This window comes from Lissotriton vulgaris, chromosome 2_1 (assembly GCF_964263255.1).
Source record: "Lissotriton vulgaris chromosome 2_1, aLisVul1.2, whole genome shotgun sequence".
Lineage (NCBI taxonomy): Eukaryota > Metazoa > Chordata > Amphibia > Caudata > Salamandridae > Lissotriton > Lissotriton vulgaris.
The window spans coordinates 618,839,415-618,911,503 of record NC_141687.1 but is presented as its reverse complement, the minus strand read 5'-3'; positions in this window follow the sequence as shown (position 1 = coordinate 618,911,503).

Sequence of the window (72,089 nt, the reverse complement as noted above, 5' to 3'; positions counted from 1 at the left end):
CTTTCACCTATATTCTTCCCTACATTACATACATAACGGTTCTTAGGGACTGACCTTTTACCTAGATACAACACTGCATTCAGAGCGCTGGTTTTTCCCTAGTTCGAATCTCATACATATTGAATGAGGTAGCAGGACTACCATCTCCTGTATAATATTTCTGTTTAAAGTTCAGGCCCGGCGTCATCCTTTAGGCCGACACAGTAACACAGCAAGGTAGGGCCCCTGGGGAGACCTATGGGTATATATACATCACATCTTGCTTAGAAGGACAGAGGAGACTGTGACTTCCCGGCTGACACACTGATCAGAGACGCTGAGGTTCCTGCATGCAGACACCCCAGATCGCAGTGGTCTAACACCCTTCGCGGGATGTGCAACTCGAGACCAGGACGGGGTCCCCACATTCTCTCATTCTCGGGTAATGGGGTTGACTAGCTCCTAGAGGGATTCTTGGCATAACACCTACATAGATGCTAGGTACATTTAGGTACATCTAGTTAGGGAGACATCGTAGGAATATGCACTTTTTATCATGTGTTTTCATGTACTTGTATATATTCATGATTACTGAAAAATGATAGAACTGTACCATCCCTTTACTTTCATAGTACTGCTAATCATATACCTCTGCTACAGTCTAATGGTTGTTACAGCTCATCTATTCTACACTAGAATAACAACTGTTCAATATATCCTTATTGACAATATGCTCAGTATGTTTATTTTGTGCATCTCTAGGACCAACTAAGTGAGCACGAGTGACTAAGCGAAAGGTAGTATATTGTTTCCACGATTCTGAGGGATCAGGGTTGCCATGTTCTGAGGTTGCAAAAAACTATTCTTTCCCCAATAAGAGGAGATTCTAGTGGCACTGTGTGCTAGCTGATACAGACAGGCTAACATATCCTGTGGGGGTGCTCGGAACCAGTCTGCCACCAATCCCACAATTTATGTTATCCAAACGTGCTGATCCTATATAGGCTATATAGGAACTACACAATAATATATAGATCCACACAATGCCTCAGAGGAGGAAATTCCATGTAGGGCAAACGTTCACATATATTGTAAGTACTTTGAAAGCCTTAAAGTCTTCGTTCCATAACACATGTTGTTATTTAAATTACCAATGCTTTTTCCTGCTTGCAAGTCACGTATGTGCTAATATTCATAAGGCTGGAGAGTTTAAGTGAACAGCACAATGGGACAAATATGCACTATGGAATTGCATGGTGGATTTTGTAGTCCGAAAGAGCGTAAAAGAAGGAACAAATAAATTAACAGTGAAAATGTGTTTTTTGTTGAGAACTGCAAAAGAAGGCATATGGATTAAATCAGCACTATTAAGAACAATGTGTGCATTCATGTATCTTCACTGCATCTGGTATTAACTATATCTCACCCATAGTCTCTTTTCACTGTTTATACAGGTCACCTTTTAAAAGAGAAGTAATTTATCTGTTCCATATTGCCGTATGATTAAGGCACACGATGGGTTGAAACGCGTTAAGGCAGCGATTTCCACGCTAATAAATACTTGCTAAACAAACGGATGGAGGGCTTGCTGCATGTCATTTGGAGTAATGCATGTTTTACTTGTGGAATTTATATACATATATATACATATATATTACCCACAGTAGGTAGTTATAGTCAGGACCTAGTTTCCATAAGAAGAGTATTTATTGTTTTGCCCATAACTTTGCCGCCGCTTTATGAATCTTCATGAACGCTTCAAAACATTTGCTTTACTCGGTTCAGCTAGTGTGTTCAAAGTTTCAGGGCGATCCGTCAAGGGGGGCCTGAGAAAAAAGGAAGGTCCCAAAATGCGTTTTTCCCCTGCATTTTCTCATCGGGATTTTGAGCACGACTACTGCCAAAATCGCTGAACGGAATTACACCAAATTTGGCAGAAAGCTAGATGGTGGTCTAGAAAGCGTGCTTTTTGTGATTTGGTGTAAAGCTGTTGAGTAGTTTGAGACATTTAAGGTAAAAAAATATAGATATCTGGGGATGCGCATTCTTGCAGTGGACTCACTGATCTACAGTCACTGTACTGAAAATTATTTGGCTGCCAACACTTCAACCAGGAAGTGTTATCTGCCCTCTTGGGACTCAGCTTGAAGCAGAGTCCCACAAAAAAATGTAAAAAATAAATAAAAGGGGGAAGGGTAGGAATATCCTGACCTCCCAGATATAGTGGGGGGTTAAATGTTTTTTTAAAAATTCAATTGTGCCACAAATTCATGGATGAACGAACGTCAAAATTGAAAAAAAGACAGGTCTTTTTCAGGAAGCCCTTGGTGGACCAAATCCCGGGGGCAGTGGTTTTTAGTTATGTGGGGAGGGCCAATGCAGCACACCGCACCCCGGGAAGCGCAACCTCCCCGGGGCTATTTATTAAATCGTAAAATGAGGCAAGGCCTGCATGGCCCCACTGCAGCCCCAGGGACTGCAAATGGTCCTCCTGGTGCACTACTGGTTGGGGGATGAAGTCCCCTTGGATGCTGAGTGTTCTTGGGGGCAAACAAGCCCTCCTGTTACTTCCAGTAAGCCCCAAACAGCAGGATTGTTGAGAAGTCATTGGAGGCCATGCCCCCTTTCTCCATCACTCTGCAAACGCGCCTCCTGGGGCATTACTGGTTGGGGGATTTAGGCCCCTTGGCTGCTGAGGGCCCGTGGTAGGCTAACAAGCCCTCCTGTTACCTCCAGTAAGTCCCAAACAGCGGGATTGTTGAAAGGTGTTCAAAGGACACACCCCTTTTCCCCACCATTCTGCAAACACTCCTCCTGGTGCACTACTGGTTGAGGTATGAAATACCCTTAGATGCTGAGGGTCATTGGGGCCAAGAACCCCTCCAGTCTCCTCAGTAATGTCACTTGAGATGTCATAAGTGATATCTTCAGTGATGTCACTGACCATGTCATGAGTGAGGTAATAAGCAGTGCATTGCAAGGGCGTAATTATAGTTACCTCAGGTAACTATAACTGCTGAATTTCCCTGGTTTTGTACGAGTAAAATCTGAGCCTAACTATATCATCCCTGTAACCTTTGTTTTTTCATTTTTTTGTAGTTTAATGAGAAGGATAACGATAAGGGTTGTCTACATTAAGCTTTAATTCTGAAGATGTGAGCCTTGAACATGAAGGAGGGGGTGTAGGATTCATCTCGTATTTTGAAGGTGAGGATATCATCCTATGGGGTAGTACAAGAAGTTTGAAGCACTTGAGTTTAGATGCAATGCAACAATGATTTGGGACTAAAGAAAGGTCATGGTTGGCGGAGCACAGCACTCTTCGGGGGACATATCACGAGAGGGTCTCAGCAAGTTGGGGTGTATGGTCTTGCTTTCATGACTACGATGAGCAGCACACAGGTGCACTTACCTGAAATATACTTACGATTTTCGTTGTAAAAGGGGTGAGTGGTAAAGGCGTATGCATGGTAAAAGCAATGAGTGGTTAAGGCATTTCATGGTAAAGGCAAGGCGGTTTCCTGCGAAATAGGCATAATTTATTAAATGGTCTGTGAAATTTTGCTGCCAACTGGAGGGCACAGTACAGGCTACATCATCCCGCTCAACTAACCACTCAACACCAGCCAGACAGGCCTACAAACACTGACAAGATCTGCCACAAACAGCTGGTCATTAGAGGACTCTAACATAGTCCTCCCTGCTGGTCCCAAAAAGTCAAATATTCTGGGCACCAACATCCTATAATGACAGTGACTTAAATAAAAATATATTTGAAACTGTGCAGGCTACTAGGATAATTCCAACTGTTCTGGAGTCAGGACTACCAGCCACAACCATAGGAATACTACTTTACGGCCTAGGCACAAAACGAAAATCCTTTGCATCACTCTGGGGATGGATTGGGGTAGGTATGGGTTCCCACATACTCTGAGGTAATGCTGGTAGGGATGATTCATGCTCACCACAATTGAGGTCCTTAAATGCTTCCCGTATGTCGTCGGCACACTTGATGGTAGAGTAGTCAGCTCTCTTGATGGTAAAGAAGTTTGTGAGTCAGTTCTAGCCAGCTGAGATGGTGCAAATTCCTTGCAGCGCAGGGCAGCCCAACCCCTTGAGTCAACCTCTATGCAGATCTGCCTTGCACCTGTATCCTCCTGGTCCATTGTTGGCTCTGGTCTACTCATGTGGCATTACAACAGCTTCTTCTAGGTCACAGAAGCAGGGGCTTCCTTTCACATCCCTGGCCTGATCTTTGTATCAAGGCTTTAGTGAGCAGACCCTGTCCCCGGCAAAAGTGTTTCCAACTGATGAACAGAATCTCCTTCCAAGTCCTAAAAAAGGACAACTCCTTTGAAGGTGCCGGAAGGTAGCATTGGGCAACCAAATCCCAAGCTTGTTTTTTAAACAGTTGAACATTCCTCTAATCAGGATAGAGCATGTATTGTGTTGATTTTATATATTACTCCCAGGTTTCATATAATGCAGAAGAGTTGTGGGTAAAACTGTTCAAGCTATTTGGAAAGATTAGCTTTGACTAAAATCAGACTTGTGCACGAAGTTTGGTTTGCTAGGCAATGCACGCCAAGCATAAAAGAAATGGGTAAACGTATATTCTGTTAGTTAGTTCAGGTCTGTAAGGGGTCTCTCCAACTGATCTGTTCGACCAGCAGGAGGCAAGATATCTTATTCAAACAGAAGTATAAGGAAACCTGTAGTAGAATCAACCTTTTGTGAAGCACTGACTGTGCCCTTCCTGGGACACACACCCTAAAGCCATACAAGACAGACAGACAGACAGCATCCTCCACCTTCTCTGGAATAAAGTAGGGATGCTAACCATGAAGACGATAGAGATTTTCCAAGGGGCTGGATGATAGATTGCCTCTCTTTCAGGAGTTAAGGTAAAAGGATGGTGGTACTATCCTAGAATCCTCTGCCAACAAAACTCTGCTATCTGGAGGCAGTGACCACCCTGCGTCAAGTTTGCACTAACCTGAAAATCCTGACTCAACAGGAGTACTAATAATCTCCAAACTTCCATGAACTCACTGACAAACATATCAAGCATAGTGTGCAGGACAGCAGTGTATGCTGGCAACAGGAACTAGTCCAAGGAGAGAAACTGGATATCTTCACTCTGGTCTTATGGCTGGACTTAATATGCACTACAGAATTGTTATTATTTGAAACAAGAAACAGCTCTTTCAGCATTTTAGCCACTCGTTACTATTCCCAAAATAACTATGATATACCTGTGAAAATCTCTATATGTCCAACTCTCTAAAGTTGGTTTAAACTCTGTCACCTCATAGAGCTGAAACGTCTTGAATCTATGCAATAAATAATCAGAATTATAATACATGTTTTATATAGCTAACTACCATCAGAGATTAATAAGTTATTTCAGTGATCTAAATCACTCAATATATCAACTTCACCAGATTTCCAGGGGACTCCAGGTCCCATAACCAGCCACGCCAGGAGGAGCTGACTAGCAGTAGGCAAGGAAAGGAGGCCATTTTCCCCTGAAGCACTATAAAGCGCCGCCATCTTGACCGCTCTGCAGGACACTTTCCAGGGAACTCCAGGTCCCATAACCAGCTGCGCCTGGAGGCGCTGACTCACAGCAAGTAGGAGAATGACCCCATTATTTCTTAAGCGCTATAAAGCGCCACCATTTCAGCCGCTGTGCAGGACACTCATCAGAGGACTCCAGGTGCCATAACTAGCCACACCAGGATGCAGTGACTTGCAGCAAGTAGGTGGAGGAGCCCATTATCCCCTCAAGCGCTATAAAGCACTGCAATTTTGATGGCTGTGCTGGACCCTCACGAGCTGGGCTGAGAGGGGGACAACTATGCTCATCAGAGCCTGGAGGAGGATGGTCTGGGCCACCCCTCTTGGCTTTTTAGGTCTCGGCTAGCGTAGGCTGCGCACATGCGCAGTCTCGCTGGCGAGATTTAATGACTCTGAGTAGTGAGGTTAAGCCCCGCCCCTCCTATCCATTGGCTGGCCTCCTAAACGGCGGCCAGCCATTGGAGAAGAGGTCTAAGTGATGTCATTCTCTCGCTCTAAGCCCCGTCTTTTTCGAATTGGGGGGCGTGTTTTTAGTTTCTTTCTACCCTCTTCTCCATTGGCTGGAATGTAAACAACAACATTCAAAAACACGCCCGTTGTTTACATTCCAGCCAATAGAGAAGAGGGGAGAAAGAAGAACACGCCCCCCAATCGCAAAAGGACGGGGCTTAGTGACCAATGGCGAGCGCTTGTTTTAGTTGACTCAAGTGGTAAACAAACTTCGATTTAAGCGTATTTTACTTAGTAGGGGTGATGTCTAGGCTCCCTACATTTGGAAGATGTAACATAGTATATATTAATAATCTTTGAAAAAGTATTTTATTTTTCACGTTTTCTTTGATCAAAGCTCCGAAAGCACCAGAAATTTGTCCTCCTCTGGCTGCTGGAGGAGGGGAGGTGAGGGAAGCAGGCAGAGAAGGGTTTCTGATTGTAAAGGGTGAATTAGTTCCCATGGAAAGCGAGGCAAGGGAGGCATCGGGCAGGGGAGGGATCGGGGCAGAGGAGTGCGCGGGGCTCTGCAGCCAAGACTTGCTTTGTGGCTAAGTGCTCATAATGCGTGGAGAAAATGATAGGTTCGCACAAGCAGCTTTCGGCTCAGCCTCGGTGGCGGCCGAGATAAACGGAACACCACAGCGCTGGGCTCCCCCTGCTACCGTAACAGCAAAAGAGCTCTGTAAAAAGAACGCACATGTTTTAGTTTTAAAGGATTTAGATGAAACGAGGGAAGCGGCATGCTAGAGGACTCAAGTAGGGGTAGCAGTGCCTACCCCTAGTATTTTTGTTTCCCTTTGTCACCCATGGCACTTCCCTCAGCATCTGATCTCAGGAGACACTAGGGCAGCCGACACTCCCAGAAAGCGAAGAAAGGCACTGTGTCCATGTCCAAGGACTCAAGTTTATGCTCGTCCGTCCGCTAACCCCCTCTTCAGCAAATAAGAGGATGTTGAGAGGCTGAGGGGAGGGCAAGGGGTCAACTCTGATGTCCCTGCGATAGGGCAAAAGGTGCATGATGTCACTTCCTCTATTTTTGGAATTTTGGTGATTTGGTAATGTTGTCGCATCCGGTACGACACACGCCGGACTCCTCAGGGGCCATTAGGGGTGTATGTGGCACAGGATGTTCTTGTTCAGATCTACACTTTTGGAATGTCCCTTGACACCCAGCGCAGATCCTCTGGGAGGGCAGCCTGCTTGTTTCCCCGTCCGTTATTGTTGGATACTTTGCTGCTGTTGTCCAGGTGTCGGGTCAGTCCCTTGATTATGTACTGGGATAACGTGTTGTGGTGATGCTAGTCAGTACTACTGACTCCAAGTCAAACCCCAGCTCTGAAAGGCCCTGCTACCTCATAGCAAAGTGCTTGCTCTTGAATAATGCTCATCTCAAGTAATTAAATTACGTTCTTTGTTCTGTCCCCCACTGTAGGGCCTGTGCTATCATATTCTTAGGGTCTGGCACAATGTCAAAGGGGTGACAACCTGCTCCTAATTTTCTCCTTCAGACTATTCTGGTATGACTTGTGCAGGAGACTCGCATCATAAGTACTCTACCCAATATTGTATCTGTGCTTAGGAGCCCGATTGCCTGGAGCGCTGACTCCCGCCTGCCCAGCGGAACCCGTGAGCCTGCTGCCGGGACCAGACGCCACAGACTGCACAGTCTCTAGCGAAAGCCCTCTTTCCGCTGCCGGAGCAGAGCTTCTTCCTGGTGAGTGATGACTGCCCGGGTCTTTGGGGCCGCCTGTGGGAGCTGCACAGCCCCAATATCCTCTCTATCTCGCCACCCCATGAAGCCTTCTCGGGCGGTGCCGAAATACACTCACTGCGAGCCGGCGACTCTGCAGAGGCCCTACAACAATAACAGAGACTGACGCTCGGAGGCAAGCTGAGAGGTTCTGTCACCTTTCACCTTCTGTCCTGACTTACGCCTGAGGCCCATGTTCTCTACCTCACCTTTAAAAAAACACCGGCCTTTGTGTGTGCTCCTCAATCCCTCCAATGATCGCTGCGAGGTCCGCCAAGACAACGCTGCAACCAGCCGCTGGAGCTAGTGCTGCTGCTACCCCGTCCAAGCCCCCTCGACCTTCACTCTGGGGATCTCCCTGTGAGCAGCGCAGGCCAGCGCTACATGCTCCACAGGTACAGAGACCACTCCGCAGCAAATCAGCCCCGTGCTGGTGTGTGTTTGGCTTTGTGGCTCTGTGTGTGTGTGTGGCCTTGTGTGTGTGTGGGGGGGGGCCTGTATGTGTGTGGCTCTGTGTGTGTGTGTGTCTGTGTGTGTGTGTGTGTGTGTGTGTGTGTGGCTCTGTGTGTGTGTGTGGCTGTGTGTGTGTGGGTCTGTGTGTGTGTGTGTGGCTCTGTGTGTGTGTGGGTCTGTGTGTGTGTGTGTGTGTGTGTGTGTGGCTCTGTGTGTGTGTGTGTGTGTATGGGTCTGTGTGTGGGTGTTTTGCTTTTTCGAGAGATTAAGATATTGGCATTGTAAATGACAATCCGATTTATTTATCTGTTTTCAAAACCAACACATAAATAAAACAATTGTCATTTACAATGCCAATAGCTCTAACTTTTGCAAAGGCAAGACCGTGGCATTGTAAATGCTTGTTACTTTACCTTTGAGGTACTGCCTTGTTTTATTTGAGCATATTCCTATAGCACTTCCTTGGATTTTGCTTCTTTGGGCAGCTTGGCGCTACATTCTCTGTCTAATTTGCTGACTATTGTTTGCTGAAGGGTCGTGCGTGTTATAAATAAAAATGACAATTTGGAAGGGTCTCTTGATAAAGAAATCCTCCTTGCAGAAAGACAACTCTCTATAGCCCTGTCGCATTCTGATTCAGATGGCATTGCCAGTATTACAGTGCAGGGACGTGAGGATACAGCCATATGTGCTAAACATGATTCTCCTGCCATCCCCACCATTACTTGCAAAACGGAAGGACCAGCACCTAAAAAGACTCCTAAATCCACTAAGCCCGTTCCTCCACTCTTTCCATTATCAAGCGATCATCTTAATTGCAAAGAAACTATTGAGAGCTTGTTTAAACAATTTGGTAAAGAAAGTGTTGATCTTGAATTTAAGATGTCAGGGCTGTACTAGTGCCAGGGGCGATTTGAGGATACATTCTCATCTATGGACTCCAGACTGGATGATACAGGGTTGGCGGGAGGGGAGGGAGCGCTAACACAGATGATCAGAGGTTCCCCAGTTCCGCCCAGGATTCGCAGACGGTGTGGTCCTTGATTGAGGGGAGGAGTGGACTCCCGCCTGTTTGGCGGAAATCATCCCCCAGATCGACGTAACCACTCCTTCCAACCAGAGTTTAACGGATACAGCATCACCCGATATAGTAGCGGGGGCTCCTGCTTAGTTGGAAGTCCCTTCAATTTAGCAAAAACAGCAGGGCTAATCCCTGGTTGCACTTCTTAATGCAACCTTCTCCCAACTGCGTGTCCCTATGTTGCCATTTTAGCACATTGCCCTGTGTTGCAGCGCCGGAGGAAGATCCTTCTCCTACCTGGCGGCCAAGACATGGAACTCCCTCCCCACCCACCTCCAGCTGACCCAGGACCATCTCGCCTTCAGGAGACAACTCAAGACCTGGCTGTTCGAGCAATAGCAGACCCCCCCTTCCCCCAAGCACCTTGAGACCCTCCGTGTGAGTAGTGCGCTATACAAATGCTATGATTGATTGATTGATTGATTAAGTGAGTCCACTGGGGAGATATTAAATCTGTACTTTGGATTAAGGGGAATTCTAGCCACCACAGCTGCCTCTTTTTGGAAGCCCTTATGGCCAGAAGAGTAGGCTGGATCTGGAAAATGCAAAAGGAATTCAAGTGGGATTGTATTATGGTCACCTTCAGGAACCCCGTGAAGGCCAGGGAACTAATTGGGTGTCTAAAGCCAGGCAGTTCTAACAGTGGTAAGATAAAGGCCCTGCCCCTTGGCTTTTTTTGATAGAGACCTGGTCAACACCCTGTTTCCCACCCATGTTAATATTTCAGTTTACTTTCCCTGTCTCTAATTGTTTTACCACTTTATGTGAAAATGTCTGTCTCAGCCCCCTCAATGTGCTTGACCCCTCAACCACCCAGGTTTCTAGCCGTGGTCTTTCTGTGTCCCATTCCACCATTCCACCATACCTCTTACCCTGAACACCACTATTGTCCCTAAGTGTGTGGAGGTGCCCAGGCTACCCAATGAATCAAAATTAATTACCCACAGGGACCTGTAAAATGATGTAAACATCTTATTTTGTAACATTGCGGGCCTTGCCAGTAAATTAGACTGTGAGGAATGGGGAAACTATATACACACGTATGATCCAGTTCTTTTTCAGGAACTTGGGCAACTAATATGGATGGCTAGTATTCCCACTCGGTTCCTGAGGCGGGCTTAACTTTGTGGTTCAAAGTGACTCTGTACTGTAGCGTCATTCCAATCTTCAACGGTAGCCTATTATTTTAAGAACTTTTATCTATGTGGTCTAATAGCATGTGTATTGTCTTAATTAATTTGTATAATGGCTACTTTGATTTAGACCACATTGCCAATCTTAATGAACTGTCAGATTTAATTTCAGGCCTGGAGGGCCAGCTTGCATATTTGCCCAATGGGTGTTACATTATATTAGGTGGCGATTTTAATGTTAAATTAGGGCCTCCCAAGTGGCAAATTTACAAACCACGTTTGACTGTCTTATCATTGGGAACGCCAGACAACCCAGGGAGAAGGGAGGCAGGGCTCTTTATTAGTTTACAGCCACAGTCATCAGGGAATATACTGCAGGGGCCAGTCCAGCGAATTGCCACTCACCCTGCAGGGGCTTTTTACCCGCAAACCTTGAATGATCCCCCTGTGCCTTTGAATGTCCCCCTAGCTGATAATGAGAACGGACAGAGTAGACCAATCATTAACATCTCGAAGAAACCTTCCCAAGATATTATTGATCTGCCATCAGCTGCGGCCCCTTTAGTTGTAATTCTGGCTGGTGTCCCCCAACTGGGATCGGAACAAACAGAATCTTGGTCCCAGTTAAAGAATAAAACTGTGGACTGGTTGACCAAACATAAAGGTTATAGGCCCTTCTTAGCGAATAATATTTTGATGGTGTGTAGAGTGGCATGGCTTGGCAAATCGCAAAAACAGTAGAGGGGGACTGTGTCATTGTTAATTTTAAAAGTCCTGTAGTTGCACAATGAATTATAGAAGCTCAATATAACCCTTCAATTGCCACCTCCATTATGGCTCTTCCATTGGGATACATCTATAGGCCCTCTGCGAGGTCACTGGGGGTGTTCACTCCGCTTTTACGGTCTCAAATAGAGTTGAGGCTTTGTCCAATTTAGACGAGCAAGGTTGACTGCAAGTTAAGGATATACCAGTTGGGAAGCAAATAATAATCGGGGCAATGGCAGAAGGGGAACCCCCACTACCAATATCTGACACTGAAGCAGTGTGTTCTCCACAGATAGTATCAGTAAGTTCCGTGATTATAGCTGGGTCGGAAGTAAAACGAAGAGGGCAGACCTTATTTGAGAATAAAGTTAAAATTCTCTCATGGAATATTGCTGGGTTACGATCAAAAAGAGGGGCTAGGAACTGGAAGGACCTTGGGGCTGGTTTTAGTTCAGACCAGATTGCTGTAGCCCCATTATTATGTTGGTTGAGAATCTGGGCACAGCAGCCACCTAACCTAAACCAGTTGATCATTCAAGACTGTATGTCTCCGTTATATCAAAACCCAAATGGACTCACTGGGTAGCCCTGATTTGTTCTCGAACCCTAGTGCGCTAGGCAAGACGGCTATTAAAGCTGTAAAGTCTCAGTTCCTGAGCAGGGCGATGCTGATGATGGAAGAAGGGGAATTGGCAAAACCTTCAGTCAGGAATTTTATAATGCTGAGTTTAGGGAGAGAAATCCAGCCGTACTTGGCCTACATAAACAAGCCATATCATCTGTTTGTGTTAATAAGGTTCAAGTATAACATGCTCCCATGGCTATTGTCATTCCCAAAAGGCTTCTCCAAGGAGGGGGCTCTGAGGCCTTGCCCCTGTGACAATTTTTCTGAGCAGAACGCCCTACATATGGTCTTTTTCTGCAATTTTTATGTCTCAATTCACAAGAAATTCATTTTGCCATTGCTAAGGGGCTGTAACTTTGAGCAAGTTAGGTCGGCTATGGCCTACTTGCAATCGCTTGGGTCCTCAGTGGTGTGTTTTGGGGTAGCTAGTTATATCTCAGGGGCCATTCGGCGAAGAAACAAAGTAAAGCTATAGCAATGACTGTCCTCTATTTTTTTTAATTATAGTATGAACAAATGATTTCTTAAATAGAAAATTGTGGTGTGACAATTTAGATGATGAATTATTGATTTTTTAAACGAAAAACTCAACGTGTGACAAACTTTTTAACTTATTTATTTGAACGCCAAGAGTTTCTTTTAGATGGTACTATGTGATATATTCGGCTCATGCATTATTCATAGTATTTGTTTATTTGTAATGTGTTATTGATACCATGAAATATTGTCCTGTGCTTTGATGGTTTTAAAATTTTAACTGAATAAAGCAAATCTTTGATTTTGACAGTTTACCAAAATATTTAAACTCCATAATGTCAATGAACTCTACAATCCACTTTGCATGGCTAAAGTCAACATCGTGAGGGGAGAGAGTTCCTCAGTGATAGATTATATTTTTGTTAATTAGGAGTTGTGTGCTTGGGTTTCTAGGGACAGAATTAACAATAGTTCCCATGCGATCATAACCCTCTGAGTCTTGGATTATTAATTCCCAGGATGGGGTAGGACCTTAAGATCTGACCCAGACCCTTTAAGACAAGAGCCAGGGGTTATGTTTGGTATTGAGAAATGTGGATATAGATTCTGTCTTAAGAAAAATCTGTTCTAATCACCTCCCTGTACTACTTTGCCCGTCTCGAATCACCCGAGTGTTGCCATTTAGTGTCTGCCAGTTTGTCGAACAGGAATTAGTAGCCTGTTGATTAGATCTAGCAGGCCTACGCCATATAGGCTCAAGTTGGTTGATCATATGTGCAGAAAGGCCTCTAAGCAACTCCATGAGGCGTTAAAGGAAAAACCAAGGGATGCACTAAGAGTGCAACAATATAGAACAGATTATAGGCTTGTACGAAGGGTTAGTCATAAAAAATGACAAGATGAGTCCTGGCACGAGTTGGTGATGGCTTGCAGATTGAAAGACACCAGAGTCTTCAGGGCAGCTATAGGAAACTTTACACTGTGGGGGTAAAGTCCAATACTGTCATTACTACTATTTGTCAGGAGGTATGGGCCAGCCATTTAAAAGCAGTTTATGGGTCCACAAATGAAACCATGGTGGAAGGAGGAAGAGGCGGTATTCCCGTTGTCAGTGGAATTCTCTGTAGAAGGGAGCGAGGCAATCAATAAAAGACCTAACCCAAATGGGGTTCCTTTGGCTTTATATAAATCTACCCCGGACCTCTGCGCTCTTTTACTGTGCAATTGCTTTAGCACTCTCTGCAAAACAGGTCTCCTCCTATCATGGCGTTCAGCCGTAATTATTCCAGTTTTCATAAAGGTTAAACCCCAGTCTCCATAATGCTATAGTCCAATATCGTTACAGGATTCTGCTGCTAAACTGGTGGGGATAGTGGTCTTGGTACGCCTCTTAGACTGGGTGAGGGAAGCTGGCATCCTGTTGGAAGCGCAGTATGGTTTCCGTGAGGGGGCTTGGCACGATGGAGCAATGTCTAAATTCACACCTGCTGATGAGTAAATACACCATTGTCAGGCAGGGCTCCATCAGCCCGGTGTTCATGGACCTATCCTGCGCCTTTGACAGTATGGTGAGGTCTAAACTCTGGGAAATACTGACTGACTTGGGGGTGGATGGTGGTCTGGTTCAGTTTCTGAGAACCCTCCATCGTGACCCCACTGTCTCAGTCAGGTTTGGCCCATCAGGAGAGAAGACCGACTGGTTTAGGATAGAGTGAGGGGTTTCCAGGGGGTGTTTCCTAGCCCCCCTCCCTGTTTTAGTTGTACATAAATGGCAGAGGTACTGCTCCGTCCGCCAAAATCTGTGATGCTCCTTCAATTGGCAGCAAAAAGATAACAGTCCTTTTATATGCAGACTATGCCCCTCTGTTGTCAAGAACCCCCAATGGCCTTAATTGTCTGTTCCAAGAATTTGCCACGTTTCTGAGCTGCCTCAGTCTGGCTACTAATAGCTCTAAAACCTTTATAATGACGTGCAATCTAAAACAGACCAAGATGCGGGGGTATTAAGTTACAAGATCACCCTGTGGCTCACACCCAGATTTCTCCTACCTGGGCGTAGCTTTTGATGTGAAGCGAAACTGGGGTCCTCGTGTAGCTAAAGCCCGCCAGAAATATTCAGGTTCTGTTGCGTATGTTTTTAACCTGACCAGACGTATTTGGGGGAAAAACCTGTGGCTCTTCTATGGGAAATATACCGGAGAAAGTGCCTCCCCATTTTACCTTATGGAGTAGGCATCTGGGGATATATCAACCTCAAATCCACTTCAGGGTGTAGAAAATAGAGTCTTAAGGAGACTCCTGAGCAACCCATCTATTTGTTTCACCTTTATTTTGCACCAGGAACTAGGACTGGGTTACATGGAGACCTCAATTACCTGGCTCCCCTCCTGTTATGGTGCTCTATTTGGAGCAATCCACATGCTGCTTTTAACAGCAGAATTGTTCAAGACTGTTTATCTTGTGACAGAGGTTTGCATATTTCCTGGTTTAGTTATGTCAAATCCGCCCTGACAGATGTGGGTAAGACGCAGCTTTTTTATACACCCGAAAGTCTGTAAAAAAATAAGGCCAGGGTTAAAACTTTGTTTAAAATGAAAAAGCACAATCTCAGAGGGGAGAATGAGGCACCCAAAACTACTGTCAGGGAGTATATCGCTACACTTAACACACCGGGCATGGCACCGTATCTGGAGTGGACAGATTCCTCCTGGGACAGAATGCTACTCACGCGATTTCGTTTGGGCTTCGTGAGATGGCATTTGGTGTTCCCTCTAGGACAGTTTGACCATTTCAAAATTGACGAATCATCAGCCCACAGCCTGTTACATTTTAATTTCTTTTGTGAATTTTATCATAAAGTTTGTAAACAGTACTTAATCTCTATTATTAGGAAACGGTGCATTTGAAGTTAGAAGGTGGCACTTAAATACCTGCAATTGTTGGATTTCCCGTCGAAATGTGTCAATAGATGCTCCTTTTCAAAATGTGCTGTTAACAGGAGAAATGTAATGCTCTCTTGTTTTCCCTTGGGCTTGCAGATATTGCACAAGATCATTCTTACTTGGATGATCTTTAAGCTGTGATAGTAAAATGTTGTGGTTATCAAGAACTGGCACTTGCACTTATTAGGTTAGGCGGAAGTGGGATGAAGGATATTTTAATAAGGGGGTAGATGCCACTTTGTATGTAACCGGGTATGGTGGCTTGGTGGACTTGTGCATCCACTGTAGGGGCCTGTGTTCGACCTCATAGGCGCAGGTTTAAATTTTGATGGGTCCACTCAGCCTTTCACCCTTCTGAGGTCGATAAACTGAGTACCATTTAGTTGGGTAACAATAAACATCTGCTATTTAGCGCCAAGATACCCTTGGATGAACGTGCAATTTACAAATACACGCTATGTTATGTCGGTGTCAAATTGATGCCTCGCTCCCTGAAATGTTTTAATGTACTGATGCTCTCAATATTTTACATTCAACGTTCAGTGCTGTTATTTGTTGTTTTTAACAATGTGTTGTATTTTTGCCTGCTGTACTTTTATGGCTATCTCGGTGGCCAAAATAAAGATTTAATGAATGACTGAACCTCATCAGCTGTAAAAATGAAAACACATTAGTATTGTACATTTCCTTCTGACAATAAGCAGTCACTTCCCCACCACTGTTAACACCTTAACGGCGGCCGCGATTTTGTGGAAGTGCGGCACTTCCGCAAAACGGGCGGGCCGCGTCGACCATTGGCCGACGGCGGCACTGGGGAGGTAGTGCTGCCGTCGGCCAATGGCCGACGGAAGCACGGAACGGGTTAATATCTTAATACTATTTAGAATATTGGAATGTTGAGAGCTCCATTGAAGACATCGGAATAGCTCTGGGCTTATGATGCCTGCTCCAACATTCTAATGTTTGTCTTCATACTTTTCCCTTCAATTAAGAACATTCTACCCTTCGTGAGTGGAATGTTCTAATAGCCTTATAGCCCTCTGCCTTGGGCTATACAGGTTGTTAAATGCTGTCACCCTTGCTATAACTAGGGTGTAAAGCCTTTTGCAACCGATATAGCCCTCTGCAGCGGACTATAGGGCTATAACACGAATCAAAAGAAATCTGAAGAAGGTCTGTACAAGTTGAGTATTTCTCCTGGGAAGGTATAACTGGAAATTAGAGTTCATAATCCTTAGAAAGACGACTCCAGTAATAGCATACAGATGTCTCAGTCTAAATCCTTTACCTTTAGTACTGTCCCAGAATACTTCTCTGTATTGAGTCAATGTTTTATAACTCGAGATGACGGCACATTGAGTTTTTTTGGGGGGGTTTTATATAGCGCTAACTAGACCCGAGAGATCGGTTATCAGAGCGCCTTACATGAGCACCAGTTTCGTTACAGAAGGACACATTCATTTTTGTTAGGCACTGGGAGATAAGGTGATTTGCCCAGAATCAAAGGATGTTGAGCGTCATTGCTGAGACTCGAACCAGGTTCCCCAGCTTCGAGGTCGACAGCTCTAGCCGCAAGGGTACATCCTCTCACCAGTTCCAATTTCTGGTATCAAGGGTCCAGCTGCTGCAACTAAATATGTAGTCTCTCTTCAGTCCACCCTAGTGCAATCTTTGTAGACGAGAAGCTACACTCCAAGTTGTGCTTATACTCTGTGTGCACCACTGACCTTATCTGTAGTGGAAGACTTGAGCATCTAAGAAGTTTGGAGGAGCACGTCTCCATACCTGCCCATCAAATGCAGGTGAGTGTGAACCGCAGATCATGACACCCTGTCACAAATGCTACAGTCCTGCTGAGAATTAATGCAGTACACATTTAGAGGTTATTCCTACACTCTCCTTGTATGGACGTCCCCATAGTGCAACATAACTTTTGACCGCATGCATGGATTTGCACAACATAAGGCAATTACTAACTTAATGCAATAAAGTCCTGCATGCTGATTTTTGTGCAGATTGGTGCAGGGAAAAATATGTTAAGTGCAGGGAAAAATAAAGTGCGCGTTTTCACATTTTAGCTGCCATAGGAAATTTTGATCACGCCTATAGCTGAATCAATCAATCAAAACATTTGTAAAGCGCGCTACTCACCTGTGAGGGTCTCAAGCCACTAGAGGTTGGGTAAAGCAGCTACAGATTGAACAGCTTAACAGATTTATTTCAAACATGGAAAAAAAGTAGTACTATTCTTGGAAATCTTTTGTGGGTTTGATGTAAAACAGTTCAGTAGATTTTGATATATTTCCATTTTAAAAAGTTGTTGAGCGGGCTTTAAAGGGTTAACACTGTTGATGGAATCAGCGTTGTAAACCGTTAAGCATTTCCTTTAGAAATGAACCAAAGGAGGTTTATTTTTCATGGAAATTATGGTTAGTGCTCTATAAAGCTATGAGGATACATATTTTATGAGTTCTCAAATATCTCCTCATCCGTGTCGGAAAAACATTCAACATGCAGACTGAAACATTCTTTCAACCCCAGCAACATTCTGACAGTCTGACAGTTAACTCCCCAGTGTTCTACTGCAGCTTCTCACAGAGTTCGATTGAACAACAAGAGCGCTAAAATTCCCTATTTATGACAAAAGTGTGGCACACATGAAGTCATCTTCATGGGTTCAAAGCTGCAAAACCTAAAGCATTTCCTTAAGAAATAAAAGAGGGTTCTTTTTGTCATTGAAGTTATGGTTAGTGCTCTACAAAGCTAAAATGAGGACACGTTTTTCATGAGTTCTCAAATATTGTCCTCATTTATTTCAGTAAGCAATCTGTAGAATTCTGAAATGTAGAAAGAAACATGTGCTTCAAAAACGAGGAGCAGTCAGTCAGTTAACTCCTAGTAATTAAATGCAGCGTCATCAAAGAGTTCTAATGAACAACAAGAGCACAAACATTTTTTGTTCAAGATAAAAGTGAGACACTCCTGAACAGCATTTTGTTGGAATTGAAGCTGCTGAATTTTAATCCTTTTCTGAAGAACAGATGGAAGTGAATAAACACTGAGATATTAATGCTGGCATGAAACCAGAGGGTTAAAAATGTGATGGAAGATATGGATTTTTAGTAATTTTTAGTGATGAGAGGCATAATATATTTGAAATAGTTAGACGTCTTCATAAGTATAGCACCTCTTTTCCACATGTGTTTACTCAGCCTACCCATTTTCTCAGTTGCTTCATAGCTCCCTTATTTTACAATAGTAACCATTTGGTAGACAAATATGAAAACAAAAGTTGTGGTTACTTCAGTTAACTGGTGAGTTTCAGTGTGTTTAAAATGTTACGTTTAAAATAACTATTACATCACTTTGTTTCTTTTTTAGGTCTCGCCTGTCGATGCGCATGCGCATCGAGCAAGCGAGACTATGGTGGCTTATCCACTCTTTATCCAACTTGCAAGGAATCGTGGCGATTCCTTGCAGTGCCCGTGACTTTTAAGCTCAATGCGCATGCGCATTGAGCTTAAAAGCGCGTGCACATGCCCCCAGCCGCCTGCCTTGCCTACTCTCCCGCCCCCTCACTTCTTGATTGCACGGCCGCTAGGCCGTGCCTCCCCTACTCTCCTCTTCCTACTCTCCTCCCCTCGCCGTCTGTTCCCGCACTCCTCCCACACCCCCGCTCCGCCCCCTCCCCTGCCTGCCATGTCGCGTCGCATTTCTCCTCCCCCCTCCCCACAGCTCCCCTACTCTCCTCCTCCTACTCTCCTCCCCTCGCCGTCTGTTCCCGCACTCCTCCCACACCCCCGCTCCGCCCCCTCCCCTGCCTGCCATGTCGCGTCGCATTTCTCCTCCCCCCTCCCCACAGCTCCCCTACTCTCCTCCTCCTACTCTCCTCCCCTCGCCGTCTGTTCCCGCACTCCTCCCACACCCCCGCTCCGCCCCCTCCCCTGCCTGCCATGTCGCGTCGCATTTCTCCTCCCCCCTCCCCACAGCAATGCCCTCCATTTTGACTCGCTGCCTCCTCCTTGTTACTAACTTGTTAAAAGGGTGAATGTAACCAGTAACGGAACATCTGGCATTGACTTTTTTTTTATTTCCATGTGTGAAAAAAGTTTGTTTTTGGCAAAACTAACACTTCGCGTTTCTGCTGCGTAGGAAGATTAAAGCCACACAACTGTTTCTAATTTGGAAACTACTGAGGTGACCTTAAAGCGCAAATTAGCTTCACTGCAGGGCACTTTGACGCTTCTAAAATGCCACTCTTTCCTCCGTGCCGCGCCCTCTGCCACACCCTCATTTGATCTCCATCTTTCTTTCCCATTCTTCATCTATTCCCCTCGGTCCCTCCCACACAGCTGCAGTTCTTACCAAAAGCCAATCAGATAGCCCTCGGTCGCTCTCTTCTCGCTGCGCGCTACAGAATTCTGCTTTGTGCACCTCCTCCGACTGAACGGGTTTTAAATAAACAGACTTTTGCTGTTTGATTCAGGCCCCAGGAGTTGGATTGTTTTTTTTTTTAAAACACGTTAACTGGCACGTTAAAGCACTTTGTTTTATTGTAACGGAATGCAGTCTAGTTTATTATAATATTTTAATTTGTTACGCTTTAAGATGTTAGACCAAAACTCATACATTGTAACAGTGTCGTACTGGTTCCAAAGCCGTTTTGGGCTGGACATATGAACCAAAGACCTGTGCGACACCCTTTCTGTCGGTCATTTAATACAGGTATCAGTGCTCAGCGGTGGAACATTGACTGGCCCTGGTGCAACAGTTCCTGTTGCTGTGGTTATCCGAGGGCACGCCCACTCCGAAGGAGCCTTCCAGCTGCAACGCCACATGTGTTTTGGCTCTTTGGGTGCTTAACCCCATAAGTGCCGAGGACTCCTGATCCTGTTTTCAAAGAAGTTGTCGTGTTTTTCTTCTTTTTTTTAGTAACTCGCAGTTTATCTTGGAAACCAGTGCCAAAGCCACGGTGATCCTGGAGAGCACTGCATTTATGAAAAGTAGGCACAATTCAGAAATACGGAAGGTGTCATTTGCGTAGATTACTGATGGTTTTCTCAAACTATTGAGATGAAACTAAGTAAAAAAAAAAAGTAACAATTGGTGAGCGTTTTTAATTGCAATTTTTTTGCCCTGATTGCAGATTAACAAAAGTAATATACAGTTATGGCTGTCGCACTCTTCTGGTCTCCGGAATTCATTTGATGATAATAAATGTTCTACCATTCTATAGTCCTACACGTTTTATAGTTCTGGTACGCCACATGGGTGGCTGGGCCTATTGCCTGTCACGGGAGAGGCCACAGAAAACCACAAAGAGCTGTTCAGATTCTTCCTTTCAAATTCACCAATTCTGGCAATGTAATAGTAATTGGACCAGGGTTCACCCGCTCTGACAACAGCCTCTCCACTCCAGACATTCCTGAAAATTAGACACCCAGGGGCGGCTATGGTTATGTGATGTGCATTGATCCCACTACACTTTCTTACCAAGCATGCCTTGCAAACATCAAGGTACACTTGGAAATGGCATTCGTCTGGTGATGCAGTAAGCTCCTCTCATCCCAGCAACAGGTCTTGGGCAGCTTCATGGTCTGCATGTAATCCCCTGGTCGGTGCACTGGTGTGCGGCTCAGAACCTGTGGCACTTCAGGGGCACACTGCACCTGGATGACAGCCCTCACTCTTCGTACCGGGCAAGGGCTTTTGCTTTTCATGGTGGCCCTGCCGTCATATGGGGTTGCCAACAGGCTCCAGGGCAGGTGATCATGATTCTCTGGGTTCATGTCCATCACTCCGCATGGAGTCGTGCAGTCCTTGTTCCCAGGCCTGGAGACTAACAGACAGAAGTCTTGCTAAGCTTCTCAAGTTGATGTACAGCCCCAGATGGATGCTTGACAGTTGATAGTTTGGGAGACTCAAGCTCCCCATTTTAGAATTCATTTTCAGACAAAGATGTGATTTAGTTTGTTTCTATTTGAAATTTGTGTGGTGGGTGTTACTTCCTTTTGAAGTGCCCCCTCCTCTGTTCTGTCCTTTGTCCAGGAAGTAGTCCTCACAGCGGGAGCAGATCCAACCTTGATAACCCCACAACACAGGCATTTTTAGGTCTCGCCTGTCGATGCGCATGCGCATCGAGCTTGCGAGACTATGGGGGCTTATCCACTCTTGAACCAACTTGCAAGGAATCGTGGCGATTCCCTGCAGTGCCCGTGACTTTTAAGCTCAATGCGCATGCGCATTGAGCTTAAAAGCGCGTGCACATCAGTTCCCTCATCCGCACGTCGCATTTCTCCTCCCCAGCTCCCCTCCACAGCTCCGCCCCCTCACTTCTTGATTGCACGGCCGCTAGGCCGTGCCTCCCCTACTCTCCTCCCCCCTCCTCCTCCTACTCTGCCTGCCGTGTCGCACCTCTCCCCTCTCCCCGCTCCGCCCCCTGCACACTGGCCTAAATTGTACCGAAGACTGGACCTCGTATGCCCTCAATCCATATTGTGGACCCCTTGGCTCCAGTTCCCTCAAGAGGGCCGCCGCAGACGCTCTGCATGCACCTTTGGTCTGTCCATATATTCAGACCCTCCAGGATTTCGCGATTTCGCGATTTCGCGATTTGCCGCGAAATCGGCACTTTTGAAAAAATGCCGCGATTTTTACAAAAATGCCCGCGAAATCGGCACTTTTGTAGAAATCGCGGTATTTTTACAAACGCTAATCCATCGCGCTATATCCTGGGGGGTCTGATTACATGGAAACAACTGAATTTATGTACTTTTGATTAAGTGTCAGTCAGTAATACGCTAAGGACACTGAAATGTCACACGTGCTCACAGAAAAACATGGGACTGGCACCGAACTGGAGGAATATGATTGCCGGGTTTACTGTCAGAAACACGTCCTTTTTTGGACAAGTGCAAGAGTTACATTAAGCCCCCCGATAAAGACACCGTAAATGTAACGTAAGAGCTGTTCTTTGAACGCCCTTCCTTAGTTTGCATCGCCGACGATCCTACACTAAAGAGTAAGTGAACCTCGTACGTGACAAACCTGCGCCATCTAGTGGCTAAACTGAAACTTGCACACCCTGTGCGTTAGCTGCCTCGAACTCGCATGATGCAAACATTTGCAATTTGCAGCAAAACTAAATAGGGAAACCGCCTTGGACCGGGCCTGACTTAATCTTTCTGGGACCATAATGGTGTTATTTGCTAGCAGTGGGTGTTGCGAGCTTCCTCAATGCCGCTCCATTTCTGTGTTTCTTCTCGTAAACTGCCCTCCCATAACATGGTCTAGCATCCACTCCACTGTGATTTGAGTAACAACAAAATGTAAAACCAGTGAAGATTTCAGAGCGGACGGGAAGTTAAAAGTGACCACCCTTCTCCCCCACAGTAAAGCAGAGGCCCATCTCCACCCACAGCTCCCCCCTACTCACTTATTGAACACTACATTCGCAACGGGTCATCAGCTCATCTGTGGCTTAGAATATTACGTCGACCCGACCGGGAAATAGAAAAATAGTTTGCTGACACCCAAGCTGCATACATTGTAGGTCATTGGATTCTGTGACAAAATCCAATTCCACTAGAAATCAGAGTTTGGAGAGATTGGGCAGGCAACCAAAGTACGAGGTGTGACAGGGGGAATATGAAACTAGTAACAAAAGGAGACTCAAACTCTTGTGTATTCTGCATTTGAAAGCACAACGTTCTAACAAGAAGCCATGCAGACAGTAAATATCTTACACATTTATCACATAAGTGTGTCATACACTGCAAACTAGATACAGAATGGTTGGAGGTTTTGGGCACAGCTGTTGCATTGGGAAGGCGCTGACACCGCGCAATAAAGCGCCGCCTTGCCCCACGCAACGCGGGACGCCTGTAATGCTGCCATGGGCTGCTGACGAGCAGTCTTTTGCTTTTCGAGGGAAACAAAGTATCTACATTGTAAATAAACCAAATATACATAGCTTCATGTTGTTAAATAACAAAAAAAGCTAAGATATCTGTGTTTGTTGTAGCAAAAATGGCCAAATAAAATGCCGCAAAATTGCCGCTAAATTTCCATATTTGTGCCGCTAAATTTCCATTTTTGTGCCGCTAAATTTGCTAATCTATGCCGCTATATCCTGGGGGGTCTGTATATTGTTTCATTACACTCCCAACCCAAAATGGCCGACACTTTCTGCCGCGCGCCCATTGGTCATTTGCTTCCATGTGACCGCGAGCGGCTTTCTTATTATGACAACACATTGCTGAGGGCGTATTGTGAAGATCTCTCACGCCTAGCAAGGACCCCCATTGCGGACCTGCAATTCTTCCTGTGGGGTAAGCCCTTATAGATGCGCGACATATTCGAGGCTCCAGACATGCTTTATTTATTTGAACCCGCCTTCAATTTTTATGTGTCAATTGTTTATGTGCACTTTCCCTTCCCGCAGATTATCCATCAAGGGCACTGTTCCCGCTGGTAAGCTCGTTTATTAGAGCACCCTTTTTTCACTGCACACTCGGTAATTGATACCCCAGTTCACTCTCCCCTCTCTCCCCACAGACGTCTTCAATACTCCCCTTGGCCCCACCTCGTGGTAAGTTTTTTCCGCAATAATGGCAGCCCCTTTTTTGGGCAATATGACCGTAATTAACTGTCTAATTCCTTTCCCCTTAGACACTTGTTATACTTTGCATACAGCGCTGAACTCCTCTCAGCTTCATTCCACCGGTAAGCCTCTCTCACGGTCCCTTACTCCTGCACTCCTTTAGAGTCCTTCACTTATGGCTAGCAATGTTGCATTCCAAATGCTATAGGTGTCACATTCGCAAAAGTTATAACTATTGGCATTGTAAATGACAAAGCTATCAATTTAGCTATTTTAAAAACCAACAAATAAATAAAATATTTGTCATTTACAAGACCAATAGCTCCAACTTTTCTAATGCGAGACCTATTGCATTTCCAATGCTTGTTTCAGTATATATCATTGATGACAACACTCTGCATGGTGAGGGTGTGCGTTATGGTTACTTCAGATATCTACAACTGAGGAATTTCAGTTTTATTTTTGTTTAAAATGTTACGTTTAAAATAACTATTACTTCACTTTGTTTCTTTTTTTCAGTATATACATATTTATAGTTATTTTAAACGTAACATTTTGTACTAAAAAAACTACAGAAATTCACCAGTTGTAGTTAAATGAAGTAACCATAACTCACGCCCTCACCATGAACAGTGTTGTCATCAATTATGTCATATAACAACATGAGTGATGTAACGTGATGTCTGATGCAATGCATGGTGAGGGCACATGTTATGGTTACTTCAGTTAACTATATCTGGTGAATTTCAGTGGTTTTTAGTTTAAAGGTTATGTTTAAAATGCCATTTTCACCTAACTATAATGTCATTTTAAGGTTTGTTTTTTTCAGTGACTTTCTAAGGTTTTCTTTCTATGTAAAGTAAGATATTATTACCATACCTAACTATAATGTCACTTTAACATTTGTTTGTTTCATTGAATTTCTATGCTTTTTAAAAATAAAGTAATCTTTTATGACCATACATAACTATGCCAATCCGCCGCCGCGCATGCCCTTTGGCTGTGTGCAGAAACGTTTAGCAGCAGGGCCAAGAACCCGAACACTCACTACACTCACCCATGATCCTACTCTTTTAAAAAAACATTTTTTTACATTTAACTCAAGGAGTGGGTCCCTCTGGTACCCTCTTACAACTCCACCCTGCCCCATATACCTTCCAGAACATGGGGCCAAGTCCCAATGTCCTGTAACGGCTGTCACAACATTTCTATTATGTTGAAGAAAGCCAATCAGGAGTGAAGCAACCAATAGCAACAAAAAAAGCCCCCATGGCGAATCTATTATTCAAAGTTGCTAAAAACTACTCAACAGATTTACCCCAAATCACAAAAAGCATGCTTTCTGGGCAAATCTAGATTTGCCAAATTTTGTGTAATTCCGTTCAGCCAGTTTGGCTGTAGCACAGTCTGAAATCCACTATGGAAATTGCATTGGGGAATTAGCATTTTGGGATTCCCCCCTTTTTCATGGCCACTGTCTCACTCATCACTCCTAAGCATCAAGGAAGTTGCTGAGGTGGATGAAATTTCTATGTGGAAACTTTCTTGAAAATTCGTCAAACTGTACCAAAGTTATTAGCAAACCACAAAATCAATTGCCTGTGGTAAGAAAGTCCTAACTATAAGTGCACAGTGGTGACTGCCATTGTATAATATATATATGTTTGTAGCATGTGTTACTGTAGATACAAATGCTTTTCATACTCCTAGTGTTGGGCTCAGGCGTGTGTAAGTTGTTTTTCTTAAAATAAGTCTTTTAAGTCATGAGGTAGAATGAATCTGCCCTTAGATGCTTTGGTAGCAAGGCACATAGGCATTAACTCCATCTAAGGAATTCCTTCTTACCGTTCTTGGCGCAGGCTCGTGGGACAAGGGTACGGACGGTTCCTGCATGTGAGCTGCTGACAAAAGCTGCCTGTAGGAAAACACAGATAATTGTACCATATATTTAAAAATAATGATTAGTTTATATTCACCTATACAATTGTTGTAGATGTTATTATTTTATTCCATCTCCATATTTTCTCATCCCAATTCAATTCTGTGTTTATTTATGACTTTTTGTACTTTGTTTTTTGTTTTCCTTTCCTGACCTGTTTTTTGTCCTCCTTTTTCCTTCCTAACTTTCCCATCACAGTCCGAACTCCCTCTCCTCCCTGCCGTGGGAGAAGCCAGCAGTGCCAATGCCACCACACCCGCTGTTGGTGACGCAGGTGTGAAGGGATGCAGCCCCCCCATTTTCAACAAGGCAGTAGTGGCTGCCCTAATATTTTGGGTGTATCGCACCTCCCCTGCATGTTGGCAGCAGGCCCGGTAAGGATTACGACCTACGTGAGCATTGGGGCGAGTGTTGGGGTGTGTGTACCACAGCAAAGGGGTCCAGCGCACCCAGTAGCAGATGGCATACTGCTGGGCCGACATTTTAGGCCGGGAGCAGAACCTGCTCGACCTACTAGATGCCGAGGGTCCGGGTTCAGTGATTGATATTTTTGTTTACTAAAAAAGTAAATATTTATTTTCAAGCAGCATGATCACACTGATGGGTAAGTTACATTCCGTGATGATCCAATATATATATATATATTCACTTAAAAAACCATAGGTTTCAGGCCATATATAGTTAGGAATTAGCATTTAAAAAACCATTGAAATTGCTCCTATATAGTTAGTTGTACTAACTATATTTCGCGCACCCGCAATCCACTGCTGATGATGTCACATATTACATCATTCATGACATGGTCAGTGACATCACTGATGACATCACTGATGACATGTAGAAACAACAGGAGAGGAAGGGTTCAGGGACACTCCTATACCCCAGTCAAAATATCATTTAAACAACAAAGGAGTGACTCAAACAGTCAGACATAACAGGATGAGACGTAGAAAAAGCACGTGGGTGTGTAAAAGAAAAAGAATCACAGTGATTTTTATAAAACCCTCACTCACCCAACTATTGGGTGACATGCTTCATCATCGGGTTGTTCACCGGGTATGCCAAGTGCATGCCCGGTGTGCTACTACACCTGCAACTGCAGTGGAGCTGGTTACTAGAATAAAAGCAGTGCAAAAAGTGATAGTGAATTTAAAGTGTCAGAATAAAAAAGTGCGCGTTCCAACCTATACTTAATTTTAATAAAGGTTGAAGCATGCACGATGTTAAAAATGTTTGGCGGACAGGCTTGACAATAAATTTGAGTCAAACAGTCCTGATTTTTGGTTCATATGGTCGATATGTTTCTGCTCGTGGCGGCCTCTTTAGCCGAGCTTTCTTCAGGACCAAACTGTGACACTGGGCGGTATACACACGCTAAGGCGTACCCTGACCTCAGTGTACTAGAAAAAGAAAGGACTCACGGTTATTTACCGGATTACCCTGGTATTTCCAGGATGTTGTAATGTGAAAGCACAATTGTCTTCACTTCATAGGTCGGTGGGGCGGGTTTTCTTCACACCGGAAAAATCTGTATTCCGGAGACTCCCCGTATTTCCACCTTCGTAAGGCACTGCCACCGCCTGAATCACTGATGACATCTCATTTGACATCACTGATCACATCACTGATGATATCATTCATGTGATAATACGATGCACCTCCTCACACTCTAATGTAACCTTTGATACACCCACTGTTAAATACAGACTCCATTCTTGAAACCATTGACACACCAATACCAGTTACTACATACGCACTCACTGATTCCTAGGTCTACACACACATTCACTCATTCACCCATAGAATCACTCATACATACAGTCACTCATCAATACAACACTATCATATGCACTCATACACCTATACAGACACTCACACACTGCCTCTCATCCATGGAGTTACTCACACCCCTAGTCAGTCATGCAAAGAATCAATCACACTTCCATTTCCTCAACTATACAGTTATACACACAACACCTTACTTATTCAAACATATACTAACACATACTTACTCAATTATACAATCACTGATACAAGTACACAATGATCCATACAGCCACTCGCACATTCACTGGCTCTCATGTATAGTCATTTATATATGCCAACTCTCACATGCACTGTGTTTTACATATATACTTACTTGGACATGTAGCACTGAGATATCCATTCACTCACCAACACACCCATGCAGACAGTCAACCGCCCATATAGCTGTTTCAACATACACTCTTGAACTCATACACCTAGTGAATCAACTGCTCACACATCTATGCACAGAGTCACACACCTTCCAGCCACCCACACACACACTCAATCTCCCATTCAAATACTTGGGCAACCAATCAATAACCCATATAGCCACTCATATAGCTACTGATCAACACATGCAGCAGCTTACACAACAACAGACATACTGATGCAAACATTCAGACAGTTTAGTCACTAACCCATGCATTTAGTAAGACACATTTAATCACTCACTCATACAGTCAGTCACGCACCTACTAAATCCTTCATCCAGACACTTATACATCCACTCATTCTTCAATATGTAAAACATATTTAAACTTTACAGAAACACACAGTCACTCGATGATGTCATCAGTGATGTGAAATGAGACATCACATAAAGCGGCGGACAGTGTGGGACTCGATGCGATAGTGCGAGGTGGTGGCAGCTCCTCGCTCGTCGCTCGTGCGGTGTAACAGACTGCGAGTTCTTGTGGCTGAGATCTCTTCTGTGCATATTCCCTCTCTGACACTGTTTTTAACCCTGTTAAACTTTTAATCCATTTAAAGACTGAGCGCTTTGTGGCAACCATTACGGCATTTTAGCTCACTCACCTTTGTGTGTACTGTGCTCCCCCTGCCCCGTTCCACCGCAGCTCTCTGTGCCATCTGTTGAGGAGGGCAGGGCGCCATCTTGGGTCAGTCTCGGAGTCCGGCGGGACCCGAGGCAGCTGGGGGAGGGGCTGGCGCATAAAGCGCACAGGACTTCCCGGACGCGCAGCGGACGTGCCGATGGCACTGAAGGCAAGCCCGTCTGCGCCCGTCCGCGGCCGGATGGGGCTAGGGGCCAGAACCCCTGCCGGTTTTCCATTGCTAGGAAATATAGTACTAAACAACTCCTGGAACTCCGGCCTGGGGTGGGGGAAAAGTGCGCACATACCATAGCGCTAACATCTGAAAGAAGAAGGTGCAATCACTGCCCCTTTACTTTAGGCCAACAGCCCAAGCCGGCGAATGCCCCACAGAAAATGAAGTTGTCCCTCATCAATTACAGATCTCTAGGGAAGCATAAAATGGATATCCATGATATATTAATGGATGCACAGCTGGATGTCTTATTCTGAACCGAAACATGGTTGAACGAGGACTCTGTTCCTGACATTGTAGATGCACTGCCTCCAGGTTATGACATCAAAAGGCTGGATAGACCCACGAGGCGGGGAGGGGGGCTTGCCATAATTTTTAAGTTGGAAATACAATGTGCATTGGAGCTAGCTAACATTAAGGAGAGTGAAGCTGGCTTCTTCTCCATCGCTGGCCATGACAGTCAGGTCCTGAAAGGGTTCCTAGTATATAGGCCCCCCAGGCCCAGGGACTAGATTTACGGAGAGCTTGATTGATTGCTTGGTACAGCCAGCCATAAGATATGAGAGATTGGCACTCCTGGGAGACCTAAATTTCAATTTTGATGATCCCGCCAATAGAGAAGCACTGGAGATCCGCAATGAGTTGGCAGCGAAGCAAATGACACTTAAGTCAGAACTTCCCACCCATGGTCGCGGCCACTTATTAGATGCTATTTTCTCTAACGGGGAATCGATAGTTGTTGACCCCCCTGTACCGGTGGTCTGGTTGGACCACTTCCAGATTTATTTTAAGATAGAGGCACAGAGGGTGAGGGCAGGCAAGTCAGTTGATAAAGCTAGCCGAAGGAGATGGGCAGATTTCTCCAAGGACAAATGTAATGATTTGTTAGGTCAGGGTGGACCCCAGAGGGTCTAGAGATTGAGACAGCTTGTGAGGCTCTTGATAATCACATCACACAAGCCCTAGATTACATAGCCCCCTGGACCAATAAAAAACCCTGGAGGCAAACTAAATCTGCCCCGTGGTTTGGGCCTGAACTTATTAGGGAATAGGCGGCGTGTTCACGTCTTGAAAGACGTTGGAGGAATGATTTCTCCGTGGCAGACAGGAAGGACTATAAAATCAAGCTTAAAAGTTATCATGCGCAGATAAGGAAACACAGTACCTCCTACTATAGGGACAGAATAGAGGAAGCGGATAACTCAGTCAAGGAGCTGTTCGCTGTGTTTAAAGAAGTATCCTCTCTGTCCAGCTCTGCCGCACCTGTGAAAGGATCAGTGGAATCCTGTGATCGAGTGGCACAGTTTTTTGCAGACAAAGTGGGGAAAATCTACTCCTCGTTCCCAGCGGAGACCAGAAGAGGTGGTGGGATAGAAGAAGCCAACATAAGGCACACTGAAACTGAGATGCTTACCTCCTTTAGCAGCCCCTCACAGGATATCCTAATGAATGTAGCGTCCAAAATCAAATCGGGTTCCCCTAATGACCCAGCGTCTGCTAAAATACTAAGGGATAGTATAAAAACTCTAGAACCCCACATACGCTATCTGTTAGACCTCTCCTTCGGGTCGGGCACTGTTCCGACTGCCTGGAAAGAGGCTGTGGTGCTTCCGTTAAAAAAACAAAACAATATCAGCGCAGAGCAATTGGATAATCTACGCCCAATCTCCCTTGTCCCCTACTTCGCTAAAATTGCGGAGAAAGTAGCCAATGTGCAACTGACAGAGCACATTGAGACTTGTAAGCTACTCCACCCCACCCAATCTGGCTTTCGGGAGTCCTATTCCACCGAATCCGCCTTGCTCCTATCAACTGAAATCATACGGAAGCTGGTGGATGAAGGTCAGACAGCAGCACTTATCCTTCTGGACTTAAGTGCTGCCTTTGACACTGTAGCACATCACACCTTACTGCAGTGTCTTAAAAAAGGGGGAATGGTAGGCAGAGCCTTGGAGTGGTTGGCATCGTTCCTCCAGAATCGTAGCTTCCAAGTAGCTCAAGGATCTCACCGGTCTAAAAACACTAGGCTAAAGCAGGGGGTGCCGCAAAGGTCCAGCTTGAGACCCACCCTTTTCAATCTCTCCGTAACTCCAGTGGCAGAGATTACGGAAAGGTTTGGGGTGCAAGTGGTATCCTATGTGGATGACACCCAACTTGTGGTATCTCTCACTCAACTCAACGAGGTAGCAGCCACTAATTTCTCTACGTGCCTCCAGGAAGTAGCGGCCTGAATGGCTAATAACTGTTTAAAACTAAACTGAAGTAAGACGGAAGTGCTGATTGTGGGGATAGCACCGCCTGTGTGGACATCAGCATGGTGGCGACAGGAGCTGGGGCCACAACCTTCTCCCAGTGAACAAGTAAGAAATCTGGGCATCTGGCTAGACAATAAAATCTCCTTTGAGTATCATACTAGGCGCGTGGCAGGAAAGTGCTTTGGTATTCTGAGAACTTTAGTCATAGTCATAGTCATAAGTTCTTGTATAGCGCACGATTCACCAGAAAGGTCTCAAGGCGCTTAGCAGAAAGAGACGACAACCATGATGTAAAGAGAGTGACACTAGTCAATTGGGGAAGAGTCATGTTTTCAGACCTTTCCGAAAGGCCAAATGGTTAGATAGGGACGACAGATGGAGGGGTAGTTTGTTCCAGAGTAGGGGAGCTATGTAAGAAAAGGCACGACAGCCATTTCTCGTGGTCCTGGCCCTTGGCTGGACCAGGAGGCATTTAGAGCTAGATCTTAAAACTCTGGAGGGGTTGTACCAGACCAATTTCTTTGCTAGGTAGGAGGGACCAGTTCCCATAAGAAGCTTATGGACGATACTGAGTATCTTGAAGTGGCTTCTTAGGCGCACAGGGAGACAGTGTATATCCTTAAGACTAGGCAAAGAGGGTGACCTAGGGGACAGGCCAAGTACCAAACGAGCTGCGGTGTTCTGAACAGTTTGTAGCTTGGTCAGCAGACACTCATTAATGGAGGCAAACAGGGAATTACCATAGTCTAAATGACTGATAATGAGCCCCTGAATCAAGGGCTTCCTAGATTCGAGGGGGAGCCATTTGAATATTTTACGCAGCTTGCGCAATATGCCATAGCAGGTACGAGACACTAGATTGACGTGGGACTTCATAGAAAGGGTGGGTTCAAGCATGATTCCCAGGTCATGTACCACTTCTTTGGGCTCTGGGCAGAGTCCCATTACTTGCGGCCACCAATCTTGTGTCCATATCTGCTTGGCCTTACCAAACAGCATTATTTCTGTCTTGCTGTAATTCAGTTGGACAGTGTTGGCATTCATCCAGTCCCTAATCGCAATCAAACATTTCTGTAATCTGGAACGAGTATCAAGAAAATCCAAACTGCAGGTAATCAACACCTGAGTGTTGTCCGCGTAAGACACTGTGGAAAACCCAAATGATTTTATAATATTGGCCAAAGGGGTGAGATACAGATTGAAAAGCAGGGGACTTAAGATTGATCCCTGGGGAACTCCTACAGAAAGGGGGATCTTACTGGATTCCAGGGTATCCACCTTTACGTATGTGTGCCGGCCTGCCAGATAGCTCTCAAACCAAGCACGGGCTTTGCCTCTGACACCAATCTCGACCAGTCCTTGATGAAGAATGCTGTGGGAGACGGTGTCAAAGGCAGCCGATAGATCCAATAGAATAAGGACGGCAGACTCACCTCTGTCAAGAGTGAGACGAATGTTGTCCACTACCTCCATTACTGCGGTCTCAGTCCCGTGGGCAGCACGGAACCCTGACTGTGAGGGATCAAGGAGTCCCTGTTCCTCAATGAAAGCAGAGACTCGCTTGTTGACCAGATGTTCCAGTACCTTTCCAAAGTAAGGCAGAAGCGAGATTGGCCTGTAATTGGACAGGATAGTGGGGTCACTGTTAGGTTTTTTAAGAATAGGTTTGATCTGAGCCATATTCCAACAACTGGGGAACGAGGCCAAATCAAACGAGGCATTCAAGATGTTGGTGAGGGGGCCGATCAGTGACGGAAAGATCTGATTACACTTACGCGGGGCCAAAGAATCAGTGGGGGAGCCAGATTTCACCTTCAAGAGGGTTTCTAACACTTCCGCAGTAGTGGTGGGCTCAAATTCCACAATGGAAGGGGACTTGCTGTGGGCAGGGGTAGACAGGTGGTATGGAGGGGCCTCTCCGATTTGAGGGATATCAGGTTTAGGGGCAGCAAATGTGGAATAGATTGTCTTAATTTTGTTATCAAAGGTAACTGCAAGTGAGTTAACCCACTGTGCAGTGGGCAGAAATGCTGACTGCTCCACCTGCGGAGAGGTAAACTCATTGACTATTTTATATAATTCTTTGCTCGAGTGGACTACTTTATTGATCCTATGGGTGAGGTAGGCAGATTTAGCAGCCTTTATGTTTTTCAGGTAATACGCTGGATTTATTACCAATGTCGGACAGAAAAACCCTGGTCCAAGACCTTATTACATCGAGGCTGGACTATGGGAATGCCCTATACCTGGGAGCTAACGGTAGATGTATCACTCGGCTTCAGCGTGTACAAAATGCGGCTGCCCGGATGGTCCTGGCCATCTAAGAAAGCCCTTGAATTATTACACTGGCTCACGATCAAAGAGCGAGTGATTTTTAAAACCTTACTGATTAGCCACCGTATTATGCAGAGGAAAGGGCCCGAATATCTTCATGACCTGCTGAACCCTTATGTACTGGTGTGCCAACTGAGATCTACTGGGACAGGGATGGTTAAGGTCCCCAAGATCAGAAGAGCCCGGAAGGGGGGACGCTCTTTTCGGGTCCAGGCAGCTCAACAATGGAACAGACTCCGCCTCCCCGACAGAAAGAAATCTGCACCGCAGCAGCAGAAAAACACCACCAAACCAAAGAAAATTCAAAGACAAGAAGACTAGCCCTCCACCTCGACCAGCTAAGCCTGCTGTTCTTCCTGCTCTTCCACCCCATCATATCCCCCACTTCCACCACCTCCTCATACACCCCCTCAGATATACTCAACAAAGGAGTTACACAGTCTTCACAGGGGGAAGAAAGTTATTGCAATACTGAACCCTTTAAAAAAAAGATTTCTATATTAGTTTGAAATACAAGAACAATAGTAATATCAACCAATACATCAGTGGGAGTCAGCTACAGTGTTTACAGAGATGCACTCACAGGTGCTGAAGCAGTCGTACGTGAGTAACACATGTACTAATAGATGAACGTTCTCCATGTCCATATACAAGTCGTAGTACTCACACTCTAATCATTGCATACATAGAAGATCGTAAATTCAACTATCATCAGTAAAACAACATAACCAAGGCATGTTATCACTCTCACCCAGATGAGGGACGAGAAGGCAGAGGAGAGAAGGGAAGGTAAGGGGATGTACGAGGGGAAGAAACAGATGTTTATTCGTGTTTAGATGTGTGTATGCTAATGATCTAGCTTTACCTACATCAAGTACGTTTGTCAATCATAGGGGTTGATTGGCAGTGTGCCCCCATATCTGCCGTTACTCAGTGCCTATAGCTTGGCTAGTATACCAGATCATAAATCTGTCAGCCACAATCATATAGAGAGGGTGTGAGCGGATTTCCAACTCAAGGTGATCCTGTGTTTAACCAGGGCCAAAGCTAGGTCGATTAATTTATTAATAGGTTTACGTGCTGCAGAGTGGGAAGTTATATCCAGTAAACAATGTTTTCCTTCCCTCTGAAGCAGGAGGGAACCCAAGGTCTCCGGGAGTAACCCTAGTATTTCATTCCAATAGGTGTCTTACGGAGGGCATGTCCAGACCATGTTAATGAAATTCAAGGGAGAAGCATGGCAGCGCGAGCAATCGTTGGGTCCTCCCGGGTACATTTGTGCCAGTCACCCTGGGTGAGGTATGTATGATGGAGGTAGTTAAATTGTGTATAGTTTAGTCCAGGGTTTGTAAAAATAACTTTCAGTACCTCTAAAACACTGTGACCATTGTTTATCCGTAAGTGTAGTGCTAAGGGCAGCATCCCAGTAGGCCCTGAGAGCAGGGCAGGACTGGGAACTGAAAGCAGCCCTGGTAAATTTTTCCAGACCAGCCCCCGTCCGGCCCGAGGCGAGCAACCGCTACTAGGGGGGTTTGGTGGGGTACTCCCCCCAAGAAAATGTTGGAAAACGACAGACCATAATAGTGAATTTTACAGCACATTTTTCATTACATATTCAATTGTATCAACTTTCAAAGCACAGTAAATGGTATATGATGACCTTAAAGAGCACCAGGTTACCCCCCAATCATATGTACCCATAGACCTTCTTTCAGAGAGCACCAAAAATAGACACAAGAAGTGAATCGAGGAGAACAAAGTAAAAGTGAGACCAGCCCCCACATGGTGTGTAGCGAGCAAGCACAGTGAGCAACCACTACTAGGGGGAGTTTGGAGGGTTGTCCCCCAAAGAAAATTTGAGACAGAAAGGCCAAAACAAAGCATTTTTCAACACATTTTTCATTACATATTAGATTGTATTAACTTTTAAAGCGTAGTAAATGATTACCTTATGGAGCACCAGGATACCCAGTCCTAAATCACAGACATTCCTACAGAGAACACTAAAAAATTAAATGTCGAGCACGAAACATGAATTTAAATATAACCAATTTATTCTTCATATAAAATAGCATAAAGTCATTTAAAAACGCACTTAACTTCAAGCAATTGTGCAAAGGTTCATAGTAAAAAGTGTACAAGACAATGTGTACTTAAACCCTTGTGGTACCAACACTTTTGCAAAGAGCTGCTACTCTTTAGTGCGACCGGAAGTAACACTTCTAAAGAGGACTGATTTCCTTTCTTGGTGCAGCACGTTACTGCCAGGGTGTAATAACTGTGATAGGTCAGAGACTGCACTTCTGAGGTGAATGCAGCAATATGGGACAGTGAGCACCCACTTTATTTATTTTAAACATTTGCTAACCCGTCTGCAGCAATGTGTGTGTGGGCTGAGGCTTTTTTTGTTTGCTTTTTATACAGAATGACTGATCTATGTAGCGGTCTGGTGCAGCTGCAAGATTTGGATGCCCTTTGGGGTGATTTGTTCTGCCATAAGGGTGCACTCACTGAATAGTTCTTGAAAAGGGAAGTGTCTGAATTTCTCAGTTCATTGAGGAAAAAAAGGCCCATAATAATAATATATATTTTTTTAAATTAACAGACCAGTTAGGTTTCCTCTGAGTGAGACAATGTATGTTTTGCCAATTAGTTTTGCTGTGTAGGTATTCTCTAATGAGTTCTGGAAAAGGCCAGAGTGATGCTTTAGCCGAAATATAGCGAAGGCTCTACGCCTCCTCCTGCCCCTTGCTCATCACATGCCTTCGGGGTCCTCCTGGATTCCAGGTTGATGCATGTAGCATGTTAGGACCTCTGAGGGGTGGTGATGGCTCATGGCTGGCTAAATTACATGAAGGATCGGGGTCCGGGATAGCCGCTCCCCGAGTCATCAATCAGAGACTGCCTGGCCTAGGGGCCAGCCACCACCTCGCTCCGTCCCTGCTCACAACAAACAAAATCACTAAGCTGCGGAGCCGGGCTGGGGCCTAGCCCTGCTGTCCCTTGCCCCTTTAGGCCCCTTAAGCTCCCTTTTACTTTTAATTAACCCAGGGCAGAGCACTACGCTACGCTCGCGTAGTTTGCGAAGTTTGCGCAACTTTGCACTGCGCGAGCTGCACGTAGCACAGTGCGAACACGCGTAGTGCAGCGTAGCGTAGTGCAGCGGTCATTTTTTGCTTGTTCGCGGTCCTCAACGTCATGTCCGCAACCACGAGCAAGCAAAATTACTTCCTGGCGAGATTCTCAACGCGGGGAGGTCAGGTTTCTAATTGCGAGTAGTTGCACATGCTCGCGACCGCTCGCAATGAGAAACTACCAGTTCGCGTTGAGAAAGCTGCAGCTCGAGTAAAAATCTACTCGAGCAGCAGAAAACTACAGCTCGCACTGTGCAAGATGCCGTTTTCAATGATTACACAGTGCTGGATGCTTGTCCGCACTGTGCAATCATTGAAAATGCATCTTGCACAGTGCGAACATGCTACTACACAGCTCGCGTAGTGCTACGTGAAGGTCGCGAAGTGCGAAGTGCACTTCGCGTAGCTTCGCGAACTACGCCCACCCTTACTTTTAATTAATTTCTATGGCCCAGTCGCGACGCCCCCATACAGTGCCGCCCAGCGCCCACCACCCAGTGGTCGAAAGGGAGAAAAAAAGTAGGGGAACTGTGGGCGGAGAATCAGAGGGCGGGAATAACCCATGGATTGAGTCAGTGGGCGGAGTCAGAGGTGTGGCAGAAAGAGCAAAATATCCCAATTTTTAGTATTTGTTTCCCAGTTCACTAACCGGTTACAACTTATTACGTTATTTAATTTAGCCAATGGATACACATGTTTATATAAGGTTTAATATTAGTTATTTACATTAAAATACATTCACAAAGTGGGATACGTTTCCAATAATAGAATGTCCCAAATATCCTTAAAAGTGGAATTGCAAGCCTTTTGTCTCCCAGCCATGGAGTTTCTGTCATCAGCACTTCTCCTCCCTTTTCCACAAGACCAGTTCAAACATGAAATGCAAAATATCCTAGTTTGCAAATATTTTCCACATAATTATGGCTCTGTCATATTTGCCACATAATACATCACCTGCTGCATAATCGGGCGATTTTAACTAATACATTTTTTATACCTCAAACATATCAAAAGTTACTAAGAAATGTGACTTGTGCTGTTTTGAGGTGGAGGGCCCTATGAAAAGATTGACTGGTCACCTTTTTCACTACTGCAGTTGTATGTTCCACTGGTACTAATAAGTAAAAATCTTTGCAGAGGCTGTTAGCATGTGTGCAAATGTCAAAATAATAAAGTATCAGAAAATTTACAGCACCACTTATACCTGTGTAGGGTGTAAGAGCACTTTACATCACACATATTACACAGAGACAATCAATCATACGTGTGTAAATCACTATATAGGAAATGTTACTTAAGACAACCATACTGGTAAACAGCATAGCGTAAAAGTGATTGGTCTGGAGAAACACAAACTCAGAATTTAAAACGTAATACCATGGTTGGTGGTTCTCTTTAATAATCAGAATTGATTCCTACCCAAATGAACCCTCTTTTGTAACATTAGGATAATCAAAGACTGGGGAAAAACCATAACATTCTAATTTATACCTTGCAGTTTGCATGCAGTTCTTACATGACAGTTAATAGCTCACTGTTCTATGTTAGGATTTTAACTTAACTGCAAGTAACAATAGGGACTCTCTGGCAAAAGCATGAACCCGCTGACCTATTAACATTATGCAAAAACAACAATTGATGAACAGAATGCAGAACAATGTCATGCGTTCACCCCTGTACAGAGATCTGGGCCTAAATCCATTGTTTTTTTGCTCACCATGCCATTCCAGTTTGAACTCAGCCATATGCAAATCAGTCGAACCTATGCCCAATGGGAACAGTCCAGCCGAACTGCCAGGCCAGACCCTCCCTGAACTGGAAACAAGCATCCTAGGACCAGTTTCATTTGTTGCAGTTACACTATTTACATTATGTGCACTTTGTGATCTGTATGGTACATGTTCTTAGCAGCAGGCACATTAACCCTCTTTCCATGAGTCAAAACGTCCACTAGACTAAACACTTTCTGTGTCTACTAAGAACATGAATCACTGGAGTTATCATGACATTTTTATTGTTGCCGAAAATTGTTGGAGGCCAGGAAGGAGGCAGCAAGTGCTTTTAAAACCATATTATACTTGCAAACACGACACCCCCACCTGAAGTCAGTGCCAGCTGCGGTCCAGGCAGGTAAGAGCGATGGGTGGTGGGGCCGGGTAAAGGGGGAATTGAGGGACAATGCGGAGGGAAAAATATTTATTTATTTAATTTTCACTCTGCATCATCCCTCGAAATCCCCCCTTACCAGGCCCCTCTGCCCCACTGTTGTTACCTGCACGGACCGAGGCTGGTCAGCACCGGGTGCGGTCGCACTGCCCTAGAGCCACCCTGCTCAAGGGTCCTATGACCTCATTGACAGGGTCACTGTCACTCTATGGTGTGCTGCTTCATAGGCCTGCCTGCAAGACTGAAGGTGAACTTCAGAATGAATTGCGGCGGACAGGCCTTCTAGGTTAACCCACACTTGCCACTGCTAGGGTTCACCTGCTGGTGCTAAGATACCAGGGCTACTAAGGTCTTGTGGGGCCTTCTAAGGTCTAGCATGGGAAAGTGCTCCCTCAGGAGAGTGGTCTGGTGGACTGGTCATGAAGGCTGAACCTGGTTCTCCAGTTCCAAATTCAGCAGCTCTGACCATAGTGCCCCATCCTCTTCCCCACTGAACACCATACTGCCCCACTGAGAGAAATTTGCACTGCACTGACCCTCTATAAACACCTGGATGTGACTCAATTCAAATCACGCACCAGGCAAGAGTAATATGCTGCCTAAAAAATAATTAACAACATTCTATGAAAAGCAAATACTCCTAGGGAATACTAGATTAAGTAAAGCATGTGAAATGTAAGCAGGAAACAAAATGGTTACCTTTTTCTTTTTACACTCATTATTCAGAAATTAGTGAGTGCTTTTGCCTGAAAAGTTAAGGCCATGACTACAGGGCGTAGAAGTGACATGTTTCAATGTCCATTGCTTACATCCTTACAAAACATAAGCAGTATGGTTTAAAAAGACCACATTTGTGAACACAAAGCCACTGTACATATTTTGTTTTCCAATTCACCCATCAAGCAGGTATTTCAGTACCTCCAGAAATAGTGCACTTTCCCACCCAGGGTAAGCAATGTTGAGAGATGAGAAAACAAAACTAGCGCTTCACTGGCATACACTGTAAAGTGGTGCTAATGGATTTAGGTGTGAATAAATCAATCTGGCCACCTTGCAACCACCCTATCTTGCTTTAGTTTGTTAGTTAGTTTGTTATTTTTCATATTCTGAATGTTTTATTTAACTCCACCCCGAGGCTGCACAATTAGAAATTGAAAAATGTCAAAAAAAGAGACGTTTCCAGCAAAGATGTTTTTCTTTTTTGGATCCATTTCCCAGGGGAGCAAATAAACGAAAGGAGGAAAGAGAACGTAATGCCTGGCTGTTCTTAATGTAATGACTGTCTCTGACTCACACAGGGGTCGGTTCCACATGGCAAGATCGGCCCCAGCAACAGAACCAACCCCCTATCACAAAACTGGCCCCCACCTCCTCCAGCCTACTGAGGGATTGCGCGGTGCCCGGACTTACAAGTCCGGCCCTCCCTGAGAGAGTGGAAGGGCACCTCCCTATCAGTTTGCAGTGAGCTGTAAAGGGACGTGACAGCCTGACGACCCCCTGCATGTGTCAATAATACCTGGATAAATACCGAGGTCTCTGGTTCACCATGTGTTTCACGCCAAAACCGGTGTAGTTTTTGCATGAGTGCGGCATAGATAAGAAAGGATCCCGGCGGCCTACCATAGTCATTCACCAAGCCAGGGCTTTAAGTGGGATGAAAATACTGGGGGGTCTCTCAAAGGGGCATGGCCAATGTAATTAAGGGATTGGCTTAAAAACACGTAGGCTAAAAACTGTGCTTAGAATAGTGTGCTGCATGACTTCTATTTTTTTGTTTCTATCATTGCATCCAGATATTTGATACAAGTAACATCATACCTACAAGTCGGGACTATTGGCTTTGTCAATGGTTGTTAGTGCATAAGATAAATAAGCAGAAACTATGGCTTGTTGTTATATACAATATTGAAAAAACTTCCACTTAAAGCCCGGTGACACCACAACAATGTTGCTGCTCCTGCATTTCAAAAAGAGATGGGAAATACAGACAGAAATTTACTCTTTTTCAAGAATTTCTTTTCCCTACAACCTCACCTGGCATGACGTTATGCCGTAACTTCTCCACTAGTGAAAAATTAGCAGTGTGAGCACACGCACATCCATGTGCCTGCAGTCACTGCAGTCCGGAAAAAATGGGCCACCTGTGCCAGGGCACAAAACAGAGCCCAATAGAGACCCGTTTCAAGCCCTCCTTTAAAAACTGCGGTGCTCAGCACCAGTGAGACCCGGCCCACTTCCCTGCACCAAGCTCTCAGATGTATTAAGGATTTTGTCTGTGAAAAGGTCATCCCAGGTAGTGAGGCCAGCGTCAGCCCAAGTGGCTGCATCTGGTCTCAAATCTAGCTAAGAGCAACACGCCAGCGCCTATAGGGGTAACTCTAGTGGTCAGGGGCAATGTTTGGTCATATAGGTGTTCGAACACACCTTAGCCACGTGCATAAGGACGTTCCTACCACACCTGGGTTCGGTCTCCATCGATCTTATTAGCCATCATAACACTATGGACGGAGTAGGCCTGTTGTACCAATGTCCCATTTCAGACATATTCTGCCCAGCGAGCCAAAGAGTGGGCCATTGCAGTTGAGATGCAGCATAATAGTATTCATAATTTGGGGCACCTAGGTCGCCCTCGTCTCGGGGGAATATAGCTGAGTGCCACTTTTCTCCTGCCTTGCCTCTTATCAGTTCAGTCAGGAGCGTGCGTCAATCTGAAAATAGCAAAATGGGGATGGCAGAGAAAAGATACAGCAGTCAAGGCAGTGTTAGCATTTTAGAGATGGCATTCCGTCCCGTAGGTGAGAGCGGCAAGGATGCCCTAAAAGGGAGGAGTTAGAGCCCTGCATACGTTGCTGTCCATCAGGTCTTTGTCTGAATGGCAAATATGAATCCCCAGGTATTTAAAGGAGTCACAAGACCAAGGGAGCAGATATGAAGCAGTTCTCACTGATGAGCCTCAGAAATGGTTGTCAGGGGGAATAAATGGGATTTGTCCCAGCTCACCTTCAACCCGGAGACTTCGCTAAACCCACGCAGGAGCCCCATGAGTGTAAGGAGTACTCTAGCGTAACCCCTGAGGTATACCAAGGCACCATCGGCATACAATGAGATTTTGTGCCAGATGTTATCTGTTTGGATCCCTCATTTCAAAACTTGCAACCGGAGTGCGCATGCTAGGGGCTCCATATCTAGTGCAAACATTATTGGGGATAGAGGGCAGCCCCGTCGGGTGCCACGTTTAATATTGAAGGGGTCAGATATAACATGTCTAATTTTCACCCGGACGAGTGGGAATTGTATAGTAGGGCTATCCACTGGAGAATCTTGGGGCCCATCCCAAATCACGCGTTGACCCAATATAAAATAATCCTACCCTAGGGTGTCAAAAGCCTTCTCTGTCCAGTGATGCCACCCAGGGGTCCACTCCTGATGATCGGGCCCAGTCCAGCAACATGACTAATTAGTGCAAGTTCAAGAATGTGTTCCTACCATGCATAAACCCATTTTGATTGGATGTAATACCTGCTGAGCTATAGTTATCAGCCGATTGGCCAACACCTTTCTATAGTAACTTGGTCCAGACAGATGGTAGTATTTCAAAAGTATTTACTCTGCAAGTTACATGTCCAGATGTTCAGTCCAGGACTAGCCCCACCAGGAGCAGCCAGCATGCTGCTCAGCCCTTCTCCAACTGCAGTCTCTCACCCCCAACATTCCATATTACATCATTCTAGGAGGAAACCACTGGAAGAGCATGAACACATTGAAACAAGGATACAACATATCCTCCTTTCTTCCAAAAGGAAAACAGAAAAGAACACCATAGCCGATAAAAGGAGAAAGCAGAAGCTAGATAAGTGGAAGAGAGTAGAGAGAGTCAGGGAAAGACAAGAAGAGCAGTGGGAGACAACAGAAATAAGAACAAAACCGATAAAGATAATCCATTACCCCCCTCCCTTCTCTATATAACCAAAGAAAAGAAAGAGACAGAAAAAAACAATGAAAGAGTAAAAAGAGAAACCATCAATGACTACCACCTGCACACCCATTGGCCAGAAAGATATGCGAGAAGCAAGTCAGAGCAGGAGGAAGCAAGAATACAGAGAAGCAGAGAAATACAAATGATTACACATACTTCTTCATCACATATAGAAAACCAAATCAAAATAGAGAAAAACACTGGGCTATAGTGTAAACTATGTAACATGAATCATAAAAACAAAAGCCCAGGGTAACATAAACCATGCACTATGGAAATGGGACTGGAACCCAAACCATACACCCAAAAAGGGTAACAACTCGCTTGTGCAGGGGTAACCTCGAAAGGAGGTAAGACGTTGTGCACTGTTACAATAAAGAAACACCCACACTGTAAAACGTGCACTATGTAATGAAGGTAAGAGACAGTGTGAGACACACCTCGAAAGGTCAAGTGTTGTGCACTGCGTAGTGGGACAAAGACCCATGTGAGACACCTCGTGAAAGGGACAAAAACATTGTATACTGAAGCAATGGTACTGAAACCCCCACTATACACCTCATGTGGAGTGGTGGCAATGGGACTAAAACTTATGCAACACACCTCACATGAAGGTAACAATGTTGTACAATGCGTGAGGGTAAAATTATTGTGCACTGTACAAAAGGGACGACACCCCATGGAACATACCTCGTGTGGAGTTAGGAACGTTGTGCACTGGTTGGGTAGCTAAACACTTAGAGTAAAGACACCGCGCATGGAGGTAATAATATTGTGTACTCTGTGATATGACTGAAACCCTCACTACACCCTATGTAGGGTAAAAGTATGAGAAATAGTGTACAAGCGACCTTGAGTAAAGGTCTCTTGGTCTGCATCATAACGTAGAGACTGAAAGTACTGTACACCCCGTGTGGGGTAAAGTGCACTAGAGAATGCTGTGAAAATGTTTTGTACTAGATAATCATGTCCACTAATCTCTGCACAAATTTAAAAACGTAACCTAATTGGTTCTGTAGCTGAGAATGCAATAAAACACACTTGTAAATAGAGTCAATAAAGACATTGAATCATAAAGGATTGTGCATTAGAGAACAGAGAACACTGGCACTACAGTAAAATACAGCATTAGAACATATGAAATATGCAACTCTGAGCAAGTACACATGGGAACCTCCGATGAGCGACTCCTCACCTGAAATACCAAACAACTCCAAAAAGATGCTTTCAAGGGCAAAGAGTCAAAAATTGCAAGAAATGAGTGTAAACGCAGCTGAGAAACTTCCAGAGTGCCAACAGTCACTCGGCACAGGGCGGACATAATGGCAAAAGAAGTAAATTGTCTTCGCATTTTCCGTAAAAACAAAAGAATGCAGATGACCAAAAGTACCTTGAAATGAAAAATGTATTCAGCTAGAAATTCACAGCTCATAGATCTGCAGTGGTGCTAGATGGCCACTAGATGGCACTGTTGTATTACTGCTGTATTTTTCACAGGTTTCGAGCCAGAAACGACGCTCCAAATGCACCGTATGACATAGTCCTGGAAAGCAGAGAAGAAATACGACAGCATTGTTTAAAGCAGTGGTTCCCAAACTTTTTTGATCCGTGGCTCCCTTGACCTAATTGGCAGTTGACCGTGGCTCCCCACCATTTTTTTTGCCGGTGGGCGTTTGGGGGTGGATGTAAGCCCGACCTCGGGAGTACTTCCTGTTGCCTTCCTTAAGTTAATTGGTATGCAATAAAGGTATTATAATTATATTTGTAACAAAATAAAAAAATAACAGTTGTTTAATAAAAACTTGTTAAGGGAGAAACGATACAAGATTAATAGCCAAATAGGTTTTCATGCAACTTTTTTAACCACACAACAATAGTTTCAAATGCTGAAAATACAGCCCTGCACGCACACACACACACACACATAAACACCATCGCAGCAAATGTAACAACACCCCCACCAATTCAGCACATGCTGTGGAGCACACACACCAAGCATTACAGCAGGTGATTTGAAAAGGGAAGGCTGATCTGGCAAACACACAAATAAACCAAAAATGATCGACATGCACCCCACGGCAAGGGCTTGTTGGGCCAAAAACAAAACAATCAATACATGAAAAAAAATTGGCCTGCAAAGGATCAAGAGGACGGATTCTGAACTGAACGAGGTTTGTTTGTTGCAGTCGGTACCATTAGTCATTTTTTGGAGTTTGGTATTAAAATAATAAAAGCACATTAAATCTACTTGAAGGACTTGCAATTGTAATGGTCCATGGTTTATGATGGGAAAGTTAGATTTTAAATGCTATTTTAATATTTTTGGCGGTACATTTGCTATATTCCTCCCTCATATTGTACTTTAGGAATTCATAAGTCCTTTGATATAAAATTAATGTTGGCTTAAAACGGGACTTAGGAAGTGGCAACATGTTTGGTTACTCCTATCACCACCTTTAATCGTATTTAATTTGTCGTTCTCAGCAGCCGCCATCTTAGGTGAAGGCTTTTTAGGTCTGGCATTAGCCAATTCTAGCATTATATGTATAATAAACTTACTGAAAGGGACTTTCAGCCACCTCTCCTTATACATCGGTATCTTGTTTGATTCACAATTTGCTTCCGTTTGGATGGTAGGTGAAACAGAGAGAACCCCATTTCAAATATATTTTAATCTTTGCTAAGAGTTTCTGCATGGTCAGCAAAGCAAGGACACATTTTCCAATAGTCACCCAGCAGCACCAACCCTCCCTCCCATGTCCCCCCACCCCCTGGAAAGGTAGTTAAACTGAGTGGGTAAAATGAACGGAACAAAAAACTTGGTGCACGGAATCATTGTACAAACAATGGACAGCACACTAAAGTGTACCCTTATGTAAGATAATAAACATTGAACCATTAATAAAGGGCTTGTTTGGCGTACACCAGTAATTTTAAAACATTTTGAGACAGATGGTTTGCTGAAAACATATGGGCAAGTATCCCGCAAATTTACAGGAACAATTGTTTTCCCTCTTTTGCCACGTGCATTATTTTAGATTGTAGAGGAATACCAACCACTGATTTCACTTTCTGCGAGATACTGCTTGTTACCTGCACTTTTGCTTTCAACACACTTTCATACAGTTCAATTATTTTCTTAATGTTCACAAGAAATGCATTCATTGATACGTTCTTCCATGATTTTAATGTAAGAAAAAGCAACTATATTCTAGTGATATTCTCGGAGTTGTAGGCCCAAGAAATGTAAATTATTCACTAATAACTTGGCAAAATAACTTCCAAGTGTAATTGTGCTGAACTGTAATGCGAAACCAGAGGACAGGGTCCCTTTGAAACTGAAGCAGGGCCTCAAACAGATCGATTCGGTGCAACGCGCACAAAAGGCAGAATTAATTTAAAGCCCTTCCAGCTGTGTGAGGTGATAGATTACAAGATTGAAAGCAGCGCGGTGCCCCTGGCTTCTCATCACGGCGCACCGGGGTGCTGCGGCGCACACTTTGGGAACCACTGGTTTAAAGAAATGCGAAGCGGCACTGCGTTCGAGTGAGAGATCTCTTTAAAACGGGATCAACATGGCTCCAGGGAATGGTGGTGCAGCCAAGCCCAAGATGGCGACACTAAGGTGGCACTAAGCCGGGTGGCTCACAGCCGTGCGTGCATGCAGGGAACCTCAAACAGCATCCGGCAGGGAGAACGAAGGACGTCACAGGCACTTGAGGAACAAGCATTTGCAATGCAATAGGTCTCGCATTAGTAAAGTTAGAGGTATTAGTATTGTAAATGACAAATTTTTTATTTATGTTTTTGTTTTGAAAATAGCTAAATTAATAACTTTGTCATTTACAATGCCAGTAGTGTTAACTTTTGCAAACGTGACACCTATTGCATTTGTAATGCAATATGTGTTGTATTTACATGACTTAGATGTATTAATATTAAAAATAACAATGGGTTGTATTTTTTTCAATAATTAATACTTAAATAAAAGTTATTGTAATTTATAATGGCAATAGCTTAAACTTTTGCAAATAACTTTTTGGAAGTTTATGTTTAGTGTATTTTATTGTGATGAAAATACAAGAACAGAAGTGAAATATTAAAAAAAATTGTGACATTTGTAATAAAGTTTGAAAAATTGAGAGAACATATTTGAATCAGTTGTTGTTGAATGGTTGCACAAATTGATGCTGTGGTGGCTCTGAATGATGTTGTGGCGGCGACGAGTGATGCTGTTGCGTTCAGTGATGCTGTGGTAGCGCATAGTGATGTTGTGGTGCCCCTGAGTGATACTGTGGTGATGCGATGGATAGTGAGGGCGATAGATAGATAGAGGGAGGGCGAAAAATAGATAGAGGGAGGGAGAGACATAGAGGCAGGGTGAGAGATAGAGCCAGGGCAAGAGGGCGAGGGATGGAGTGTGGGCGAGGGATGGAGTGTGGGCGAGGGATGGAGTGTGGGGCGGGGGAGGGATGGAGTGTGGGGCAGGGGAGGTATGGAGTGTGGGGCGGGGGAGGGATGGAGTGTGGGGCGGGGGAGGGATGGAGTGTGGGGCGGGGAGGGATGGATGGAGTCGGGGGAATGGATGGATGGAGTGGGGGGATGGATGGATGGATGGATGGATGGAGTGGGATGGATGGATGGATGGATGGAGTGGGATGCATGGATGGATGGATGGAGTGGGATGGATGGATGGATGGAGTAGGGGGATGAATTGAGTGGGGGACGGATGGATGGATGGAGTGGGATGGATGGATGGAGTGGGGGGATGGATGGGTGGAGAGGGATGGATGGATGAAGTGGGGGGATGGAAGGATGGATGGATGTAGTGGGGGGATGGATGGATGGATGGATGTAGTGGGGGGATGGATGGATGGAGTGGGGGATGGATGGATGGAGGGGTAGAAGAGAGGTGGAGGGGAGGTAGAGGGGTAGTGGAGGGGTAGTAGAGGTGTAGTATGGTAGAGGGGTAGTATGGTAGAGGGGGTAGAGAGGTAGAGTAGAGGTAGAGGGGTAGAAGAAAGGTAGAGGGGTAGTAGATGGGTGGTAGAGGTGTAGAAGAGGGGTAGTAGGGAGGTATAGAGGTAGAGTAGAGGGGTAGAAGAGAGGTAGAGTAGAGGTAGAGGGGTAGAAGAGAGGTAGAGGGGAGGTAGTGGGGTAATAGATGGGTAGTAGAGGGGTAAAAGAGGTGTATAGGGGTAGTAGAGGGGTAGTAGAGGTTAGAAGAGGGGTAGAGAGGTAGAGTAAAGGTAGAGGGGTAGAAGAGAGGTAGAGGGGTAGAATAGAGGTAGAGTAGAGTTATAGTGGTAGTAGAGGTGGTATTATGTGTGGTGTATTTATGTAGTATTGAGTAGAGTGTAACTATGTGGCACGTTATTACGTGGCACAGAGTGGAGTGTGAGAGGGAAGAGTGATAAAGAGAGGGAGAGGGAGTGAGAGAAAGAGAGCTAGAGAGAGAAAGAGAGAGAGGTTTCGAAAAGAGACAGAGAAAGATAGAAATAGAGGAGAGAGTGAAAGAGTGAGAGAGAGAGCAAGATAGCGCGGGAAAGACTAAAAGAGAAGGGAGAGAGATAGAGAGGGAGGAGATAAAGAGATAGAGGGGAAAGAGAGAAAGAGATAGAGAGGGAGAAAGAGAGAGGAGAGGAAAGAAAGGGAAAGAGTGAGAAAGAGAGGGGTAGAGAGAGAGATAGCGAGAGCGGGAGGGATATTGGGGTGATTTTCACTTCCGAAATGAATAAACTAAGGCTGTGAGAAATGTGGGCACTAGGAGGTGCTGTACAACTGGTTCTGTATTCTGCACCTACGTGGTTGAAGCTCTGGCCCTCCAAAAAGCAGAGACTTAAAAAGTCCCATACAGTAGAAGATATTTTTTTTCCAAGGATGTTGTGGGATACTAACCTGCAGTTCTAATGTGCCCTTATTATAAATAATTGTTAAAAGGAATTTCTCCCTCAAAATAATTCCTTCTGATACGCTCGCTAAGGTTTGCTTATTACAGCCAATTACGTGTATCTTGCAAACAAATGGCTACGCAGTATTGCTTTACAAACAAGACAAGCTGGAGTTAGCCAAATGTCGTGACACAGCCCACTGAGAACATCAAATCTGTGAGAAGCTGTCTGAAGAGAAGGAAACGAAGCCGTAATTGAAGGCAGAGTGAAAACCTGGTGTAAAATAGCAGCAGGGAAGGGGGCGGAGAGGAGGCACTGAAGGAGAGCTGGAACACGCTTTAAAAAAGCCTCAGTAATAATAAAAACAAGCATTGGCACCGCGCGGCAAAATAATAGTTGCTCTTGCGTTTTTCGTTTTTTTTTTCCAAATCTTACTTTTAACAGCAAAATAAAAAATCATTTCTAGTCGAGCAATCTTGTGTTTTTTTATTTAAACAATGAGGGCATTTTCATAAATGTAATATCCAGATATCATGCGGTTTCGCTTTTACGTCCCTCAAAGTAGAATAAAAACTATTTACTTGAGATTAGCAAACAGCTCAATGCGTGTACTTGGTATTTGTATAGCACAAAGCCAAACACCAGATTACTGTGCAGGGTCAAAGGCACAGATCCAGTGAATAAATGATTGGATGAATCGCTGGGTTCTGAAAATGTATTGCATGTAGAATCCACACAGTACAAAGGCTGAGCAGACGCTGGGCACGAGTAGTCAGATCAGCATTGGGGCTAGCTATAATTTTAATCAGGAGTTTCCTGCTTACGTAAGGGCAGCAGGCACCAAGAGATTTATTTCGTTGAATGCACAGTCTTCCATGTAGAAACAAGCACAATGCGCAAGCGCATAGCGTGCTAGAGAAAAGGGGGGTGTGATAAGCGTGAGGAGAGAGACGGCCTGGCGGCCGTCAAAGTGAAAGCCGTGGGCAGTGAATAAATTAAGGGAGGAGAAATGCCTGAGGCACTGCGCACGCTGGGGGATGCCTGTGGGAAGGATGCTGGTGGTTTGATGTGCACGCGCTTTTTAGGTCAATGCGCTTGCGCATTGAGCTTGCTTTTCACGGGCACAGCATCAAATTGCCCGATGGTTAAGCTCTGGTTAAGCCCCAATATCTCTCGCAAGCTCAATGCGCAAGCGCATTGACAGGCTCGACCTAAAAAGAAGGTGAGCGCATTCTGGTTCCGACTCGTGCCACATTTTTGAAAGAAAGAACGGTGGTTGGCAAAGTGAGGCAGACCCAATGCATGAAAGTTGCCCACCAATCAAAGACAGACCGTTGCCTCACTTTATAAACGTCCCATTGTGTATAGGCAAACATTAAACAACATATCTAGGAGCGGTACATGTAGAGACTGTCAAGAAGTGAAAGGAGTAAAACCTTGATGACAATTCAAAACCAACTTCTAGCTGGACGTGCGACTAATAAGACAGACGTTGCTCACTGTATAGTCTTGATGCCAGCGCCAACTACATGTCAGGAAAATAATGAGAATGCCACAGGGTATCCTGTTCAACGGACAAACTCCTAGTGTTGCGGTGAGCGTGCTGTCTCTTGTAGTGAAACAATTACTGTGAACAGACTAGTAGGCACACTAAGGTTAGGGAGAAGTCCTCCAACGCAGCAGGCCAGTAAACGGTCCTCCAAGGCAGTGGGGTAGGAGGTTACAGAAGAGGCAGAGGTGCCGTAGACATATGTAGTGACAACCAGTGTGCAAAGGAACACGTGTACCAAGCCAACTTGATTTTGTGAGGCGAATGCAAAAAACAAGTTTGCGCAGAAACAGAAGTACCTCACTGGAGACACAAACACAGGCAGCAGCTGATTACCTTCTGTGTCGAGACACAGCAGGCGCTGGCTTGGGCTGTAGCTGAAACAGACGCTGATGGAACAGCAGGAACAGACTTGAGCTGCAGTTGAAACAGACGCCGTAGGGACAGCATGCAGAGACTTGAGCTGCAGTTGAGACAGGGGCTGGCACTGTTGCGTAGAGGGCGATCGATGTGGAGGTCACAGGTGGGACTGAGGTGTGCCAGTAAGTTGATGAGATGCAGGTGTAGATGCAGAGGTTTCTTCTTTGACAGTAGGTTAGACTTGAGCTTGAAAGGTAGCTGACGTAGGTTCTTGAGTCAACTTGTTGCCATAAAATTGTAGTAACTTGGTCCAGACAGATGGTAGTATTTCAAAAGTATTTATTGTACAAGTTACATGTCCAGATGTTCAGTCCAGGACTAGCCCCACCAGGAACAGCCAGGATGCTGCTCAGCCCTTCTCCAACTGTAGTCTCTCCCCCCCAACATTCCATATTACATCATTCTGGGAGGAACTCACTGGCAGAGCATGAACACATTGAAACAAGGATACAACACTTTCCCAGGATCTTATAGTCCGAATTTAATAAAGAGAAGGGGCGATACGATCCCAGCTGTAGAGTGTCCCTGTCTGGTTTGGGCAGGACCACTAGCAGTACTTCTCGGAGAGTGGAAGGAAGAGTGCCAGTTGAGTAGGCTGAGTTGAAGACCTTTCGCATTCGTGGGGCGAGTTAGGAATTAAAAGCAGAGTAGAACTAAATTGGCCAACCATCTGCATCTGAGGTCTTGCCCTGTGACATCTCTTTAACTGCTTCAGAGTCTTCATCAACCAATAAAGGTGCCTCTAGATCAGCCCGCTGAGAGGCCTGCCGCTGTGGTAGGCGTATTGCATCCAGGAACGACCCAATCAAATGGAGTCTGCTAGACTCAGGGCCGCACACAGCTTGGCATAGTAGGAAATAAAAGCGTTATTTGTAGCATCTTGGGTATTAAGTAGAAGGCCTGTCTTGTTGCGAATTGTTGTGAGAAGGAGCCTCGGGGAAGCAGAGCGAAGGAGGCAAGCACAGCCTGCCCACCTTCTCACCTTCCACATGCCTTATCGTCAAGTACGCTCTGTAATCCACGTTGTCTAATTCCTCAAGTGTTGTTTGGTGGCTGAGTTAGGCATGTGCCAGCAACACATTGGCTGCCCTGCCAGTGGGTAATCTCCGCTCATACTTTTGAATTTCTATTTCTAGTGTGTTAAGCTCTCCGCACATTGCCAGTTTGGTGCCGTACACCATCTTATTGGGATGCCCGCCGAGGACAGTCTTAAATGCATCCTACTCTATGCTGGTGTTTGAATCTGTGCCCTTGTCCTTGAAATATGAGGTGGTATGGTCTGTTAAGGCATCGCAGTATGCAACATCTTGCAAGACGTCCATTGGAAGCCACCATGTAGGTATACTTGGGCAGCCAGGTCCCCATGTCAATTGTAGTTATAAGGAGCAATAATCAGATGATGTGCGCCCCTGGTACTCAGCCCGTGAGACCTTCGATAGTGCCTCGGGCTAAAATAAAAGAGATCAATTCATTTGGGGAGTTCATGTAAACCAGAATAGAAGGAATATTCTCTAGCTGTGGGGTGTAAACTACGCCAGGCGTCTATAACCAGAGTACGAGAAGCTCAGCATTGTAAGTGGTGAGTGAGAGCTGTGGTTTGCGCCTTTTGATAATGGCAAGTGGGAGCAATCTTGGGTTGGGTCAAGGAAGCATAGAAATAGAGCCTGTTTGGTGTTGGGGGCATATAATGAAGTTAACAGCACAGGAAATCCATCTAGTTTCCCCTCTAGGACAGCGTATTATCCCTCAAGATCAGTTCTCGTGTGCAACACCTCCAGTGGTGCCCCTGGAGCCACCCAGATTAGGGCGCCTCTTACATATTGGGAGTGCACGGGCTCCACCAGCGTGCCCCGCCACTGCTTTCGCATGACCCCCAAGGTTGGGGCGGTGAGATGGGTCTCCTGAAAGGGTGTTACATGAATCTTGCATCTTCGTAAATATTGAAAAACTCTGTATCTTTTGACATAGCTGGCCAACCCTCTTATATTCCAGGACAAGATCAGGTATGGATTCCCAGCCGTGTCCCCTATATCTGCAAACTGACACTAATCAAGGAGCGAGTCCCATTCACAATCCCATGACACTCTCCCACCCTCAATCAATCAATCCCCCTTACCCCAATGGACAGCATGTGTTTGAAAACAGTTAATAACAGAGAACATAAGAAGTAACACAAGTTAACAATCATCCTCAAATGCCTCTACTTGGACTGGTACACAAAAGGGTGTCCTACCAATAGGTGTGATGCAGTTCAGAACAAAGTGAAAGAACAGTCAATTACTGTATCGCTATTAAGATGTGGGGTAGCAGCTGTGCGTGAATAGCAACTGTCTTGGGAAAATAGCTTGCATCCCTCGGCTGACATATCAATCGATCGTACCCAAGCCCATCTTACATAACATGTTACTCAATGTAGCATGGGGGAAACATGTTCAGTCCAGTTTGATACAGGTAATCATATCATATCCTTGGCTATCTGAGGGATAACCACCCGTCCCCCCTCTTCCCAGCCATTTGTCCACCAGAATGTCTGACATAATATCGACAGACAGAATATCGGAATACAAAAATATTGGCACAAAAATATCGACATCAAAAATATCGGAGTAATATCTTCATTAAGGTAAGTACAAAAATATCGAAATTATAAATATCGTTTTTTTAAATGTATTAATAATAATGTAAAAATAATTTTAAAATACATATAATTTTACAAATATTAAATAAAAATATTTAAACAAAATTAAAACTAATACATATACCTTTAAAATAAATAAAACACTTAATAATTTAATGTAATTTTCTTTTTTTTAATTTCATTTAATTGATTTAATGTAAAACATTTTTATTTTTACCCTGTACGCCTGTACCCCAAAAACCCAAAACTGACCCTGAACCCTAAAAATATCCCTGTACCCCAAAAACCCAAAACTGACCCTGAACCCTAAAAATATCCCTGTACCCCAAAAACCTAAAACTGACCCTGAAACCTAAAAATACCCCTTTACCCAAAAACTGAAAACTAACCCTGAACCCTAAAAATACCCCTTTACCCAAAAACTGAAAACTGACCCTCAACTCAATACCCCTTTACCCAAAAACTGAAAACTGACCCTGAACCCTAAAAATACCCCTTTACCCAAAAACTGAAAACTGACCCTGAACCCTAAAAATACCCCTTTACCCAAGAACTGAAAACTGACCCTAAACCCTAAAAATACCCCTTTACCCAAAAACTGAAAACTGACCCTGAACCCTAAAAATACCCCTTTACCCAAAAACTGAAAACTGACCCTGAACCCCAAAAATACCCCTTTACCCAAGAACTGAAAACTGACCCTGAACCCTAAAAATACCCCTTTACCCAAAAACTGAAAACTGACCCTGAACCCTAAAAATACTCCTTTACCCAAAAATAATTAATATTATTTAATTACCAATTAATTATTAATTAACAATAACAATAAAGTAAATATATTAGCACATTAGCTGTAATTAATTTAATTTAATAATTAATATTATTTTTCCCAATTAATTAATTAAGAATAACAAAAAATTATATATAAAAAAATTACTCTAATTAATGTAATTAACTAATTAATATTAATTAATTACCAACTAATCAATAATTAAAAATATGTACAAAATTATATTAATTAATTAACTAATTAATATAAATGAATTACCAATTAATTATTAATTAAAATATGTACAAACATATATTAATTAATTAATTATTATTAAATTACTTCCCACCCTATTCCCCTATAAACCCATAACCCGCTACAGAACATATTTATCAATTAATCAATTAATTAAAATTAATTAAAAATTAATTCTCAATTAATTAATTAATAATTCCTACTAATTAATAATTAATTTAACATAATTAAATTACTTCCCACCCTATTCCCCTATAAACCCACAACCCGCTACAGTAGTAAAAGACAATATTTAATTAAATTACATTAAAAATAAATAATAAAACATAATAAATACAATATAATATACACTAAATTTATTTAAAAATTGATATTAGTAACATCGAAGTTATTTATTTCGATATTATTGACATCGATATTTAAATCTTCGATATTACTGATATCATACTAATATCGATATTAAGACTGTCGATATTACTTACCTTCGATATTTTGTCCCATCGATATTTAAACTTCGATATAATTGTATATCGAAATTTAAAACTCGATATTTTGTCTGTGTACCGTCCACCAATATCATGTCCGAGTCCTGTGGCTGTGTTTCAACATTAAGTCTCTCTACCACTGAGCCAGTGGAAGAAGGGGTTCCACCTCCGCGACCACCTAGGCTAGTTCCATTGTAGCCTGTTCTTTCGAGAGGCCCAGTGTGCAGTTTCTGTTGTGGGGTTTTTGACGTTATCCCGTTCTCCACGCCTTGGAGAGGTCCGCCTTCTCCGTTGGACGAGTGGCTAGACCCTTGCATTCTATCCATGCTCTAGCCTCCTCAGGAGTTTTTCAGAATGTTGTGCTACCCCCAAACATTAACCTGAGAGTGGCAGGGAACTGTAGAACATATTTGATGGTGTGGTCTCTGAGACATCTCTTTACATCCAGAAAGGATGATCTGCGATGTTGCACCTCCACAGTGTAGTCAGGAAAAATTTGGACTTGGGAGTTCTCAACCGTCTACAGGCCTTTCACCAGAGTCACTTGAAGGATATGTCCCTGTCTCTGTAATGGAAGAGGTGGGCAACCACTGTCAGAGGGGGAGCTCCTGAAGTGGGTGGCCTGCACATTCCACAGAGAAGGACAAGTGTTTGCCTTGCAGGATTGTGATTGTGAACCATCCCCTGAGGAAAAGTTGCATGCTAATTTCTAATTTCTAATTTAAAATACTTCTAGAGCGCAGCGTACACCTTGCGGTTTCTTGGCGCTGGGGGGATCAGCAACTGAGGGGGAAAAAGACCAGGGAGAGGTGAGGGAAATTTGAAGGAATTTAAGTGGGGAAGGCCTGGCTGAAAAGGAACGTTTTCAGATCTCTGCGAAAGGGGAGATACTGAGTGGCAGAGCGGAGGTGGTCAGGAAGTGAGTTCCAGAAGGTTGGAGCCAGGGTGGAGAAATTGGCCCCGCCCCACTTTTTGCGAGTGAAGCGAGGGATCTGGAGAAGGGACTTGGAGGAAGACCGAAGTTCTCTTGCAGGTACATAAGGCTTGATTAGTGAGGAGATGAAGGCGGGGGCAGTGCCCTGGCGGGCCTGGAAGACCATGCAGCCGATCTTGAAAAGGGCCCGTTCCTTTATAGGGAGCCAGTGAAGCTCCCTGAGAAGAGGGGTGGAGTGGTGATAGCGAGGGAGGCCGTACACCAGCCGGGCTGCTTGGTTCTGGACGGTCTGGAGTCTACGCAAACTGTACGCGGGGATACCGTGGTAAAGAGCGTTTGCGTAGTCCAGTTTCGATATCACAAGTGCGGCCATGATGATCTTGAGTGCCTGGGGGGAAAAGAAGCGGGAGACAGTGCGGATAGTGCGGAGAGAGAGGAAGCAGGAGGACACCACGGAACTGATTTGTGAGTGGAGGGTGAGTTGGCTGTTTATTTTGACACCAAGTGTTTTGACCGTGGTGGAGGGGGTCGGTGCAGAGCCAAGAGAGGGGGGCCAGAAGAGAGAGTTCCAGGGACTGGATGAACCACCAGTGAGAACCAGCTCGGTTTTATCCGGGTTCAGCTTAAGGTGGTTGTGGTTCATCCAGTCCCTGATGAATGTCATAGTTGACTGGAAATTAGAGACCGAGAGAGGAGAAGGGGACAGATCAAAGATGAGCTGGAGGTCATCCGCGTAATTATAGACGGTGACCTCCAGCTGCTGTAGTGCAAAGATGAGAGGAAAGATATAGAGGTTGAAAAGTAAGGGGGAGAGAGAGGATCCCTGGGGATCACCACAGGTGACAGGGAGGGGAGAGGCCGTGAAGTCGCCTAGTCGGACCGCCTGAGTGCGTTCCCTCAGAAAGGAGGAGAGCCAGATCAAAGCTGATCCCCCGATGCCAGCCGCCTTGACACAGGTAAGTAAGATGGTGTGGTCCACCGTGTCAAAGGCGGCGGAGAGATCAAGGAGGACCAGTGCCTGGTGTTTGTTTTCATCCATACCCTTTCTGAGTTTGTCCAAGACTGAGACCACGACTGATTCGGTCGAATGCCTGGGACGGAACCCGGCTTGGCGGGATGCCAGTCCCCCATTTGCCTCAACATGGGCGCTGAGCACCGCGGTAACGTGGCGCTCCATCACCTTGCCCAGAAAGGGTAGCAGGGAGATGGGGCGATAGTTGGCCGAGATAGAAGGGTCAGCGCCAGGTTTTTTCAGGATGGGCACTATGGTAGCTGCCTTGAGCGCAGAGGGCACTACGCCCTGTGCCAAGGAGCTGTTGAGGAAGGCAATGGGGGGGGTCAGGGCAGCTGGAGTAGATTTGCTGCAGGACTCGTGCTGGGCAGATGTCCGCGGGAGACCCCGACTTCACTTTAGGGAGTATCTCCAGAAAAGAGTCCTGAGTGAGGGGGGGATGGAGGTAAGAGGATGGGGGAGGGGAGGGGGGGAGGGATCGATGAAGGCAGAAGAGGGTAGAGGGATATTGAGCTTGATGGTCGCTATTTTATCTAAGAAATAAGTGTTGAGCTGGTCGCAGAGAGGCTGGGAGGGAGGGATATTGGGCGAAGTTCGGTCTGAGAATGCCAGGTCATTCACTATGTCGAAGATTTCCCTGGGTTTATTTTCAGCAGAAGTAATTTTAGACGAGAAGTAGGTGGTCTTAGCGGCCAGGATTGCTGTTTTGTATTTGTCCAGTGCTGATATGAAGTGGGTTTTTGATAAGGGATTGTAATTTTTCCTCCATTGCCTCTCTGCCCGTCGGGCGCTCAGTTTGAGCTCTTTTAGGTGGTCATTGAACCATCTATTAGAGTCCTTTGGTCGGCGGATGGAGATACGGCGTAGGGGCGCCATAGAGTCGCAGCCTTCAGCCAGCCAGGTGTTAATGGCCTTGGCTTGAGAGGTAGATGGTAAGCCAACAAGAGTAGGGATAGAGTCGCGGAGCATTGAGGTCAAGGAGGGGTAATCCAGTCTATTCCAGTTCCGTGCCCAGGTGTTTTTGGCATGCGGAGTTTTAGGCATCACGCTATGGGGAATAGAGAAGGAAATGAGGGCATGGTCGGACCATGGGCACGGCGAGACGGTGGCCGAGGCCACGGGGAGGTTAAGGGACCAGACCTGGTCCAGTGTGTGCCCATGGGAATGAGTGGGGACGGATATGTGCGACACAAAATTAAGGGACAAAAGGCAATCTGTAAATTCTTTTGAGGCTGAGCACTCGTGTGGGTCGGAGGGCCAGTAGTTAAAGTCCCCTAGCACCAAGACCGAGGCGTAGTTAACCACCAAGTTAGCCAGCAGATCTTGAAAGGCCGGCAGGAATGCGGGCGAGGGCTGGGGAGGCCGGTACATTAATAGGCAGGTGATGGGGGGGAAAAATGAAAGAGAGCGGACTACCAGGAAGTCAGCAGGGGGAATGGGGGGGGAGGGAAGTGATTGGAAGTTCAACTCCGACCGAGCGATCAGGGCGACCCCACCGCCTACCTTGCCTGCCGGCCGGTCAGCTCGCAGGGCCACATAGGAGGGGGGTAGGGTGGCCAGGAGAACGGGGAGGGAAGTATCGCAGTACCAAGTTTCGGTCAGGAGCAGTAGGTCAGGTTTCTCAGAGTCGAGTAAGACGAACAGCTCATGGTGGTGCTTGACCGCTGACCTGGTGTTGAGTAGCAAGACAGACAATGCCGGCGAGCGGGGGAGGAGGTCGAGGGGAAGGGGGCAGGGTGACGGGGGAGCGTGTGACGGGGGATGAGGGGCTGTGGGGGAAGAGGAGGCAAGGCCTAGAGAGGAGATCAGTCTGCGGGTGGGATCCGGAAGTGGCCATTGACCTTGAAGAGCAATTAGATCCTTGGAAGAGTAGGATGTAGTTTTGGCATGGAGTCGTGCCCCTAGCCCCGTCCGGCCACGGACGGGCGCAGACGGGCTTGCCTTAGGCGCGCCTTCGGCGCGCAGACGTCGCGCCCGCTGCGCTCGTCCGCTGCGCTTCCTGCCAAGGCACATGCTTTATAGCAGTGGGTCAGGAGGTTGGAGGGGGTGTGGCCAGCCGAGGGGGCGTGTCTCGCCTCGCCCTCGGGAATGGCGGCTGAAAGGGGGGAATCGTTGCAGCGAGTAGCGCTGTTTCTGGGAGGCCAGGAGATGCTGGTAGGTAAGATGAAGTTTAAAACACAAGATTATACACAAAGATTTTAAAAATGATCGTCGTTTGCCCCTGCTCCCGGCTTTCCGCCTCAGGAGCCAATCAATAGATGCGACGCCTGCCACCAGCGCACTCTATTTGTAGGTATGGCGGGGGGGCGTGGCCAGCCGAGGGGGCGTGTCTCGCCTCGCCCTCTGGAATGGCGGCTGAAAGGGGGGAATCGTTGCAGCGAGTAGCGCTGTTTCTGGGAGGCCAGGAGATGCTGGTAGGTAAGATGAAGTTTAAAACACAAGATTATACACAAAGATTTTAAAAATGATCGTCGTTTGCCCCTGCTCCCGGCTTTCCGCCTCAGGAGCCAATCAATAGATGCGACGCCTGCCACCAGCGCGCTCTATTTGTAGGTATGGCGGGGGGGCGTGGCCAGCCGAGGGGGCGTGTCTCGCCTCGCCCTCGGGAATGGCGGCTGAAAGGGGGAATCGTTGCAGCGAGTAGCGCTGTTTCTGGGAGGCCAGGAGATGCTGGTAGGTAAGATGAAGTTTAAAACACAAGATTATACACAAAGATTTTAAAAATGATCGTCGTTTGCCCCTGCTCCCGGCTTTCCGCCTCAGGAGCCAATCAATAGATGCGACGCCTGCCACCAGCGCGCTCTATTTGTAGGTATGGCGGGGGGGCGTGGCCAGCCGAGGGGGCGTGTCTCGCCTCGCCCTTGGGAATGGCGGCTGAAAGGGGGGAATCGTTGCAGCGAGTAGCGCTGTTTCTGGGAGGCCAGGAGATGCTGGTAGGTAAGATGAAGTTTAAAACACAAGATTATACACAAAGATTTTAAAAATGATCGTTGTTTGCCCCTGCTCCCGGCTTTCCGCCTCAGGAGCCAATCAATAGATGCATGCTATGGCCCTCAGCGTGCTCTGGGAGGCCCACAATTATTATGGTAGTGCACAGGGACCTTCCTTCCTAGTCATCATCTCGCTCTCTGAGATGGTCAGCCTTCACTCGCATGGCCCTAGGAAGTGCATTATTGTCTGTGGCTATTGGTCTGAGGGGGGCCAGCTCAGATTCCACAGTCTCTAATCGCTCCTTCAATTTTTTGTGATGTTCCCTCATGACACCCATATCGATCCACAGGGCATTGATCTTTGGTTCAAGGGAGGTTTTAACATCCAGCACTGCAGACAGGATTTCATTGAACCTACGGGAGTGGGTTGCCAATGTGACCCGGAGTGTTCCTTCCGGGGGGCATTGCAGTTCCCCCTTTATCCCGCCTCCCCAGCCAGTAGGAGCCTCCATCGCCGCTTTATCATGTTTTGTGCGCACCATGAAAACTAGTGCCGGTTCCTAATGTGGTTGAGTCCAGGAAGTCGCAGAGGCCACCTCCTCTCACTCCTTAAGAGACACTCAGGAGCGTTTCACATGTGGTGCCGTGGATTGCAGACACCGCATGAAGAGGGGAAACGGGAGGGAGACGAGTAGGCGCCCAAAATTCTAATTCCGTCAGTACGCCCTCGCCTGTCTTTTCCTTGTAGAAACGTAACACAACACCCCAAGATACCAAGTGATTGATTCTGTAATAGGCAGCGCAAGCCCCATGTTGGTTCACCAGTAACCCTGTGCCCTGTTACGACCAGGTATCTCCACTTTGGGGTATCGTGGCCCTCCTCCTTGATCACCCTGGTATTGCTTGTTTCAGACAGTGCTTACAGCGGGCCAGTGTGTAAGAGAGTTCTAAGCAGTAGGAGGAGGTCAACTCAGTGTTTTCATGCTGTTGGAGCCTCTACAGACCAAGTGGCGTACAAACTTTGAGCCCCCCCCCCCCTGCAAAGTAAATGGAGAGGGGCCCCCTCTTCATGGCCCACCAATTACCACTTTGGCTGTTAGGGCCCCCCGCACTGCAGGGGCTGCAGGTTTCTTATGTTACGCCACTGCAAAGACACCTCAAAGAGCCAGTCAATGCCACGGTGGGGCTCCTACCAGGTTCACTCACCGATGTCATGCCTGTTGTCTTGGCAGGCGGCCTTGTTGTTGTCCCGGCCACTCTCAGCACAGCAGATGGTCTAAGGATGCAGGTGCCTGCATCCGCATTCACCTGGGAAGGCAGGTGGAGACAGGTATTGCCGAGGCTTCCATTGCTCCCCTTCAGGGGGACGAACAGTGTGAGTTGCAGGGGAATCCTCTTCCTTCCCGGGGCCCAGAAGGACACTTGCCAACCATGTGTGCCACTCTGCGGTGTAGTACAGACGCAGCACAGCAAAGCGCCACTGTAGCTCCGAAGATTAAAGACCGCATGCATGTCAGTTGGCCACAGCTTCTAATGTCTGTGGAGGGAGGTAAAGGGCTCGCAAGGAGTCCCGCTGGCAACTAGAACCAGCAGATGCCATATCAAGTAGCAGAGAGCCCTCTATGTGCCCCAGGATGATTCAGTGTGGCCCAAGCGTTGTGGAGCTTCAGTCCATGAGACTTACACAGTCGCCATCTTGGCCCCTCCCCTATCCTGCATACTCTTTTGACACCCCTTATAAACCAGAGGCTGACGGGGACCCCTTGGAGAGCTATAATATTGACCCACAGGATGACACAAACCCAGATTCCTACACAGCTAGACCCTTCCTGTCAGATGATACCACCTCCTACCATGAGGTAATCCAAGGGGCGGCCAGCTATCACAAAGTAAGCATGCATGTCCTTGAGGAAGACAATGTTATCCTTGTAGAGGCGTTTTCAAAGACACAACGTTTAGTGCAGTTCTTATTGAGGCTCAAAGACAGTGCCTAATTCGTGTAAGAAAAGAAAGTGTAACAGTACCCGAAGATATGCTCAGAAGCCAGCAGCCAGTGCAATTAAACATCGGCATGCAGAATACCAAGGCTGGTAGTCTTTAATCCACTACCAAGCACTTTCTGGCCCATTTCCTCACACATGCAGGTCCTGCTTTTCCCCTTTGTAATGGTTTTGCCATCTTTCCAAATTGTGCTCCTGCATTCAATAAAAATCTCACTAGGGAAAAAAGTGCCAGTCCCAAAAATAAGTGCCAGTGCCCAACACCGGCAACCACCAGCTCAAATTAAGCACTGCTCATAGGGATGCTTATAACATCAGCTGACACATTTAAAGAATCTGTGAATGCTAGAGTTATCACCCTCTAGGTGGATAGAAAATATAAAGCGTTCCCTTGTGATCCCATGTATATCCGAGGCCAACTACTGCCCGACTCTTTAGTGGTGTATACGGCATGTGAGTGTGCAAATGCTTAGACCACTGGGTACACTCAGCCCCCAGACAGAGGACAATAAAATGGATGCAGGAGGAAAGAGGGTAACAGTACAAGCAGTACAATACAATAGAGAATTGCCAACTTGGTCGAACTGCTCTTGTGTTTTGACAGGGCGCACTGTGATGAGGTACAAGATGTTCTCAAACATCTTCCAGAAAAGTACAGGCAAAGGGGGAAAAGCTGGTAGCCAAGAAGAAAACCATCTCCAATGCAACAATGTGCTGTGCTCTAGATGCTGCGGACAACACAGCACCAAATATCAACACAGCATCATCATTCGGCGGCCTGCTTGGTTGCGGATATCAGGATTCAAGCCAAAGGTCCAGCAGCATTTGTTTGACTTGCTGTTTGATGGGGAACACCTCTTTGGGCCGCAAGTGGATTAAATGCTGGAAAAGCTGAAAAAGGACACAGAAACAGCAAAGGCTATGAGTGACCTTCAATCTGTTACACACCGAAGGTCCTTTCGAAGGTAACACAACAGGACAGGCAGCAAAAAATAACTCACCAGAAAAATCTGCACACTATCAGAGACAACAGCAGCAGTATCACCAGCCGTCGCCCCGGAGATACTAATGAGAGGGGTTCCACAACAACACTATCAGGGGTAGAGGAGCTGTTGGTAAAGGTGCCTCTGGCACTAAACAGTGATTCCCTCTTGTTTGCCTACAACCACTCAACACCTGTCTGGGGAAGGCTCCAGTACTTGCATAGGGGCAGATCAGATCAGAGGTTGGAGTACTGGACATAGTTTGACAAGGCTACTGCCTAGAAATCTGAACATCACCACCAAACATACTCACACACAAACACATCCTCAGGAACATGTTTACCTTCTGCGATAAAAGGTTCAAACACTCCTTTAAAAGGGTGCCATCGAACCTATGGCTTGCTGTCAGGGGGTCAAAGAAGTAAACTCCCTATATTTCCTCATCCTCAAGAAAGGCAGCATGCTTAGTCCGATTCTAGATCTGATACCACTCAACAGACATCCTTTACGTACACTTTCCTATAGTGGCATTGAAGAATGTCATACCTCTTCTCCAGTGTGGCGACTACATGGCGGCACTGGATCCCAGACACCTAAGTCCTCATCCCATTCTATGTAGAACATTGGGAGTACCTGAGATTTTGTGCTAGGGTGTGAACATTATTAATTCAAAGGGCTACCCTTCAGTGTCACCACTGCCCCATTGGTCTTCGCCAAGTGCCAGGCAGTGGTCGCAGTACATCTTAGGTGGAGTGCCAGCCATGTGTTCTGCATCAACGAATGACTGATCAAGAGTGCAAGCAGCCAAAAGTGTCTACACACACCCAAGCAACCATCTATTTTCGCCACAATCTGAGATTTACCATAAACACAGTCTAGTCTCATTTGCAACCGCTCCAAATCCAATCTTTTCTAAGAGCAGTTCTTAATGAACAGACAGGCAAAGCCTACACAAGTCCCCCAAGGGGGGCAGTCTTTGGAAAGCGTGTACCTCTTTTTCAGCCATATGGTCATCTCCTGGTCAAGACAATAATGTGCTTTTAGGCTTGATTGTCTTTTGTATTGTAATAGTTTTACATTCCCAGCTTACACATGTGCTCTCTACAACAATGCTTAGCAACACAATGGAGTCAAGTCAGATGGAAGATCTAGAGTTGGTAATGGCCAATGCACATTGATCTCTGCAGTGGTCGAAGAACAACAATCTGTCACTGGACAGGCCTTTCCTCAAAGCGATCTCATAGACTACCATTACCACGGATGCCTCCTGACCTGGGTGGCAAGCTCATCTCAATCACAGCACAGTTCAAGGTCTGTGGACCCCAGCTCTACAGACTCCTCACCACATCACCAACCTAGCACTCCTAGTGGTTCACCTTGCTCTCAAGGCATTCCTACTTCTTATTCAGGGGAAGGTAGTCCTTATTCGGATGGACAACATGACCAGCATGTACTACCTTCAGAAGCTGGGAGGCACACATTTGTTGCCTCTTTGTCAACCAGCACAGTTGATCTGGCATTGGACAACTCTCCATTGGGTTCACCTGATTTCAGAATAGCTTGCAGGAATGGATAATGATTTGACGACCTTCTATGCAAGATGCATCAACATGTCCACGAGTAGGAACTCCATCCCCAGATATTACAACACTACTTCTACTGCTGAGGGAAACCTACATGGATCTGTATGGCACTTCCAAAAACGGAAAATGCCCAAACGCCTTCAGGTACCCACACCCTTTGTCCCTGTGCAATGCACTATGGATGAACTGGTCAGAAATATATTCCTGAGCTTTTTCGCCTCTCCAGCTCCTTCCACTAGTTGTGTAAAAGATGCAATAAACCTCATAGACTTTCATCCTGGTGGCTTCCACCTCAGCAGTGCAGCCTTGGTATTTCTTACCTGTCAAACAGCCCCAACAAAAATTTCCCCAACAGGCCAGAGCTTCTCACACAGGACCATAGTCAGATCAGATACCCTGACCCCTGAGGCCATAGAATTCGGGTACCTAGGACTGCTGCATCTCCTATTCAACTTAGCTGGTCCAAACACTTTGCTGTCTCTTTCACTATCAAGTCTCTTTTGGTCCCTACTCCCCGCCCTACTTTAATGCCAAAGACTAGGAACTGGTCCAAACTTGGTATGCCAGCACTGAACGGCTCTCTAATACTATCCCCACTCTCACATCTCTGGTCTGATCACGATCAAATCTCTGTGCATAATTGGCTCAAAGAGGCTATTGATTCAATTCTTCCACTATCAGCCAAACCTCAATTTAGAGTGCATTCTCCTGCCCAGTGGTTCATTGGTTCCCTTAAGCAGGTGAAGAAACTTTGCAAAGTTATAGAGAGACTATGGAGGAAGCATTATGCGCCTCCAGCTAAGCTAACCTATCAGATAACACTAAATAAATATCATGCTTTGTGTAGATCAGCTCGCGCTACGTTTTTCGTGGAGAGGATCACAAATTCCCAACACTGTCAGAAAGCTTTAAGGTTGTGAAACAGCTTTCTGCTGCCAGTACTTTTTTGCCTCCTCCCTCACTTTCACTCTTACAGTATAATGAGCTAGCGTCATTTTTTCTTAATAAAGTAGTGGCTATTCACCATCAGTTAGTTCTTGATTTATCCCTTCCAGATAATTCCTTCTCTTCTGACATTGGCCTTACTGACCTGGTCGACTCACTCCCCCAGTCACCCTCGTTTGAGGAAACTCAACAAATCAGGGCTTGACTCCCGTTCAACATGGTCTCCTTTCAACTTTTACTGGGTACCATTAAGTCTGGCTTCGCACTTGATCCTCTCCCTTCATCTAAGGTCAGACTTCTGGATGGGGCGATTCCTTACGTAATTCTTAATCTTTTTAAAACTTCCTTAAGTTCTGGGCAGGTTCCGCAGAACTAGAAGCACGCTTTAGTGCTCCCTCCACTACAAAAGACTGTAGCCTTACCTCTGCTCCCTCTGTAACTTGTGGCTTACGGAAACCTTGTTTAGTAGCTGGGCACTTTATAAATAAATAAATAAATAGGACTCCCACAGGAAAGCACGGACATCCTGCAGGAATCTTGTAGACCCACAACCTACACATGCTGTGCTGCGAACTAGAAATACTTTCTACACTACTGTATTGCAAACAACATACCAGACCAGCTGTCCAAGACATCATTGCTTACTTCCATACGCACTTATTTGACAGCACCGGCGACGTATATGCAAAACAGGAAATACTCTTTCATGTTTTGCATTCTGGTGATTAAAGCTTTAATGGATGGCCTTAAGAGTCATTCCTCCAAGAACACCACCAACTCCTGTATGGAAACTTAACATTGTGCTCAATAGGCTCATATGGTCCATGCCATATACTAATGTCAAATTCACTACCTCTCCTGGAAGGCTGCCTATCTTTTTGCACTAACCTCCATACATGGAATGAGTGAGCTACAGGCCCAACCCTTTATGCAAGTCTAAAAAGATAGAATAATCTTTATGATGAATCCTAGGTTTCTTCGTAAAGTGGTCTCCCTGTTCCACCGTAACCAGACCATAGAACTCCCGATGTTCTTCTCACAACCGGACTTATTCCTAGAGAGTGCGCAACGTACACTAGATGTAAAGCGCACACATGCAGCACCCCTCCCCTTAATTAAAAAACTGAGCCCCATAAATAATATACCTGGCCCTGGGGGTTGGGGTCCACAGGGCTATAATGGGCTCTGGGAGGGTGGTCACGTGGCCCCCTCCACTTTGAATTAGATACAGTCTTGGCAGATGGGTTCCCCTGGGCCTGATGAGGCTCAGAGGGAGGCGCAACATGGCCTCCCTCCCCTTTAATTGTTTATATGGTGCCCTGAGTGATGGGGTCCCCATGGCCTAATGAGGCTTGTGGTGGGGGCCACGAGGCACCCCTACCCTTTAAAACAAAATACAGCCCTGGTCTTTTAAAACAAATAAGGCAGTTGGGAATGGGGTTGCCAGGAACCATTGGCAACCCCCTGCTGTGCATAGACAAAAGCTGTGCGCAGTGTGGGGTCGGCTGTCTGAGGGGGGTATGCTGCATGGCCTGAGTGCTGGCCAGGCCCTGTTGCCAAATTCCCACCTCGCAGAGCTTTCAGCTGAGCACGGCGGATATTTGCTTCATTTCTGGTAATAAAATAATACTTTACATTAAAAAAATATATAAATTCACTGAAAAACCAAAGGTTAAAGTAATGTTATAATTAGGTGAATATGTTAGTGACAACATTAATGTTTTGAACTAAGAAAACCACAGAACTTCACCAGTTACATTTAGCAGAGCTAACTATAACTTGTGCCCGCTATACACTGCTTATGAACGCATATATTACATCACTGATGACATGTTCTATGACATCATTTACGACACCACTGACATCTCAAATGACATAATTGATGACCTCACTGATAACATCATCCAAGCTTTTGTACACATTACTCTTTAAACTAGTATGGCATTAGACGTCTGAAAGTAAGTACAAATAGCTCAGAATATTATGAAGCATTATTAATGCCATCACAGATACAACTCCCCTAGTCATAGCAAGCATTTGTGATGTGCAACATTGACCCAATACCATACACTTCACGGGTAGCCTAGTTCATGTCAGGTTTCCTGCCACAGCTCACTTTTCTTGACTATCACAATGTACAGGCATGACTCATATAATATCTACCAACACTTATGAATTAACAAACGTCTTGTACCCTGACTTTTGACCATATTACACGCTGTTGGTAATAACTAGCTTCAGCTGGTGTTCCCCTGTTTGTTTAAAAAGGCTTAATAGCCTTTACAAATGTTTTACCATACATATGCAAGATCAGGTTTCAGGTGCCACGAAAACATCCAGAAAATCTACCAGAATAAGCATCAAGCTACCGGCATAAATGACCTCAACGTGAACCTTCCGGATGACAGCCCTTGTCAAATGATTCCCCTGAACCTGTTCTTTGCTAATAGCAATTAGAATGTGACCTTTGTGAATATTCTAAAACACCTTCTAGAAGACTGCCTCATCAAATTAATCATCTGCCCTTGTTTCTTGCTATATACAATTAGAACAGGACCTTTGCGAACATTCTAAAGCACCTTCTAGAAGCCAGCCTCATCAAGTTAATTATCTGCACCTGTACCTTGTTACGAACAACTAGAATGTGACCTTTAGGAACGTTCTAAAGCAATCCTATTTAGAGACCGTCAACACTCCTCTCCTTCACTTAACCTCTTCTCCTGCCACTTACCTGTTACCTGGCTTTCAGGACTCTGTCTTGTCAGCTCCCTTGTTCCTTCCACTTTGGTCCCACTGCAAAGTATGACCAGCATCAGTTTCGCACCTGGATGGAAAAACATGAAGAAAAGGAGAGACACATTAACAGACATGATTTAGGTACGCACTGAGCTCAGTCGTAACATCGAGCTTGTAGACAAGGTAACCAGTGTTTTTGTTCAACTTGTACATGCTGTTGGCAGGGAACTGCTAGAAAGGACTTGGGTGCAGCTAACCCCATCCAAATATGCTTGTGTGTTTGATACTGGGATCATACTCACTACAGTTTCACATTTTTGAAGAAACCTCTATGGACTATCTAAAAACAACTGACAATAAAACGAAAGGTTGAATGAGATATGAAAAGCTTTTGTGAGATGATACCTTAAAAGATATAGCTAATACTAGACTAAGGCCTTATTATTTGTTTATTTATAGATAACATATCTGCCGATACCATTCATCAGACTGGTGTGAATGCCTGCTGCAGTGTTGCAGTTGAGTAGATGAGCCACAGCATTTTTGGCTTGCGGAATACACTGAGTCAAATTTCGTTTTAAATCTGCCCCTTAGTATAAAGTAAGTAAACTTGTGTGGAACATGCTGAACACAAGTGTCAACTGTCACCTGCACACAGTTACTCTTCAGTGAAAAGATTTATAACATGTTTAGGCTGTCCGGATTTCGGTTTAAACCGATTGTAACCGAGAGTACCCTACCGCCTAAAAATCAGCTGACCTGGTTGAAACCGAATGTCACTCATTTTTCACATTCTTATACTGTTTGGCCACTTGAGGGAGCCAAAGCAGTACAAAGCTGAACTGTACTGAAAAGATTGCTCGTTTAGAACAACGGAAACCTCCCAGCAGCCTGCACTGGCTCTTTTGAGGGTTTTCCATTGTTTGTTTCCCTGTGTTGCTCGATAAATGTTGCTCCGGTGGTGTTTAAAGGCCTATTAGCATGCTGACTTCTGGAGAGGCCCCTTTTTATCTGGGGAGAAGAGCTACTTCGTCTTTGCCCGCAGGGGTCTCCCCCCCCCCTTTTGGAGAATTCTCTAGCGCTCAATGGCTTCAGTGTCCTCGCCCCCTCCTCACTCCCCCCTCCCCCTTGCTGTGTGTGTCAACCCGGGCTGAGTCAGCTTCCCGGTCACACAGACAGCCGCACCCGAGTACTTCACAGGTTTTTAAAAGACCATTTACATGTGAACGACACACCTCAGTCCTACCCTCCATTCTGGAGATGAAAGGGTGAAATAGCAACAAAGCCCTGTTCACACGTAAATGGTCTTTTAAAGACCTGTGAAGTACTCGGGTGCGGCTGTCTGTGTGACCGGGAAGCTGACTCAGCCCCTGTCTCAGGAAGAGTGCCTATTGCTAGAAGAATTACACCCCTCACACACACACATTTGGTTATAGTTGCACCTCTTAAAATACCTCTAGAAATGTTATCCTTGCAGCTGCTTGGGGGTGCATTTTCCATTAATATTCTCAATGCCAATACAATCCGTTTTTTATGTGTATAAGTGTATATGTGTGCAGATAGGAACCAGCCCTCGTTTCGACTAAAAACATACATTGTTTTAAGTGCAGTGCTGCACCGGAGTCACGCTGGTGACAGCCTGGGGGCCTACGCAGAAAAATACCTCATTACCAATTTAATCTGACCCAGGGCACATTTCCTGGAAGCCCATGGAGGAGTGGAGGGGATTCACCACTACGGAGGGAGAGGAATATTGCTTAAAAACAGGTGGGAAAGACTTGCCACATCACCGCTCAGTAACTGTTTTCCAGTTCTAACTGGATGGAGGGGGTAGCGAAAATCATTCACCACAGCAAGGTCAACTGACACGTTGTGTTCTAAGTGGCTGGAAATGTGAAATTCAACCAGCACCTTATTTCACCTAATGCAAAAATGTTCTAGAACGCGGCGGTCTCCTTTGAAGGTTAGTAATTAGTATGGAGACTATGCCTCATCTGATTTACAAATCCTGGCCCACTCCCCCTCAGGGCTAATCCCCATCATGTCAGATAAAGTGTTCTCTTTTTAGCCCTTTTTTGTGTCATGTTAATCAAAACCGGTGCGTCTCTTTTTGTCACCGTCATGTGGTGTTTAACCTGACAGTCATGAGGCATATATTGGATTCATATAAGACACCTCTTCCTTTGTTTTTAGTATCTTCGGTTATTTCTCTCCACCAGATGTTATGATTTACTTCCCAGTACTCTGTGATGAAATCTGTGGCTCAGATTTTTAAGAGGAAGGTGCATATTTCAGTATTGTATTTATTAAGTTTCTCAGAGATTGTGTCTGCTGAAAAGTGTGCAGGTGCAACAGAAATGAAAGAAGAAATACTGGATGCACTGAAACTATCTCAGAGGCAGAATGTAATAGCAAAGTTCCAATGCTGGCACTGACTGGGATTCTATGTACCCCTGACAGCTCAGCAGTTGTTTAGTAGTCTGAACAGCCACCACCAGAAATGCTGCCCAACTTGAGTGACTCAATCAGTAGGAGGCACTCTTCAATACCAAATAAATGAAAGCGGGGAACATGCATGCTTTGAGGCAGATGTGTTCAAGTTTGAGATGCTACATATACACAGAAAACCAACATCTTCCTTAAAAGTTCTGTTAAAATAAATGCAATTTTTTGTTCAAGCCATTTGGTTCAACTGTAAATTGTATTTGTATAGCTCTGACTATCCCTAGCAAGGCATTGAAGCACTCTGCAGCAGCAAACAGCATGCTACTTCGGAGGATTAGAGTTCACAATTAAAACAAGGATCCAAGGATTTAGTGGTGTATTTAAATACTTTTCAAAGACTAGTATCAGAAACAAAATGGCCAGAAGAGAAAAAAGCCGCCTTGTTTGCGAGATGAACTCAAAGACGTGTTGGCCTAGATAGACCCACATCCCACCACATGTACTGATTTAACCAACCTCACATTGGGTTTGGACTATCGGATGAGTGAATGAAAGGGAGACAGGAAGAGATTTGAAAGAACACAAACTAGATTTGAGAGAAACAGAAACTTGGAGAGGGGGGGTAGGCGTAACACCCGAAACCATGGATATCGGTTCTGTTAGGGAATGCTTAACACCAGAAGAAAGAGACCAAACACGTAAACATGGTTTACGCTTTAATGCAGAAAGAAAGGGCATTATGTGAAGGACTACTTAGTAAAGCCCAAGAATCGTAATGGTGGGTTTAAGGCACTAGCAGCTAATCTTGAAAAGAAGGCGGAAAACTAGATAGCTCAAGAGCTGTTGGAGAGAAAACCTTGCTTGAACTTTACTAATATCTCTTCTGTAAGTGAAGCAGATATAATTGTGAAACAACATTTCTTTTTACCTATCCAATTAAAGACACAGGATGGATGGAAGAGTTTTCAAGCTGTGATCAATACAGGAACTACAGGGCTCTTTAAGGATGAAACAGTGGCTCAAGATCTACAAATAACATTTTTGGAAAATGATCATCCATAGTGTGCATTGGCGGTATATGTGAGGGAACTGACCTCAGGGTCCATATGGTTTCACACTGAAGAGCTTTTGATCACGGATTAAGTTTTGACATTATAAAAGCCCCGCAGTATGGATTGATCTTGAGGCTGCCATGGTTGAGATTGCATAATCCTGTCATTAACTGGGAAAAAGGTTCTGCCTCTTTAGAATCCTTTTTTTGCAGAGAACACTGCTTAGTGGCTGAGATACATCCAGTGGAGGTTTTTGCTCAGGGACATAGGATAGCTACCGCTGCAAAGAAAGACCGTTCTTCCCCCACAATATATTTCCTCTCAGGATGTATTCAGTGAAATACAAGTGGATGTTTTACCCCTCTTACAACATATGACTGCCAAATAGATTTAATACCAGGGGCTGTGGTACCCTGTGGAAGGCTATCTGCCCTTATGGAACCACAAAGTGAGCATTTAAAACAGTCCCTTGACAAATACCTAGCCAATGGGTTTATATATTCATCTAAGTCTCCAACTTGATCCCCTTTGTTTTTTATATCTAAAGCAAATGGTGAGAAAAGAACCTGCATAGACTTTAGGGCGCTTAACAATATCACCAGGAAGAACCGTTATCCATTACCCTTAGTACCAGTACTGTTAGATCAGTTTAAGAAAGTGGTAATATTTACTAAATTGGA